The sequence below is a fragment of the Tympanuchus pallidicinctus genome, unplaced genomic scaffold (assembly GCF_026119805.1).
Source record: "Tympanuchus pallidicinctus isolate F22 unplaced genomic scaffold, pur_lepc_1.0 scaffold1, whole genome shotgun sequence".
Taxonomy (NCBI): domain Eukaryota; kingdom Metazoa; phylum Chordata; class Aves; order Galliformes; family Phasianidae; genus Tympanuchus; species Tympanuchus pallidicinctus.
This window is the reverse complement of record NW_026294618.1, coordinates 31198449-31270537: the sequence shown is the minus strand read 5'-3', so window position 1 is coordinate 31270537 and position 72089 is coordinate 31198449. Positions and strand designations below refer to the sequence as shown.

General features: G+C 42.0%; 1 protein-coding gene across 1 annotated transcript; it reads left to right on the top strand.

The window, feature by feature from the left end:
* Positions 1 to 40602: 40602 nt before the first annotated feature.
* HMGN3 (high mobility group nucleosomal binding domain 3) lies at positions 40603 to 64394 on the top strand. The gene is made up of 6 exons (XM_052694441.1): positions 40603 to 40749; positions 55093 to 55143; positions 60597 to 60626; positions 61247 to 61294; positions 63773 to 63886; positions 64004 to 64394. The coding sequence occupies exons 1-6, from the start codon at positions 40735 to 40737 to the stop codon at positions 64133 to 64135; spliced, it is 390 nt and encodes a 129-aa protein (XP_052550401.1). The 5' UTR covers positions 40603 to 40734; the 3' UTR covers positions 64136 to 64394.
* Positions 64395 to 72089: the final 7695 nt, after the last annotated feature.

The window sequence follows — 72089 nt, the reverse complement described above, 5'->3', positions numbered from 1 at the left end:
GTATGATCCTGATAATGTGGGTTCATATTTCATACTTATGAGGTTAATTAACTGTAGAGCTCCAGGGAGCCTGTCCTCTGCCATTGCAGATGACAAGGGACTGTTCAGTGAGTTTGCAGATCATGACCCAGATCTTTAACCACACTCCTCACATCTTTTGCTGCCTCGAAATGTACCTATACCCTACAATGGGAGCAGGCAGACTGACTGGCACAGGCAGAGAGAGAGGGCTGGAAAAGGAAAAGCTCCTATGAGGAAAATAAACCCATCCTTTGATGGCTTGCAAAGGCTTTTGTAGGCACCGTGAAGCACTCAAGGGTGGCAGTGATAGCTGGAATCGAATGGAGCCTAGCCGAAGTGTGTAAGTATGGAATCCTGTGAATTTCACCAACCCATCACTTCTCTCTTCTTCCATCCCTGCACAGGAGATTTTTTTATAACACCCAGCAGGTTAAACCTCTAGGTTGGCTCTAATACTCAGTAGACTCAACATAACCTTACGTTGGAGGGGTTCTGTGTTATGCCTCTACCTACAGAAGTGTGCAACTTCATTGCCACACACTAAAAGCATGAAATCTCCTCTAGAATGTTATAAAATGTCTTTTTCTTTTTTTTTTTTCCTAGTTACATAATTAAAACCCAGTCAGAAGAAAATGTAGTTCTCACAGACTTCATGTTTATTTAGATATACTTCTATGGCAGGCATGTTTACATCTGTGATACTGAACCTCAGGGAGTTCATTTCATTTCAGGGCCACCGAGTCTCACAATTCCCATGAGATTTTTAGCTATAATTTTAAAAGCTGTTGTTATGGAGAAAAGCTTGAAAATTCAAAAAAGGAGGTGTCTAAGAGATGGAAAGTAGATTTAAGAAACAAAAATACATGATAAAACAATGAAGGTTCAAAATACATATTCCATCTTGTAATCATTTTGTTCAGTAATATCTTTGTTTTCCTGACAGGAGATGACAGTTTGTGGTTTGGATTGCTCAGGAAACTCTTTCAAGTCTCCACTGCTAGGACTCTGTGTTTGGAGCTAGTTCATGCTGTACCACTGAATGCTGCATGAGATAGGCTAAGTACAAGTAGTCAGTGAAATAAATCCGTGTTATCAGCATCTCTGTCTTGCAGAATGGAAACAAGCACACAGAATCTGATCTTAGGGCTGCTTGGAAGTTCTGGCTCCAGTTACCTTCAAGGAAGCTCAGCTACTCTGTAGGTAGACACATCTGGTCCCGTTTCAAACTTGGGGTGCTGTGTTTTGATCTATCTTCACATGGAAGCCAGCATGGCAAGTGGCAGCCTCTCTAACCATAAGTTCTTGTACATGTGTTTCTTCTCCTGCATGACAAGAACAGTGATGTGCCCAGGGAAGTACAAGCTAACAGGAATGTTTGTAACCCTTTCTCAGAGTTTCTTCCTCTCAAAGCTCAAGGGACTAAGATACCTCAGAATTAAGATCATTCTAGTGAAGGACAACTTAAATGTGAAGGAAATTAGTTACCTACTGATATCAGATGTTTTCATCTCCTTTGTTTCAAAACCATTTATTAAGCACTTTGCTTTAAAGGTGGTCTAAGAGCACTCAGGCAGGTTATCTGTGGGTCAAGCAGTCCCACAGTACTCCCAAGCAAGCCAAGCCACGTGGCTGGCGCAGCGTGTGGGGGGCCTGTATGTGTTGTACGTAATATGAGGTTTATCTCACATAGTGACTCTTCAAGAGCTGAGCAAACTCCTGGTCATCAAAAATTGAAAGCAGTGAGAGAGGCAGTCACAGACACTGACCCAGTGAAGCAAAAGGTGGCTGCAAACCAAACCTTAGCTTGAGGTCAGCTCCTGTGCTGACTCACTGCTTATGGCATGGGGCATCTTCTCTTTCTCATGAAGCTCCCTACTGTGGGCATTGAGCCTTTTCAAGGGGCCCAGCTACAGCACTGGGGACCCTGGACATCTCATAGGCTTCAAGCCCCTCTAAGACAAAGCAGCATAGAGAATTCTGGTGCTTAAGAAAGGTTGAGGCTGGGGCTGCAACCTCAAGGCAGCTTCAACAGCAGATGAGGTTACTTTCCTTCCTCCCAGCACACTCTTTGCACATCTCTTGCTGGAGGTTTGTCCCACGTACGACAGCTCTTCACCTGCTAAAGGCATGTGCCTTCCACCACTTATAAGCTACCTGCAGTTTGTGCTTTCTGTGCAGAAAAGAAAACAGCAGTGGGAATCAGTGCATGCGTGTGAGAAGCCTCAAAGCAGCACCAGTGTTGTACATCTTTATCTTCTCAAGCCTTCTGCTTTTTAGAGATTCTCCATTCCACTTCATTCTGACACTGTGCCCGACTGCAGTCATGCAAAACCCAGTAGCTCTGGTCTCCTAAGCCTCTTTCATTTATTTTTTACCAGAAATTTTCCCTTCTATTCCATGTTATGACCTTTCAATACCTCCCGTATAACCTCCAGGTGCACTTGCTCTCAACATCCTTTTTTCAGCATAACAGCAGAGGACCAGTCTTCCTCCTCAGACAAGAAACTGTGTCATATAATCTTTGACTTAATCTGAGTTAGCTCAGTCTTAACATATGTTGGCTTTTGTGCTCTGTGCTTCTTTCTACCCACCTGTTTTTGCTGCTTCAGTGATGAAAAAGCCTCCGACTTCCAAAATTACCCTGATAGTTCTTATTTGGCTCTCCGCTAGCTCCAAGGTATTTCTGCAATGGACAATTACTGCCTTGCTTCAGGAAGCTAAACTAGGCAAGCTGCCTTTATCTCTCTGGAATTGTAGGCTACCCAGTCCCTTACTGTCCTTTCACCCCCACGTTTGTATGGCTCTCTCCTTAGGAGCTTGTCAGGCAGAGGTGGGTTGGTGCAGGTGTCTGCTAGAGTCATTATTAGAGGTGATTCTAAGATATGATAGAACGTGGATGAGAGTATCTTCAAAACTAAGGGAGCTAGGACCCAGGCATGTGTTCTGTGCTTTACTTCTTAATTATTAATAATTATTATTTATTATTGATTATAGTGGTTTGCCCAAAACACTAATGAAAATGTAGCTGCAGTTCCAAAGACATGGTAATTTGATTAGGAGCTTTATTAAAATTTTATGACAATTACACAAATATATCATAATTAAGTGTATAATTAAATAATTAAATGTACTCAAATATATCATAATCCCATGTATGGCTGATATTTAATGGGACCTATAGATCCAACATATTGCTGTTAGCCCTGCTGTTTTTTACATGGACAGGCCTAATGCCTTTTGCACCCAGCTAACATGAGGACACGGGACTGATGTGATGAGCAACAATTTCCCACTGCTTCTGCTGAAGCCAGAAATGTTATCTTTCTAGTAAACAGTGTCAAATGCAGAGCTCATAGAAGCCCCCTGCTCCTACTCAGCATGCCCTCCCCTATGCATTCAAAGATCACGTGAGCCCTTTAAGCCATCACCATATGCTGAAGCTTCATGATTGGTTCACCATTGACTGTGACTCCTCAACTTCTTTTCTGTTCCCCAGGATGTAATCTCTGCTCCCACAAGCACAAATGATGTTCTTTTCCCAACTACGTAGCTATTTGGCTTCACTGTAAATGAATTCTCTTCGCTTTCTTGTGCTCACATCTGCTGGAGGGAAGAGTGGTCCTCTTTGTTATTTAGCAATTCCCCAATTTTTGCTTTATTGGCAAACTTTGTCAGCATTATTGTATTTCCTTCCAGCTCACTGATAAAAGTTGAATAACATGAAGAGATGTGGCAACACACTGCAAATGCACTTCCTTGGCAATGATTCCCTCTGCACACTGATGCCTGAGATCCATCAGTTAACTGGTTCTATCATCTACGATTTTAGTTGCAGTTGTGCAGAAGGATAATTGGTAATTATTGAAATTCCTTGTATATACATGTATTTTGTAACCTAAATTGGCAATTTTGCATAGATCAACCAAGTCTGTGGCATGACATGACTGAAGGCGTATTGAACTATTTGAGAAAAAATTCTGATTGTTTCTTATTTTCTTATTGCTATTGACTGTATGTCTCTTCTTTCATTTGCTTAATAATGAAATTTCATATCTGCAATTTTGTTGTATTTATTTAGAACCAACCATAGGCTGTCAGAGGCATGGTAAATTTTGTAATTCTCTGAATGCCTTTTATGTTCTTGTACATAACTACATATTTTGTCTGCCTGCTCTTCTCATTGAATGGCCTTTTAAATTCACAGTATATATTTTATATTTTATATAATATATATATATATTTATATATTATATGTATTTTATATATATAATAATATTATATATATATTATGTTCACAGTATAAGTCAAAAGAGAGTCTCCATTGCTATAAATCACTGTATTGCCTTCTTTCTGTCTGTGAGAAGATGAGACTTCCAAAGTGCTTTTGTATAATCAGACACCACAACATGAGAGAAGCCTCTGGGCCAGATAGAGATGGTTTGAATAAATCCACTGTCCTCCCATGTCCATATCCCAGCAAATCTGGAGTCTACGCTTTCAGAAATACTTTTGTAAGGTCTTAACTCATTAAATTGCTGAATTTCCAGTTTTACTAGCAGGGAACATTCGGAGAATTCCCCCATCTTTTCATAGATCCTTCATTCAAGCTCCTCTCCAGTGTCAGGACTCAAAAGGTGCCAAGTGCCCCGAGTCACCCAGTGGTCAGATTAACTGACAGCCCTTAGAAATCAGACATTTAGGAGCTCATGGTGTTTCTGACAGCGGAATGAGCAGTTTTTAGTGTACATACAGTGCATGTTAGAACGACTCCAGTGAAGCATTCTCTTTTGGGATGTGGGTGGCTGACAGCAAAGTGCTAAGGTTTTGGCAACTGTTTTCTGCACAACTTTTTTCCCCCTGCATTTAAAAGGTACATTTAGGCTGTCTACAGATTCTGCATTATTCTTGCTGCCTCTCCTGAATCCTTTGCGTCAGCTTTGGACCATGGAGAGCCAGTAGCATTGGTTTGCCTTGGGAAAGCCATCTGATATGACTGGAAGGACTTTTAAGAACCTCTACAGCAAAGCCAGGTACCAAACATGACTGCCTTTTCTTCCAGAGGCCATTCCATGCAACACTGATAAAATAATTCAGTGCTTACTCTGCAAAGGAGAGCTTCTGCTTCTCAAGCTGCGTTGCTGTGGTGTGGACAGGGCTGGGAGGTGCTTCTGTGAGAGGCCATCACTCCTCAACCCCAAGGAGGCTTCAAGAGGTGGGCCAAGGTCCTCTGGGGCTGCTGTGAGTTAGGGTTAGGCCTCAGGCCAAGGGCTTCCTCGGGGGTTGGCTGGGTGAGGAAGGGTGCGCTGGTGGCACCGTGCGGTAGCCTGAGCAGCTGGTGAGCAATCTGAATGGGTCATCAGAGGGCACTGCTGGGTTTTTAGAAAGGAGAAAGTCCAAACACAGGCTCCCAGGCTGGGCTATGCCATGAAGGACCTTAGATCTGTAACAATTAAGGAAGTAATGGCCTTTTAGTTCTGGCTTGGTGCATCACGCAATGAGGTCTTGATCCATCGCTACAACTCCTAAGCAGTAAAGTAATACAAATAATTAATAATAATAATGAGCTGGGTTTCATTACGTGTCTTGCCCTGAGTAAAATCCCCTGTGAACAGTTACCGCCTGTGAGAATATTTAATGTCTTACTGCAATCTGAAAATGTAGTGCAAATGACAGTGTAATAAACCAAAGAACTTCATCAACTTCTAATTGAAATTAATGAAAACTGAACTATTGCCTTGTACATAAAAGAAGAGACTCCTTCCCCATCCTTAACAGCAGCTGGCTCTAGGGGTGGAGTGGTTCAGCTTGAGTTATCCTCTCTTCCCACCTCAAGCAATGCTCTTATTGCACAAAACTAGTCTTTCTGCTGCCAGCCAGCAATTACCAGATGGAGGAGCTGTATTTTTCTCATGGTCCTCGCAGAATTAATCCACCATCAAGAACCCGTGGACATACAAAGTCCATGAGAAACAACAGATGTCTCTGTTGTGGGAGATGAGCTGAAAAGAGATTCCCCACCTATGAGACCATTTTGTACAGCACTCATTCAGAAATTTAGGCACAGAACTAATCTTAACCAAAACAGACCATTAATTCAAGGGCATTTTATACTCTGTGATAAAGGTAGAGAGGTTAGAGATGGCATCATGCAAAAGCATTGTGTACTGAGGCGTGCTAGTGTGCTTCCCTAGATGGCCATGGATGCCCTTCCCCATCCCCTGGCAGCAGACACAAATAACAGGGCACTTGGTATTGGTCATTGAATTTTATTAGCATGCCATAGCTCAGGCAAGTATGATTCTCCATCCCAATATTTTGCACGAGTATTATGGGTATGTGAACACCTAATGGTTGCAGTGGGGCACATTTCAAGCCACTCAGTTCCAGGTTACTGACATATTCTGTCTTCAAATGTGCATGAAGTATTTATTTTTTCAGTAACTTTTTGCAGTAAAAATGGATAAAAATAGAAATCTTCACTAGATTGCTCAACTTTGCAAAGCTTTAAGAGCATTTAACTTGCTGGAAGCTTCAGCTTGGTCATTTTGGTCACTCCACCTCACTTCATTGCAGCTGTTTCATTAGATCTTGTGGGTCACCTGTGAAGAGTTATGGTGACGTAGTTTTCTACAGCAGAAACAAATCAGGAGGATTGCGTTTGGAGGCATATCATTAAATTTCAACAAGCAGGTTTAGAGAAGTCATCCTTCCTATGAGATTACTAAAGCTGCCATTGCCCATAAAAGATTTAAAAGACCCAAACAAAGGGCTACTTAAGGTCCTCAGTTGATAATGCTTAATGCTGCATTTTGTTGTTCCTTTGTTGTTTTTTTTTCCCTCCTACTTAATAGTTGCTATGTTGTGTTCTTTTTTCTCAGTGCCAGAAAAACACCTATTTGAAGACTGCTGGAGAAATGATTCTGTGGTTCTGTAATTCAGTGACTTTGTGAAATGGGATATTTAAATGCTACTTCTGTCTAAAACCTAGAGAGAGCTAAACATCTGCAAGGTTTTGGGTAGCTGCAGCATACGTGGATGGTTGGCTCATTACTTTTTTATATACCATCATTCTGCTCTGTGGGTCCGGTTCAAAGAGCTCAAAACCAATGGAGAGCATTCTAAGCAAGGATTAAAAGGGGTTCTCTAGAAAAGCGATAGAGACTGTGATACTGTGTTACGTTTTCTTTTATCTGAATTTGAAGGCTTAGCAGCTACAACTTCTGTTTTCTGAAAACAATTAGTCTTCACCTTCCAGATACTTGGAAAGTGGTGCTCAGAGTCTGTATGCTTCTCTCCAAAATATTTACTCACTTGGAACCAGAAATGCCTCGTCAAGGTTTCAGAACGGAATTTACAACTGCTTGCTGGGGAAGGATGGTTTCTACGGTGATGTTCTGTGCTCAGCAGGAACGAAGGGATTTACATATTAATCACAGGACAGCCAATACCATTCCCTGGTGAGTGCTTTTACTTTACCTGAGCTCACAGTTATTGGACTGATCCCAGCAGATTTGCCTTTATGGCAACATTTGCTTTTACCATGATGTCTCTTGAGTGCTCAGCCTCCATAAAAATAAATAAATTCTCGTTAAACTGTGCTAAGTTCATTACCAATTAATTTTATTTCACTATATGAAACTCTAAATAAAAAAGACAGGTTTATTTTAAGCTTTTAGTAGACTGTTGTAGTTAATCATGTGTATCAGGCAAGAGGCTTGGTTGCTAAGAAAATCTTTGGCAGGCTTCCAGAGGATTTGTATATTATAGACAGAAAAAATACCAAATTATTGTAAGTGCATCTGTTAATTTGAATAATGAAACAAACAAACAAAGACAATAGAATGATTTCCTGCTCAAGTTTTGAATTAATGCCAGCCTAGACCAGAAGTAAGACACTTCTTATCAATTTATAGGGCAGGTATTTGACTTTGGATTCCTGATAAAGATTTTTAACAAATTTAAATCCCCTTTTCTATGTGGACAAAACTTAAGGACCTCTGTTTGCCTCTTGGAACTGTTGCACAGATGTTCTAAGCATGAGCTCAGGACTAAAGTAGGTGTTCAAACCACTAGTTGTTTGCAGAAACTGCCAGTGTGCCCATTAATTCCAGGAGAAATCTCAGCTGCACTTGCATTTAATGCTCTCCTATTTGCAGTCCTCTGCCGTAGGATCAGGCATAGCTTTCTCTGTAATTTTCCCAATAGCCGTGGTGCAGAAGGGAAAGAGAAAACATGGCCTGAGGTGCAGGAAGAAGACAGAGTGGGACCTTCCTTAGAAAGCAGTGATGTTCCTTGCCTCAATAAATGCCAGAGCAGTGGGCATCTAGGGCTTTAGCAAAATTAAGCCTTCCTGCAGCAAAAGACACCGGGTGCTGGGGCTTAGCTTTGAGCTCAGGATGCTGCCAGGTACAAGGTGGATGTGGCCAGGACACCAGCACAGACATACAGCCCTGTGTAGGCCAAGGCTTAAAGACTGGTTAACTATGAAGAGAACAATGAGTCCATTTTTGGTACTAAAATACGAGCTGCAGTCACCTGGTGTTCATGAACCAAGCAATGGGATAAGATGCTATTAAAATTTCCTTAGAGATGGTAATTTCAGTTGTTCTGTAGTAAGACCTTGGGCTATGCTCCATAGTCAGTACATTAATGTAGCGATTTGGAAGGAAATTAGTGTTTATTTTTCTGGAGAAAAAAGGTCTCAATTCTTGTTTCTCCTTCATTTAAGTGTTTCTTCATTATGTTGACATAAGCACAGGGCAGTTTTTAGTCTGAGGGGTATGTTTGGGTTTCCAGTTACCACTGAGCTGTTTAGTCGGCAAAACATCACTGGACAATGAGGGAGGGAAGAGAGCAGAGAATGTAAGATTTTCTGTTGTGATTTAATAATAGTACTGGAGAGAATTCTTCTTTTGCTACAGGAGATGGGTAGGCTTTTTTTTTTTTTTTTTTTCCTGTTTTGCTTCTATTACTTTATCCACCATATGACTTTGGGCAGCCCTCCAGTTCCGTGGTCCCTCAGTCTTCCCTTTCTGCAAAACAACAAATCACACTGCCTTTCCAGAAGGCCAGGGGGTGGATGGAGTGCTCTATAAATATGTAACAAGCTTCATTATTTTACTAGGAGGCAGAATGAACTAATCCATATGTTTAATTCTTGCCAGTGTTCCTGATTTTTTTTTTTTTTAATTTTATTTTTATTTTTATTTTTTTTTTAGGACACAGTAATAGAAGAATAAACTTAAAAGCCTCTATGGCATATATCGTGGAATGTCAGAGGATTGTATCAAATATTTGATTCAAAGTTCTCTGCCAGTCTGCTTTTAAAACAATGCTGAGACAAGGCAAACCTGCTCAGCCTGGTATCCCCAGAAAGAAATCGGATCTACATTTTTTAAGAACACCTTCATTTACTTATGAGAAGAATATCTAACTGCAATACTTCATGCATAAAGTGCTCCATGCCTGCATAACATATGCACAGAGCATATGTTTTAATTTTATTTCAGTTCAATATTTCAAATTCAAACAAATTAACCCAGAGTACTAGCAGCCTTCTTTTTTTAAAAAGAAATATATATGCCAGATCCCATAAAAGTGTTGCATGGAAAAAACAATCATATACCTGTGTATATTTTATTAATTCCTCATTAAGAAAAAAATATACTTGTCTTTTTGTTTAGAATTTCGTACAATAGAAGGAAGCAAATCGGAATGAACTTCTCTTGTTATTTCTTCAAGGATTTTTTTTACAGTCTTTGTTTTTAGGGTTTCTTGAACTGAAGATGACATTTGAGTTTTGTTATTTAGGCCTATTCTTCTTAAAAGTTGTCCAGTTTGCACACTCTTTGTCTAAGGGATTCATGTTCTTGAAACTACTCCCGCTGTAACCAGGAAAAGCAATCAGAAGGCTTACATTTACTGGTCTGGCATCCACAGTTTGAATCCTGTTAAATGGCACCTAGTTTGCACACTGAATGTGTACTCCAATAAACCTTATTTATTCAATGGAAGCCTTACCTTAGCACAGGATGCTGTTCCTCTGGTATCATGATAAATAACCTGTGGTAATGCAACCAGCAAAGATGATTGCTTTTTAGATATGTAAAATTGTGTGATGAAGCCTTTTTAACTTAATTCAGAAGTCCTCTCCTGAAAATCCTCTCACTGGAGAAAATTCAGTAGTCAATATTAATGCCTGTTATCGAATCCTCAGGTAATGCAAACAATTATATAAGTCATTTGAATAGAAGTGAGGAAGAGACTCCTTTTTTTCCTGCACAGCAAAATGATCGTTGTCAGAAGAATGTTATAGGTGAGCTCAGTGTTTAATGCCCATGTAAAACAATGTCTTTAAGTCTCCCACCAAAATTTATCCAACTGACAAGGAATGCTAACTAGGCCAGAAGCACAAATCCTGCTTCATCTCCGTCAGAATTGCCTACAGGGCCTCCTGCCTGCATCAAGCCTTGAATCTTCTGTCCTCTGATTAGCTCTTATGAACTCTCCTCTTCTTGCCCCGGGTGCCATTACCTCAGAAGTTTGGATCAGAATTAGTTGGAGGGGAGCATCTCCAGTTGGCTCTGCTGAACTGGGGGCAGGTGGGCCGATGGCAAGGTAGCTTAGAAAAGAATACGAGGTGTGACTTGTTTGAATCTGCTTTCAGGAACTTACCTAATGTCATCAGGTAGCACTGATCATAGAATCGCAGAATGACTTGGGTTGGAAGGGACCTCAAAACCCACCCAGTTCCAACCAGTGCCATGGGCAGAGGTACCTCCACCAGCTCAGGGATGCCCAGGGCCCCATCCAACTTGATCTTGAATGCCTACAGGCTGGCTACTGCTCTCTTGGGCAGCTTGTGCCAAAGCTTTACTGCTCTTGGAGTGTAGAACTTTGTGCTAAAATCTACTCTAAATCTCCCCTCTTTTGCTTTAAAACCATTTTGCCTTGTCTTGTCGCTATCTGCCTGTGCAAAAAGTCAGTCTCTGATTTATAGGAAACATGTGGCTGCAATCCCAGCCTCCTCTGGTTCCTGTGTATCACACAGAGATGCAGGTACCCCCAGCTCACCTCCTGCAGTTGGATTCTACACTCCTTTAACCCGAAGAGCAAATCTCTGGCTATTTCTCACCCCAGAGAAGAAGGTCACTGGACACCTTTTACAATAGTCTAGCAGTGAAAAGCCTAAACCAAGGTCTTGTGCCAGGTGTATCACCAGTTTAAGAGAACTTAAACTCCAGTCACTCCTCTCAAGAAGATCCCAAATGCTGGAAGGAAGACGTGCCCTCTATCCCTTACCTTGGAGCTAGAACAGAAGACCGTTGGAGACAAGAAGAAATAGAGAGAAGTGAGCCATGAACTTGTGGCATACAGGTGAGAACACCAAAAGGCAGGAGACAAGGCTGTGTTGTGTTCCTGTCTCCTCTGCCTGTTTTCTGATTCTTAATTTAGTCCAGAGCGAGGCACAGGAACATCCAGGGCTGAGGGCCAGAACGTGTGACTGGCTTTCCACAACCCTCCTGCCCCTCTGCTGGCTCCTGATTTTCATTCTGCCTTCTGGTACAAAAAAACTCTTGCCTGTTATTACATAAAATGCTACAGTGAAGCAAAGAACTGAAATTTTGTCTCTGACTCACAGACAACTGCTGTGTAGCAAACCCAATTTTCATGTTTCAGAGCAACATTCTTACATTGAGAGATGGATCAATACGGCAAAATACACTTTTCACAGGGGCACCCACAAAGCTATTCTGATTTTATGCTGTTAGACTGGAAGCTGAGCCAGGTTAATAATGTTTATCAGATATTATGGGAACAGATTTTAAGTATTCTGTTGAAGCGCTTTTCTATTTTGAATTTTATATGAGAACCAACAGTGTCTTTTTATCCCAGTGCAGAGCAGAAAATAGACTACTGCAAGAACGTTAAACCGAAAGCAGACTGTGTTTCATATAGTCATTTCTTACCATGATAGTCATTTTCCCATTTCTTTACTTCTGCGTTATAATTAATCTTAAAAAGAAGGTTGGTTTAAAATTTAAATGAGCCATAAAACCAGTAAAAGTTGAAATCCAAAAGCAGGCGCTTGGGAATGGCATTTATTATTGCACACTGACAGAGGTACAGCATCAGATACAGAAGGACAACTGACATCTAACAGGCACTCCACATAAAGTGCAACAAAATGTGTTAGGGAGGAAAGGCGTTCGGGGGCATTTGATTAATGTACATTTAATTGGACTTTCCTGCCTCATTGGTTTTATTCTCTCAATTTAGCTCAAGCTGCTCGACTACATAAATAGGCAATACACCTACTATAATTAACAAAACACACTGTTTGTGAATTACTGGATTTGTCAGATTGAACGTAAACAAATAGTATATTATGCAAATCTTGAAGAATACAGGAATGTAAACAGGCAAAGAAAGTCCACCATTCACTAAGAAGAGCCCACAACTTCCTCTTGGAAGCTCTTTAGGGCACTTCATTTTTGTGGGTTGTTTTCAGCTGCAATTGGCACTTCAGTTCTATATTTCACTAAGAGTTTGTATGATGCTCTGCCAGGGTCATTTTGGATGGAATCTGAGCACACTCCGTTATGTCCCTCAGGTGATGCTCTCTGGTCATATAAAGAATGCGTGAGACCATATTTGTAGCATAAAAATCAAGAAACAAAACAGAAAAGCGAGCATATATTGTATGAAGAATGCTTACAGCAATAAAACCCAATAGAAAATGTCAGCTTATAGTGCTATTTATAGCTTTGAAAGGATCCTATGACTTTTAAGAATCCCATACCATGTGCTATAAATCTGGGATGTGATTTGAAAAGAATACTTAAAGCGAATATTTTCTAATAAAAGAGATTAAACCTGTTTAAGAACTGAAAAACCTTGTAGGGAATTTGGACTTGCTACTTACATTCTCAGAAAATACGAGGGAAATCTGGGCAATGAAGCACACGTGCAGTAATTCCACAATCAGGATATGATTTGAATGAATGATTTGTTGCATGAATATTTGAAAGGAAAACAAAACAGGGAAAGAATGTACATTTTCCATGTTTCCGAGTGGTTGTACAGGATTTAAAAATTAGTGAAGCAGTTATTGTCATCGTAGAGACTTTCCTCTTTAAATACTCTGTTTCCATCTCAAAAACCCCACAGATCTCTCCTCAGAAAACCCTCTTTAATTTGCATATTAAACTACATTTACTTCACCCTGGGAACACCACCTACTGCTGGATGTGTCCGTGTACAATATGGTACGGGAGGACACATACCAAGTTTGCAGTTCTGTTAAAATTAGGTTTGGAAAACACGGTTTTGCATTTATGCAATAAAAACGGAACATTGGAGACGTATTCCACAACCCACCTGTACATTTAATGAGCCGGGGGGGAAAGATGTGATTATTTTCCTCCTACAAATAAGCAAAACGTTATTTAGAAAGAAACAGATACTGGACTTTCTACATATTTACTAACTTGCAGTCCTCCTTCAGTCTCCCTTGCTCTTCACTGTAGGAAAGTACAAAACAACAATTTGCTTTATCTTCACAGTGTTTTTCCGTTTCACTTCACAGTTTCAGTTGCATGTGCTCTTTAATGCCTTTAATGGCTCTTAACAGGAGTGTAGTTGCCCTCGTTAATCACTCACAGAATCGCAGAAGGGCAGAGGCTCCACCCTGCCCAACCTCATTCCTGCAGGGGTTGGGGGGCTCAGGCCCACATCCAGGAGGGTTCTGCACATCTCCAAGGAGGAGACCCCACAGCCTCTCTGGGTAACCTGTGTTCAGAGGGAACCATTTGTGCTCCAGTTTGTGCCCGCTGCCTCTGGTCCTGGCACTGGGCACCACTGAAAAGAGCCTGGCTCTGTCCTCTTTGCTCCTCGCTTCAGGTATTTATGGACCTACATCAGTCTCCCCTTGAGCCTAAGCTCTAAGATGCTACGTTTTTTCTCACTGAGGAGGATTTTTTTGAATGGCTGTGCAGTTTGTGATGTGGATATTTCTGAGGAATCCCTGGGTGGGCGGCCTGACCAGGCGCTGCCCCAGAGCAGGAGGTTCTGCAGCATACATGTTTAGCTCAAGAATTAATTTTACAGGGGAAGGAATTTAAATTGAATCTCCCCAGCTATCTTGCTGCGGAACACAGTAGGAGACCAAAATAAATGTCCATTAGGAGGTAATAGCTGGAGTGTGCTCCACCACCGCTGTGTCTGCACTGATTATGTAAAACAGCTGTCAGTCAGGAAATTCCTTTGGGAAAACGGTTCTTCCTTCTTTCCAAATTAATTACATTAAATGTGGTGAATTACATTAAGGAATGGGAGCATGGAGGAATGGTTGTGGGAAGTTAACTTCTGTGCTACAACCAAGTTTTTACCAATTAGCTCTCTTTGTGGAAGTGCACAGCAAAACTGAACTTCCCCCCCTCATTTCCTCTCCAGCAGGGCTAAATATGGAAAACGCTCATGCATTTCATTTTGTATGTATGCTTTTTTCCTTTATTTTCAAGAAAATATCTCAGCCTTTCATGGGCTATTCTATAACTTTGAATGATTGCCTATAATACGCTTTTAATACACATAAGCAGCGCTGACATTCCTGATATTTGCATTAACATCCCCTTTGGATTCATTTACAATTTTTAGTGCCATTGCCTCCATACCTTTAAAATGGCTCCACACAGGTGAACAAACTGATGTAATTATTTATGGAATACTTAAAACTCAATGCTGCATGGCCTGTTATCTCCTCTATCCCAATTAGAAAGCAAAAGGTCTTCTTTGCCATTCTCTGGCCCCCTCAGTTCTGTGTAGTGTATCTGAGGAAGATGACAGGATCATTTTACTTGTGCCTACAACATTTTATAAAGATCTGACAAACATCATTCTGCTGGCTGAAATTTGGGGGCTTTCAACTGTTTACATCTGATTTGAGATTGCCATAGCTACTTTATATTGAAATTTATGTCACTGTACTTGCTTACCATTTATTTACCAAGATAATTAGCAGTTTAGTGTCAGTCATGCTAGAGGCCACAATGAGTGGAACTGCACCATATTTATCACTGCATGTAAGTTACGGTTTACCATTCTATCGGTCATATGTTGTGTGGATATCATAACATTATGGCAGTAATCTCAAGTTATGAACTTTTCTTCTGAAGGAAATGAATTGTCAGCAGAAAAAAAAAAAAAAAAAAAAAGGAATTAAATGTTCTCCCAGTGCATTGGAAGCTGTTTTTTTTTTTGAAACCAGGCTACTCCTGCTGAAATGTTTTTAAGTGTTCCTACACGGATTGTGTTTTAACAACCCGAGCAAACTGTGCAAATATCCACTTGCAGGAGATCTACTGTTTCTCTAAGCATAGGTCCCACCCTGCAAGCATGGGCAAATATTACTGCTGAGTTTGGTGTAATGATTCATTGTTCATAAAAATACTGGAGAGAGGATGAAAATCCACCTCCATTGAAGACAGTGTATTCAGGGAGGCAAGATTTCACCCAAAGTGCAAGAAAGATGGTTTTTACTATAGAGTCTCAGCATCTGCAGTACACCTGAGGAAAAGCAGTGCTGAAACCATAGAGCTAATTTATGTCATCAGAAATACCTGATGTTTAAGTTGGTGAGTTATGATAGCTATACCCTGCTGTAAGATTGCTCACGGTGCAGTAAAGTGAAGCTGACAATGTATCTGTGATGAAAGATCAATCATTTCCAGACATTTGGCTGGGATTTAGCCAATTAGGACAACAAACTCAATGAGACAGGTTTTGTGTTGTATCAGTAATTTATCTTTTACAGTGTACAGCTTGGATGATAACCAGCATTTGTTGCACCAAATACTGTCCAAACATTCTGCTTCTCAGTGTAAAATGGCTTCACTGCATTTCTAAAAATATTCTAATTTACCTCTTTCTGCTGCTGAACTCCCTTAAGTCCTCAGAAATAACGTGCAGCATCTTAGCTTCTGTAACACTATATTGCCCTTCAAGCTATGTGACAGATTCTTGCGGCACAATGTAGTACCTTAGTTCTGGTGTCCTTTTGGTCTGAAGGATCATAGACAGCTCCAGGGAACAGACAACCGCTTTAAACCTTTTAGCAAGTGTTATCATTTTATCTTTTTTTTTTCTCATCACCTACAGTGGTTGCTGGTCTGGTTGCTGTAGTCTCTCTGTAATGCTGGTTATCTGGTAAAACTGATATTACTCTCCTTTGACTCTCTAAAAGAGGCTGAGTCTAAGCAGTTTCTGGATTTCATGGGCTTCCCATGGAAAGAGACAGCCTCCTTCAGCAGATGTTTCATCCTGCCTCTCCTGGCAACTTGTGCCATGTTCCTCCAGAAAGACCCATTGCCAGAGGGACTGCAGAGGGTGGAAAAGAGCAGCAAGAGAGCAGGGAAATCACATTACAGAGCAGCTATGTCTGAGTAATAAGGAGAGACTGAGCCAATATATATTGCAGTTGCCATCACACCAGTGTCTGGTGCCACCACCAGCTCTGCATCCACCTTACACCGAATACCACTGCCTCGCCTGGTCAGATTTCATCGCCAGGCCTTTGCTCTTTCCCATCTTCCAATCCTTGTCACAGACACTAAGAGGAGAGATTGTCCCATTCTCTTGCCTGGCCCACTTGTTTTGTCCTGCAGGCCTACAGTTGCCCTCAGGCCATCCCCGAGGGCATGTTCAACACAGGTGAAGAGCAAGTTGCCTCCATCTGAGTCTGTGTTATGCACTGCTCTCACACCTTTTGGTGTGATCTTCAAGCATCATTAACATCAGGATATGGCTGCAAGCCAGCCCCAGCTGAATCCTATGGCACCCATTTAGAGCATCAGGTGCCAGATTCTGAACTACATTCAGACACTGTCCTTCAAACAGTGTCTCCTTCATCTGTTACATATCATATGGGCTGTCAGGAAAAATGTTGTGATGTAGTTTTTATTTGTTCTGTTAGCTTTACGGGTTAAGCATGCAATCTCATTAAAAAAAAAATATCGAGATAATAGAATTCAATCTATTCTCAGTAAACCTCTCTTAACTGGTACTAATTATATTCCTCTCTTTTAATTCCTGATGAATCAAATCCTGCATCAGTCATCTCATCATTTTGCCCAAGACTGATATCAGGCTGTCAGAACCATAATTACAGGGTCATCTTCTTTGGCTTTAGTGTAAAAACTGATCATATTCTCCTAAGTTGTTATAACTAGATTATGCTCATTCTCATCAATTAAAAAATATAAATTAGTTACGTGATTACTTGCTGTAAATCAGAACTGCTTCAAAGCAACCTTCCAAGCAAGCTGGATAACATTAACGTGGCACATTAACTCATGGTTTTCTTGCAGCCAAAGGAAGCATTCAGCAAAGACATTCTCCAAGTTGGGTCTGGGCAGGACTTGGCTCTAGCTCCCCTTCATAGGCCTTGTAAACAAAATAATTTGTGGCTGACTGTGTGGCTGCTAAGGCAACCTCATCTCCTCATCTTGACAAGGGTTGGGCCAATCTCTGTGAGCACATTTCCAGACTGCATTCCAGCTGCAGCTGCAGCTGTGCTTGGTGGGCACCAGCAGTTATCCCAAGCTCCTGGTCCACAGTGGACCATGCTTACAATGTGGCATGAGGCACATTTGGGAAATTGCTTCCAACTTTCTCTCTCATATGGTGCTTTGCAGAGCATGACTTTCAAGTTCCTCTGTTGCCACTGGCTGCCAGATAGCAACACAATAACTGGGTGATGCCAGCAGTCCACCCAGCCCTTGTCTTGCTCATGAACAAGGTAGCAGAAGAGGCCATTCAGGAGGTGTGCAGGAGCCTTTCCCCTTTCTGAACTCACACTCCTCCATCACCCGTCCTCTCTGGTTCACAGGGTACATTCCTGCTCATTTTCTTTAGTATCTGTCTATATACCCATAAGCCAATGAATTTCCCTAGTTCCAGCATTGCAGGCTTCACTGCATACCCACTTCAATTTACCTACCACCTACCCCAGAGGTATACAGGAGGCACGGGCTGAGTTTTGCCTGTGGTGGCAGCTGTTGTTGCTGCCAAGGCTCTTGTATCTAGGCTTCACAAGCAATCCCTGCAGACAGCTGTCACCGCAGGACTGCTCTTCTCTATTTGGGATGAGGCTGTGCACTTAACCCACAGTGTAGTCATTCACATAAGTGAGGGGCCATAAGCACTTCCCCACCTAAACACTGCCTTCCTGGGCATGATGGTGCAAAGCTGTTTCATTAAGGGGAACGAGCACCAGTCAGACAACTCAGCAGTAGATAATCTTTCAGAAGTCCATTGTCTGAAGATGGATGTGCCACTTCATCTTTACAATCTTTTAATCTACCAGTGCTTAACACTGTCTAACACGTGCTTAGTAATATGTATTTGGCCAATTTTCTGCTTGTCAGTCTGGAAAATCAACATACAGTCATCTTCAGCACTGAGCTTTGTACACGGCTAATGATAAGGGAAAACATGGGATTGTTAACAAAGACAAAGTGCGCAAGCTGACGTTATTTACTTCAAGCTTCATTCAGGAGGAAAGCCCTGTCAAGTGAGGCACATTATTCCCCAAAGCATGCTGGAAACAAGTGGCAGAACTGTCCTTTGAAGACAGGCTGAGAAAGCTGGGGCTGTTCAGCCTGGAAAAGACCAGAGAGTAGCCTTTCAGTATCTAAAGGGAGGCTGTAATAAAGAAGGGGACAGACTCTTTAGCTGTGACAGAACAAGAGGAAGTGGTTTCAAACTAAAAGAGGGGAGATTTAGATTGGACATGAGGAAGTTTTTTACAATTAAGGTGGTGAGGCATTGGAATAGATTATCCAATGAGGTGGTGGAAGCCCCATCCCTGGAGACATTCAATGTCAGGCTGAACAGGGATCTGAGCAACCTGATGTAGCTGTAGGTGTCCCTGTTCACTGCAGGGAAGTTGGACTAGGTGACCTTTAAATGTCCTTTCCACATCAACGATTCTGTGATTCCCCAGTACTTGCCCAACACCAGCAGTGCTGCAGGGAGAGACATGCAGCAGCTGGGCGGGCCTCGTGGGTGGCTCTCCTTAGCAAACAGCAGTACAGCTCCTGTGTTATTAGTTAGTTATTTGTAAAACAAATAAAGAACAGTTGAAGTGGGGGAAAAGCTGGACAGAGTCTGGCCCAAGTTTGCAGCTTAAAAGTAGGCATATGAAGAGGAGAGGACAGAGGCCTCTCCAACAGTCTCCCTGTATTTGCCAGTCAATCTGTAGTACACCATTTACAAAGACAAGAGTCTTTCAAGTGTTTCCTTAATCATTCCTTTAATTATTATAATTAATGAGTGTCTAGTAGCTTGCTTCTGTCATCGGTGAATTCAAATGCTGTGTTTCTATTTCCTGCCTCATCTTCAGGAATTCACTAAGACAAGAAGTCAAGAGTACAAAACAGTGATGAACAAGCAGCTTGTAACTGGAACTTGAAAGGAAACAGTGATAAAAGAATAACTGTGATTTGAAGTGTAGGTATGGTGCCAGAAAGCTCTCAAAAGCAAAGGAAGGGGCCACAAAACACATTTTTGGGCCACTAAGATGGTGAAAGGTCTAGAGCACCTCTCCAAATGAAAGTGGCTGAGAGAGCTGGGCTTGTTCAGCTTGGAAAAGAGAAGCCTCCAGGGAGACCTCATTGTGTCCTTTCAATACTTGAAGGGGGCCCACAAGAAAGATGGAAAGGTACTTTTTATATGTAGTGTTAGGTTAAAGGGGAACGGTTTTAAACTAAATGAGGGGAGATTTAGAGCAGATGTTAGGAAGAAATGCTGTACTCAAAGGGCAGTGAGTTCCTGGCACAGCTGCTCAGAGAGCTGTGGGTGCCCCATTCCTGAAGGCGCTCAGGGTCAGGTCGGATGGGGCCCTGGGCAGCTGAGCTGGTGGGGGGCAGCCCTGCCCACATTATGGGTTGGAAGTAGATCATCTTTAGAGTCCCTTCCAACACAAGCCATTCTATGATTCCATGAAGACAATGTGCTCTTTCTGCCTGGCATGATTAGCTGTGTTGTGGTGTTCTCCTTTTTTTTTTTTTGCTGATAGTAATGACATGAGAACGTACTCCAAAAAGAGCCCTTTCATTCAGTACACACTGAACTGTGACTTTCTATTTTGAAAACAGCAGACAGCTGTGTATTACTAGGCAATTTAATATCAAATAATGAACAAACAATTCAAGAATAAATTTAGATCTCAATGAACCCAAATTACTCTTCAAGCTGAACAAGCTATAAAAATATAATTGTGTTCTGGGAGTTCATTTTGTCTTTCCAAATAACTATAAATACATATTTCACAACAGCTCTGTTCATAGGTTGCCTCTATTTGTTTTTGTTTTTGTTTTTGTTTCTTTTTTAATTTTCCCAAATTAGATAATGCAGTACAACATGAGAGAACACACAAGATTACAGGGCTGTAACAGTAGAGATGCTTCTTTTGCTTACATGGCTCTGCAAAGAATAGCATTATAGACTGCTTGAGCATCACTGTGCACACCTGCTTTGCAGTTAAATGCTGATTGTCTGAGTCAGCTCTGTGACAGCAAGGATTTGCAGATAATTGAAAATCAATACAGAAGTAGAAGATAGTGGTAGTTCATTAGAGGGAGAAGTTTGGATATCAAATGTTCAAACAATGTGTTTCTCCTGTGATTAATGCTGCTCTTCCCACTGAAAAGCAAGTATCCATAGGAAAATAATATTATCATTTTCTTTTAGGAAGAAAATACACAGTAGGAGTCAAAGTAAGAGGAAAGGTGGGCCCTGTTCTGAACATGCCAGCAGGATTCTTTTTGTTTGAAAAGAGAAATGCTTTTTACTTGACCAGGAAAAAAAGCCCAATTGCACAATCTAATCCATATGAGCAGAGTGCTGCATGCATGAAAAATACTCCCGAAACACGCGCTGCAGACTTCAGACATGGGGCTCCATCACACGGATCTTAGCTAACTTGTCCACCAAGATTCATTTCTAGTTGATCAACTTAGGCATGGAAGGGAGATATGATTATATTCACAACCAACTTGAAAACATTATCAATAATCTAAAAAGAAATTATATATAAATAGAAGCAGATGGAATTATATATAAGGAAGCAGAAGAAGTATGTATGTCACTGTATGACCTGGCCACTAAAGTAAGGAGAATAAAGTTAGCAGTGCTGCAATTTCAGAGCAGACACTAGTGCTATACAGTGCACTAGCTGAATCAGTCTCCTTTCAGTTTCAAAGTGAACATGCTACTAGAGGACAGTCAACACAGTGACAGAGTACTGCATTAACTCTTTGGTTGGCAAGAGTTTAGCTTTCTCAGAAAGGAGGATAGAGAGAATCAAGAGCTAGGAATTCATCCCAGTGAACTGCTTCTGTCTCTCTCTCTCCACATCAGCGAGAGTTTTTGAATTTCAATCTCTTAGTCTGCATTTCACACACTTTTTTTTCAGAATGTGAATTAATTAATGAAATATAGGGGTTTTTTTTTCCTTTTAGACTGTCTTGTGATGGCTGCATGTGGCTCCTTCCAGATCACAAGTATAATAGATGGCCTTAGAGACTTGTGTCAGTATTCATTTCTCTTCTCTCCCTGTGTAATTATCAGTGAAAGCATAAAGTGATCCTGGAAGTGAACAGAATAAATCACTTTATTTCTGCAACAAGCAGAAGGAAGCACTCAGCAATATCTACTTTCCTCCTCTCAAGTTTATTCATACAGCACTGAAAAAGTTGGAACTTAGCATTTGTTCTTTCCCTTCCCTTCCCTTCCCTTCCCTTCCCTTCCCTTCCCTTCCCTTCCCTTCCCTTCCCTTCCCTTCCCTTCCCTTCCCTTCCCTTCCCTTCCCTTCCCTTCCCTCCCTTTCCCTTCCCTTCCTTTCTGCTTCTCCTTCCCCTCCTCCTTCAGTTTCTTTTCCCATTTCAGTTTTCCTTTTTCCCTTTTTCTTCTCCCTTCTCTTTTTTCCCTCTTCCCTCTGTCCTCTTTCCTTTCCTTTTTCCTTTCCTTTCTGCACGAATGACCTTAGGTCCCAACTGCTTAGAGCTTTAGAAGTGAACCATGGCCACACTGAAGAGTACTTGGTACTGAGTCTCTTCTGAATCCTATGTATTTCCCCCAAGATCCTAAGATACTGTTATCTTGTGTCTTTCTGATTTTGTTATTGAGAAGTTCCTTATATAACCTCAGGACCATGTGGCAGCCTATTTACTGCTGTGTTGTGGTGGACCAAATCTTTGGGGTTTGTGTTGCTTTTTCAAGGGAGCTGAAGGGTACAAAGATGATATCAAAAGACTTTGCTGAAGGATTGTACAGGGAGTTGAACCTGATAGTCTCTATCTGATAGCCTGTTAGGATTGATCTCTGGAACAAAAGGAAAAAGGAGTGTATCCCCAAGGTAGCTGCAAGAGCTCATTTAAGAGCTGTAACCACAAAGATCAGGAATCAGCGTTATCCAGTGACAGAGAAGAGGTCTATGCTGCAGTAGGGTAGCGGGTGGCAGTCCTGCACATCCACGGAGAACTTGTGTCTGTTTCTGAAGGCATCACCCCAAATGAGCCCAGGCCTATGAGTGCAGGGAAGTCAGCATTCATACTGCTCAAAAACCTCCTCAAGCACAGACTGCACACACTTCACACCATGTACCTTGTGTTTCTTTGGGGACACTGCAGGGACCCTGTGGCTCTGAGACATAAAATAATGTGTGTCACTGTTTGGGTCTGTATTGTGGGTTGGGTTTTTAGTTCAAAGTGAGTGTTAAGACTGGGCAGCCTGATCTAGCAGTTTGTAACCCTGCCCAGGGCAAGGGATTGAAACTTTAAGGTCGTAGAATCATCATAGAATCATAGAATGGCCTGGGTTGAAAAGGACCACAATGATCATTGAGTTTCAACCCCCTGCAATGTGCAGAGACAACAACTACCAGCTAAGGCTGCCCAGAGCCACATCCAGCCTGGCCTTGAATGCCTCCAGGGATGGGGCATCCACAACCTCCTTGGGCAACCTGTTCCAGTGCATCACCGCCCTCTGGGTGAAAAACTGTCTCCTAAACCTCTTCTGCCTCAATTTATAACTAATCCACCTTGTCCTGTCACTATCCACCCTCTTAAAAAGCCGTTCCCCCTCCTGTTTATAAGCTCCCTTCAAGTACTGGAAGGCCACAATGAGGTCTCCCTGGAGCCTTCTCTTTTCCAACCTAAACAAGCCCAGCTCCCTCAACCTTTTCTCACAGGAGAGGTGCTCCAGCCCTCTGTTCATCTTAGTGGCCCTCCTCTGGACCCGCTCCAAGAGCTCCACATCCTTCCTGTTCTGGGGGCCCCCAGCCTGGATGCAGTACTGCAGATGAGGCCTCACAAGAGCTGAGTAGAAGGGAACAGTCACCTCCCCGTCCCTGCTGGCCACCCCTTTTTTAGTGCAGCCCAGAACACAGTTGGCTTTCTGAGCTGCAAGCACAAACTGCTGACTCATGTCCAGCTTCTCATCTACCAGGACCCCCCCAAGTCCTTCTCTGCAGGGCTGCCCTCCAGGAGATCTTCCCTCAGATTGTATAAATACCTGGGATTGCCCCTACCCAAGTGCAGCACCCTGCTCTTGACATTATTGAACCTCATTAGGTTCGCATGGGCCCACTTTTCCAGCCTGCCCAGGTCCCTCTGGATGGCTTCCCTTCCTTTCAATGAATCAACTGCACCCCTCAGCGTGGTGTCATCTACAAACTTGCTGAGGGTGCACTCGATGCCATCGTCAGTGTCACTGATGAAGATGCTGAAGAGCACCGGTCCCAAGACCGACTCCTGAGGGACACCGTTTGTGAACGGCCTCCACCCTGACACAGAACCATTGATCACAACCCTTTGGCTGCGTCCAGCCAGCCAATTCTTAATCCATACAACAGTCCATCCTTCAAATCCATACCTCTCCAATTTAGAGGGAAGGATGTGGTGAGGGACCATGTCAAAGATCTTCCAGAAGTCCAGCATCCTTTCCCCATGCACTGAAGCCGTCACTCCATCATAGAAGGCCACCAGATTGGTCAGACACGATTTGCCCTTGGTGAAGCCATGCTGGTCTTTAAGGTCTCTTCCAAACCAAGCTGTTCTATGATTCTATCACTGTGCTGGAGGTTGCCAGGGGGCTGTTTTTATAGCATGATGGTAAAACATGTATTGATCACTGTGGGGCCTAGCATCAACATAGTGGGTTTGAAAGATGCCTCAGGCCTTCTGGGCTTGTGTTGGAGGAATTTAAAGGAGCAAGGAGGCAAAACCTGTCAATTAGAAGCTGCCTCTGTCTGCAAACAGTCCAGGACAAAGATCTCAGTAAGCAAACCAGATAATGGTGGTCCATTAAAACAAGAATGTGGGGACAGATCTGCTTACAGCACTGACACTTTCTGACACATTCTGAAGTTACATTTGCCTCTTTTCATATTGCCTTGACACCATGATATCCTCCTATATTTGTCTGATGACAACCTACATAATAGCAGAGATTCCTAAGCCTATTGCTTTGTACTTGGCATTGTTACATGTCATTTCATCCTCAAATGCTTTTCCAATCCTCTTTTATACCTTCTGAACTTTTTTTATACACTCAATATTCAAATATTTTTTATGTTGATTTGCTGCCTCTCAACTTCACATCATTTCCAAATTTCAGTGGGAGATACACATTTTCCCATGACAATATATCCTACATGAAAATATTACATCAGAGACCACAATCAACACTGCTCCTGGAGAAATTCTGTGGCATTCTCCTCTCCGGTATGATAACTGCCTTTTCAGCACAACCTTCTATCATTTGCCTTTTAACTAACTGCTCTCTTTTCAATTCTTCTACGCATCTTCTTTGTCATAAACTGATGATCTTCTGTAAGGAATAGAAGGTTTAAGTAAAGTTCAAGTTGATTAAAGCTATTGCATTTCTAGGGAATAATACAATTGAGTAAATAATTTTTCCTTAAGAAATCATTTTGTTACGATATAATGTACTTCTGCTGAACACAAAACAGATTTTGTTCCATTTATTCGCAGCATACTGACAAAAAAGCTAGCAAGCTCATCTTTACTCCATAAGGCCTCCTTGGAAACCATTCCAGGAAACTGTTTGGTCTCCTTCTTTTTCCCTATGGGCGTTTTCTTATTTCTAATATTCCCCTGGAGTGGCCAATTGGCCAGCTCAATTCTCAAACTTTTCCTACCAATTCTGAATGAATGTTCTAGATTTTTTTTTTTTTTACATTTTTGATTTCAGAAAAACCCAGCTCAAGCCTTCCTTTCCCTGAGCACTTCAGTTTAGCCTACTTCATCGTGTAGTTTTCCCAGCTTATCAAAGTTTATCTATTTGAAATCCTTACTGTAAGTACAGATCATTTTTGTTAATCCTCCCATTTCATCACCATTCTCTGCCAGAGACCAGCAAGCTCCTCGGTGTATTCTCTGAGTGTGAGTTCTGTTTGTTTAGGCTGTGGTTTAGATGTCCAGACGAATGAGTCTGAATAAAGCCATCTCACCTGAGGCATCTCCCTGGCATTTTTTTGCAGTGAAGATGGATGCAGTGCCGCTGGCTTCCTCACCCTATCTGCATGTATAAATATTTGAGCATTTTAAAGCATAAGGTAGGCAGCACAAAAATCCTGCGGAGGGAGTCATGTAAGTGTCTGCCTGAGATAGTCACTGCAGGTTCCTCCTACAGACCCTGAAGAGAAGCAGACATTTTAAGGCTGCAAATCAGAAATGAATAATTCTAGTCCTTCCAGTGACTAATTTTGGGTAGGGAGGCTAGACGGTTAGCTGAGATGTAGGCACAGACACTGTAAATAGCTGCTGTTAAGGGAGATGAATCAAACTCCTGCAGTGCTCTAACCAGTTGTTTCTGAAACAAACTACTGCACTCATGTTGGTGCTAATGAGGTTGTTACCTCTGCTGGAAACAGGATGCTACATTAGCTGGACCTTTGATACGATACATGTAGCGTGCTCTTATCTTAATCAACATACTTTATGTTACTTAGAATTTTAGTTTACTGTTAATTAATTGTAGTGAGATTCACTTGTTGGATAATATTTAGTATAATAATTAGTATTGTCCCTCATAGCTTTGTATCTTAAGGGCAAAAGACAATGCTAGTTCAAAATGAAGTGCTGGTCTGCCTTAAACTGTGCACTAGATTTTGGACAGAATACTATAGTTCCTGGAGACCTCACTGCTAGATGGTTCATATAAGCTTGTGTATATTCACACAAGGTAATCTGCTAATCTGATATTTATTCAGTCATCATACATTGCAAAAATGTTGTGCTAATAAACATATTTATATTTGCCTGAAATGGTAAATTTGTACATCCATAACAAAATCATACGGTTGCTTTCTTCAAGCCACGTTTTTCTGGCGAGCCTTGCTTTCCCACATTCTTAGTTCAGCAGTCCATAAAAGATCAGCAACTTACCATCTTTCTTCAAGCCAAGAATGCTTTTTTTCCTGCAATTGTCCATACAAACTTTTGTCACTGAACATATTATTCTAACAGCAAATAACAGAATTAGGTATTTGGGTTTGTTTGCTTATTTAAATTGCTAAGCTCAACACACCTTTTCTTTAAATGTATGTCCTTGTCTGATATCATGCTAATCTGATACATAAGGTAATAAATGGTTTATAAAGAAATATGTCAACTTTTACTGTAAGGCTACAGGGCAGCAGAGAAAACTGCACTGACTATCAAATAATAAAGAAATACCTTGACACTTAGATCACTTTATGATGCTACTATATCTTCGGTTTGACATATAAGAAAACAATAATACTGATGCTGAGCAGTATGGAAGTATCTCATACTGCTGACATTTTGACATAAGGAAGTTTAAGATGATATACAGATGCTTGGCACCAGACTGCCTGATTCCTCCAGCTGAGGCTGTGGGGAAGTGGAACTGAATGTCCCCCAGAAGGTGTGTGCAGCACTACAGGAGAAAGGACCGCCTCGCTTTCCATAGCACAAAGTTCTGCAGCACGAGAGTTGTGCATGGACTGTGGAGCTGTGTGTCACTGCATGAACACACAGCTTCATCCATAAAGAGCAATCTTATGATTGCTTTGAGCTTTTAAGAACCATTAGATAAAGAATGCAGCTGGCGGACAGAATGCAGCTGTGGTTGTTTGAGGATCTTTGAAATTTCATAGATGTCCCTTAATGTAGCTTTGGTATATATTGTGCACATACTTGAATATTACATGGGATGGAGGTGATCAAAACAGCTTAGATTTTACATTTAGTTACATAAAAAATAGCCTAGACTGAATTATTTGTCACTAATAAACAAAACTCAGAAGTTACTTAATATGTAAGAGCAGTGATTCTGTTATAGATGTTACACAGAATTTGTCTCTTAGTACATGTAAAGAATCACAGAATCACAGAATTGTAGGGGTTGGAAGGAACCTCCAGAGATCATCGAGTCCAACCCCCTGCCAAAGCAGGTTCCCTAAACCAGGTCACACAAGTAGGTGTCCAGGCGGGTCTTGAACATCTCCAGAGAAGGAGACTCCACCACCTCCCTGGGCAGCCTGTTCCAGTGCTCCGTCACCTCACTGTAAAGAAGTTCTTGCGCACATTTGTGCAGAACTTCCTATGCTGCAGTTTCCAGCCGTTTCCCCTTGTCCTGTCTCCACTCACCACTGAAAACAGTTCGGCCTCGCCATTCTGCCCCCCACACCTCAGATATTTATAGACCTGGATCAGGTCCCCTCTCAGTCTCCTTTTCTCCAGGCTGAACAGACCCAGTTCACTCAGCCTTTCCTCATAGGAGAGATGCTCCAGGCCCTTCACCATCTTCGTGGCCCTCCGCTGGACTCTTTCCAAGAGATCCCTGTCTTTTTTGCACTGGGGAGCCCAGAAGAAGCTTGGTTCATGGTACCTGTAATTTATCTTACTATGCTAGCACTAAAGTAGAAGGACTCAAGTGAATTTACCCCCAAGTGCTTGAAAATAATAGAAGTAGAATACAATAATGGAATTTGTAATTAGACAAATGCCAGTTTCATTATTTCTGACCACCGTATTGCAGTTCCAGATAAAAGAACAGTTGCTCCTTACTCCTAGATGAAAGATCATTTAAATCAAGGCTCAGCAAGGAGCCTGGGACAAACCTGATATATCTATTTCAAGCCATGACAGAGAGGAACAATTTATCAACATCAGTAAATCCTGATGAATGCCAAGACACACAAGCCTCCTAAATCAAGTAAGAGCCTCAACCAGGTTTTGTCTAATAATTGCTTGCTGAAAGCTGAATGTGAGGTAGGACATAATTGGATTCTCTCTCTCCCCATTATCACTAGCATAGCCCTAGAGTACAGGCAATGTTTAGGATGTTGAGCAGGAACAGGAAATGAGCTGGTAAGGGCATAGGAATGGAATTCTCACCTTCTCCAGCAAATAAGGTCAGGTTGTATATGACAGTTTTCTGACTGACCTTTCCAGGCCTGAAATCTGTTTTGAAAGTGAGGAGTTCTGCACTCCATCTCTAAATATACCTGGCAGATATGAGAAATTTGCACTTGTTTTAGGTGCCATATCATACTCAGTTCCATAGTAATAGGACACTGATCTGGAAATGAAAAGGTTAATACACAAATTAAGGCACTGTTCTGGCTTGTGAAACAGATCAGGTGTTGTTCTGACAGGGAACAAATGTGGTTTTTTGTGACCTTGGACATATGTAATATTGGTCAAGTCATTTACACTTCCTTCATCTGTTCCCTTTCTGGACAGTGTGAATAGCAGAGCTATACCAGTCTTACCACAAGATAGATCTTTTGAATGTGCTGGAGGAGGAGGAACTGTATAAGTATCTTCCAACTAGAATGCCAACGTAATATTTCTCCCACGTTCAACCAACGAATATAACGTGTGGATGAAGCTACAGAGACTATGGCATCCAAGGGACAGCAGAAACAAGTAACAGAGGAAGAACCACATTTATCTAGTTTCCCAGTGTTTGCTTGAAATGTAGATAATATTGGGGTCTGCATCTGGTATATTGAAGTTTGGCTGCTGGATGAAAAATATGACACACACACACACTCACAGAGAATTCACAGGAATAAGTGAACTTCCTTCCTTTTCCATCAGTTTTTTTTTTTTGTGGAAAAGGAGAAATGGGATAAATGAGATCCACTTTCCTTTAACTTGCCAGAAGAGAGCTTTCTCTGAAAAACAAGCTTTCAAGCTAGCAGGTGAAGCAGCTGTAGTAACCACCTATCAGCAATCTCCTGTAAAGATCACACATTTTAAAAAGGCAAAAAATGTGATCCTTTTCCTTCTCAGCATTTTTCCTGGCTATTCTGACAGAAAGCATTGCATCTTGGAGAACACAGTCCTTGTGTAAGTGTGCCGGTGACTAAGCTTGCTGATGTTTTTCAAAACCCACTAGTAAAAATCCTCAACTCTTAGAAACACCTAAATCCCTGGCATCAGGACCATAACAGCCCAGATGCAGCTTATGTAGGCCTGCTGTCTATCGTGGAGGGCTTCCTGCTGTGAAATGAAGTGTTAGTCTCACTCTTGTAAGTGATCATCTTAGAATGGGAAAAAAAGGGCAAAGAAGATAACAGGAAATACACAGCTTGACCTTAATGAATGTTGAGTTTTCACTGATTTGTGATAGCTGCTGTCTGTGCCAGCAAAATGGCGGAGGATGATGTACAACATAATTACTACCTAGCTAGTGAAGGAAAGGACAGATGAAAAGAAAATTTAGGGAAAGAGTAGCCTGTTTCTTGTCATGTGCATGATATAAAATACACAAACAAAAAGGCGTAGAACCTGGATCACACAGCCAGATGAAAAAGTCATTCAACGTTCACACGTCACTGGATGTCACTTCCAACAACGAAGAAGGGCTGCTGCTGGCACTGCTGCAGTTACAGCCTCTGCTGTGAGCTGCAGGGACATCCTGCCATAGTGGACGTAGTTCAAATTATGGTAAGTTTGTTCTCTTTTGGAACGAGGAGCTCAAAATTGTTTTGATCTCAACATAGTGGTACCCCACCCCACTCTCATCCATATTACTCTTCTCTGGTTTTTATCAGATGCAGTGAGCAAAAGAATTGAATTTGAGTGAAACCTTATTGGAGCAATGAATGCAACAGCTGCTCTTTGTTCAAATCAATTGTAAGGAGCTGCAGGAGGGGCCTCAGACCAAAACACAGCTACTTGTTACCACTCTAAACAAACGTGCACCCTGTGAGATCCCACCCAGGAATGTGCACCATCTGGGTGGAGGCTTAGAGAGGTGGAGCTTCCGTGGGTGTTCTTGTGGATGTGTGCGGGTGGGGCAGAGAGGAAGGGAAAGGCGAAGGAAGGAGCAAGAAAAGAACTGAGAGTGTATGATGTTGTTTTTGGTTGGTGGTTTGTTTTTTGGTTAGTTTTTTTGGTCTTTTTTTTTTTTTTTCTTTTTTTTTTTTCGATTTTAAGCAGATGTGAGCTTGCTTTGGTTGTACTCCAAGCAGACACAACTCGTGCCCACGCTATGAGAACATGCTTAGCAGTTCAGGCTTACTAGCCATGGCTGCGCTGTTTACAGTTTAGAGCTGACTCACGCCCATCCACAGTGCAGGCTCAAAACTGTGCAGTTATATCCAGAAGAAAAGAGAGAGGAAAAAAAATAATAATCCAGTCACAGGCAGAAAAAGCAAGCTCTGTCTCCTTGGAAATGTATACAGGTTTAGATTTGCAGAAGGGCACTGTCCACGAAAGTCTGACATATAATTCTCATTTAATATTAGTACTGAGCAACGGGCATTCATCTTGCAGTCCTTGTGCCCCAGTCCTGTAATTTAGTAGTAGGCAACACATAGTTTCTAGAAAAATTTCTGTTCTTGATTGTGAAATGAGAGGACATTCTTCAGTTACCTGCTCCATGAATGAGCCAATTTCACAGTTATCAAAAGTTTAGCTGACTTCAGCTTTCAGTTGTGAGATTGACTCATTTTTTTATTCTCTGCTATCTCATCCACATTATGTGTTATTAGCTAAATCCAGCTGGTACGTATCAAATCAAATACTGATATACGTATGGAAGAAAATGAAAAGAAAAAAATAAATCAATATTCTCAGGTTCCAAACATTCATAAGAGATGCTGAAGTCCAAAATGTCAAGGAGGAAACCTCTAAATATGTCACTACAAATCTCTCAGCTCTCTTCTGTAAGTGTATATGAAGCACCTCAGCGCCTATCTTGTATCTGCACCAACAGTGGTAGCAAAACCACGAGGTTGCTCCAACTCCCTGATAAGAGAGAATGAATACAGTCAGGAAACCTGAATGGCCTTAGAGAAATGTCTGGGTGCTGAGCTCCACTTTGACGATTTCTGCCTTTTACAAGAAACTGTCAGTGAAGAAAATCCATGAACTGTTCTTGGAGCAAAAACTAAAAAACCGAATCTCCCCCCTCCTGTGTAAAGGCCCTAGAGCTGAGAAGAATAAAATCACATCCTCTTTTCCACTGAGTAGAACTCAAAGGCTTTTTTTTAATTCTTCTGGTCCTGATAAATTATTGGCAGTTGCAGCTTCAAGAGGCTGCAGATGTCCAGAAATGAGGGCCAAAAGACCACTGCTCTCAAGTTTGTAGTTCTACTCCTATCCTTTCAAAGAAATTGCTGACGCATAGCCTGAGGAGAGGAGATCCCTCTCCCCAAGATGAATGCTTCAGTCCCAGAGCAGGGCTGGAATCACAGTCAGCACTGTGTATGCTGCCTGTAAACACTCTCTTGATGCTACCTTCTGGCCATGCAGAGTGCAAGGAGCTGAATTCTGCATGGGATCAAAGGGGCTGCAGCTTTCAACATGGTGCTGTTCACTTTTAGAAGGTAAGAGCTCTCAAGCAAAATGCAGATTTCTGAGCTGTGATGTTTGTATTATGTTCATCCTGAGGATATATATACGCTCATTTCAAGGACAACAACTCCAGGTATTTTCATGACCATGAATGTGCTTGAACACTGCATTGCAACAGTCTTCTATGAGGACAATTCTGCCCATAATCCAGTAAGAGGTTTTTTTTTTGTTGTTGTTCATTTGCTTGTGTTTTTCTTAGTTTCAGTAAGATAGGATTTCTTTCTTCAGTCATCTCTTCTCTCTGTCTCACAACATGATGGTCAGAATAGGCAATGCTTTCAGCCAGTTATGGGGAGCATGTCCACACCACATAATGAAGGATGTTACAAAGGGCTGCTAAACAGAGCGCTACCAAACAGAGCTGACTGGAGCTGCTTGCTTTACACTGAAGCAAGTACACACTGTGTGCTACAGCATTCTTCTGGCACAATAGTTCCAGACAGGAGTATTTCATCTGAATTATAAAGTAACAGCAATTCTAGCAAATTTATTTCTCATAATTTGGCTACATAGTTTTTAGATAAGATATCTAAAGAGGACAGAGAAGCAAATGAGCAGCAGATATATGAAGCTGAAGAAAGCGAGCTTGAGGCTGTGACTTCATCTGTTTCTCCTCTAACATCAAGACAAGTTTGCATTAAAGAAGCCAGAGAAGTCCTAAATCAACAGTGAAACCTTGTAATGTATACCTCATTATATATACAGAACATAATGTTACATGTAACATGTTACAATCATATACTACAATAGATCTGTCATATTATATCTCCTATTATATAATGTGTTCCACAGCAAGTTGTAGATTTTGCATTTTATATATGTATGTGAAATTGTATTTACTTCTTAATTTAAGAAAAGATTTTAACATCGATGGAATTCAGTATAGCAGAACAACCTCACCTCTTCTACTCTTAAAGACATGTCTCCCACATACAGAGAAACTGTTGAAGACAATACTGCAGTAAAACACTGAGGAGTTTGTTCTAAGTACAGTGTAGAAACACTTTCAAAGTATGTTAGCAGACAGTGCTTCGTCTGCTTTGATTTCTTTGCACAGGAAACAAGAAATACTATTAATCAGCACATCTAGGCTCAGCTTACCATCTTATGTTAATACATCCATGTCTTTGTTGAAGATAGCACTGTGAATGCTCAAAAAATCATCGTAACTTCTGCTGGCAATTAGGATAAAGAAAATTAAACCCAGGAGACACACTAGTTGTAGACATAAAGCTGATCCTCATGGAGGTGACTTCATGCCAGAAGCATCATCACCATACTGGGAAAGAAAAAGTACTTCATAAAAATGTCAGTATATTTCCACAGATGTTGTAGACCTCTGAAATTTTTCATGATGTTATGATGTTATCATTCCTACATCAGAAAGGCATATCAAGTATGGCCTCAGCTATGGATACCCGTGCAGCAAACAGAAACAAAACGAAATAGAAGAGAGACCTTCAGTCAGCTATGGCTAACCTTCTTCTCACTGAAGTTCTCCACTGTTGAAATTCCAAATGCCTAAATTGACAACCACAGAATCCATTTGGTGTTCCACTGAAAACTCTTGTTAATGTATTTGCTGACCTCCAGAGCTCACACAGCTGTGCAGGTTCCCCTCAAGAACAGCTAACAGTTTAGCATATGGAGAAGTGAAGCAGCAATAAGAAATTTTAGGAAGATTGGTTTGTTTTTGGTTCTGTCTGTGATAGAAAGGGCTTTCAGAGTCAGTCATAAATGCTTATAAACATTTTAAATGTGTATTTTCAAATGCTTGTCATCTTTGCAGTTGACAGGGAAAGGATTTGCAAGGGCAAAATTAGGCCCAAAGTTAGCTTGGGCCTAACTTTGCTTGTCAAAGGCAATGGTTTCACAGCTGTCAGTGGCTGACAGCAAGTCTTTGGAAAACCTCATCAATTATGTCTCCACGTTTTCAGGAAGGTGAATGATGTCAACTCTTGTGGGTTTGGGGAACGGTGACACTTGTTTTAGTTTTGTTGGTTTTACATATTTTAGGGTGTTAGGCACCAACCTGTAGGAGAAAAGGATGTTACTGTCTGACGTTTGCTCTTCCTAGAGTAATAGTAATAAGAATAATCCAGGAAAAGTAAGATCTGGATGTCAGAATTTATAAACTCCATAAAATTATATATTGCCTTCATTTCCTGAGTTTCAGTAACTGCTCAGCATCTCATTACTATGAGAAGACTGATCTATAAACAAATATGATTTATGATTTTGTGGCTAGTTAATGTTTACTCACTACATTATATAAAAGTTAATTTAGGATTTCTCATTCAAATTACATTGGCTATTTATTTGTCAAGATTTCCACTGTGTTTTTTTGTTCTTGTCATCTCAATCAATTATTTATTGACATATTTATCATGAAATAAACACAAAAGCTCAGGAAAACATATGCAAGGAGGATGGAAGGAATTAACATTTACAGTTCTTCCTAGCTAATAAACCAGCCTCAATATTCCTGGTGTAAGCTTAAAGATTGACTCATATCTAACATCAGTTTCTTACCCAGTAGAGAATGCAGTCTCAGTGTAAAGGATGGAAGAGAGAAATCTCGTTAGTGTAATCTCAGCAATTCCATACCAGACCACTGCAGCTACAGTTTATGTTCTCTTGTATGGTTGTGACCTTTCTAATCTAAGGAAGATGAATTCACAGTAGAGAAATATGTTGTGAAAGATTGTGAAGAGCTAGGAATAAGGAGATGCAGATGTGCCTATTTTATTTAGTTGTTTTGTGTTTTTTTTTCTTCTCATTGTATGTGAGTAGAGGACTTATCACTTACCTAAGTCTCCCTTAAAATTGAACTTCAAAAAAGCTCTTTCTTGTTTTAGGCAATTAGCCAAAATATTTCAGAGAAACTTGATAGTGATGGAAACATTACTTTACAGTATCAGGAAGATACATATCTGAATTTACAAACTGCCTCTCCTCCTGCTATTTATGTGGTCTTTGCAATTTCAAAGGACAACCCAGACCTTCAGTGGGATAAAGCACCTCCCATACCTGCCTAAGAGTCTCTATCAGTGGAAAAAGAATGCCTAGGGCAGCCTGCTTCCCATGGTTATGCAGCTTGTTCTGGCTGCAGCTGGGCTAAGGGCACGTAGGGCACCCCAGCTGCTTATTATCAACCCCATCACAGATTTCCATCACCTGGGTTCTGCTAGCATAACTTATGGTTCCCAAACCTGTGGTGAAATGAGTCTGTGCCATTTACTTCCAACGATGAGTCTTTACAGGTCCACTTCAGTTTGCCCAGACTGAGGTAGAAAATGACAGTATGAAAGAGCAGGCCAACAGAACGGGGGCATCAGCTTTTAGGTTTTCATAGATAAGAAACTGGATGGGGTGGAGAGGTCCTTTCATGTAGCAAAGCTGCAGCTTGAAAAGAGGAATCGCTCCAGTTAACAGGCTTAAGGCAGGACAAATAATGCATTGTACTGTGGTCAGGCTGTTCCACCAGCAGCTAGTTGACATCTGTCCTCCTCAGCTACAGACTACTGCCCTGCTTCACCAGCTGGAGGTGAGCTGGTGCGTGTGATTGCCCTTTGTTCAAGCCCTATGGAATGGTTTGGGTTAATTAAATACTTCTGAACAGTTGTGTTTTTAATTCAGTAACTTTGATAGCCATGAACTATTGAGGTGTGCACATAAATTGGCATATTGTCATTGCTGAGAAGAGTCTAGTCTCTAGCTTCAGTTGGTTCAGAGGAAGGAGAAAAAACATCTAAACCTGTGAAAAAGGCCAGGTCTGCTTTGACATGCTTGATATATACGACAGTGTGGAAAGGACTTCAGAATGATACTTGGTTCTAATTTATTTGTTCTAGAAGGATTAAGTGTGCTGTAAATACATATAGGAAGGGAGCATGTAGGGGGTTAATCTATATTCAGAAAACAAATAGTGCAGTGAGTATATACAGGCATATGTTTGTGGATGCTTTTAGAAAGGGCTGGCATAAAGTTAAAGTCCTGAGAACAGTGCTATTGCAAGCAGAATGACACAGGAGAAAATTTAAGATGATACTGTTTTTCCTCTGGCATTCTCTTGTAGAGATCAGAAAGGCTCTTATGCTGGCTGTGCAGATTAATTCAAGATTTACTACTTTTTAATACCACTTTATCTCATAAGGTGGTATCTTTCTTGGTCCAGCTTTTGTATGCAAGGAGATTAGAAGGTAAGGAGCTGGTATGAGAGAGCGAAAATACTGTAAGAGTATTGCTGTTTGTGGCAATTCAGTGTTCACATTAAGAAGGCATTATGGGTGAAGGTGTTGCTGAACTTAAGACAGATGAAGGCCTTGCTTCACCAGGTCGTGCAAAACAGTGCACTTATACAAATAGGTCATTTGTTGCCTCATGCTTGTACGTAACAGAGTAAGAATGCTAGAATACTTTTGTTGCCTTACTTTGACAACGTGGTGGAAAACTGTGTGGTGTGCTTCTTTACTCATTTTAACAAACAGTTGTCTCTCCAGGGTGAGTGTTTCTACCATACTACTGCATCAAGACTGAACGTACTTGTTTGCTATGAAACCCTGATTCTCCTCAGCTTTTTATAAACAACACCGACACGGTCTTTATCTCTTTTTTTATTTCATTTATAAGTATCAGTGAACATTGGTATTGACAGGATTTTCCTCATAGAAATCTCTAATACGTGAATTTAAAAAAAACCAACCTGTTTCACCTGATCAACAAGCCCCCAAGAATTATCTTAATGAAAGACAATGAAACTACTTCTTCTGTTCTTGATTTCCTGCAACAAAAGTTGTTCTGCTTCTTCAGGGCTGACGACACTGCCCAATGTCATTGTGATGCCACCCTTGATTTGAAAGGCCATAGGAAGAGGCCTGTGGACTGGGAGACAGCAAATATCACACCTGTGTACAAGGAAGAAGTACAGGCTGGTCAGATTTGCCTTCATCTCTGGGAACGTGACAGAGAAAATAATCTTGAGTGTGTTTCTGAACATAAGAAGGGCAAGAAGGTGATTGAGAGTACTCGGGATGGATTTATGAAAGGAAACTCTTTCCTGATCAACCTGATAGCCTTCTATGAAAAGGTGACTGTGTGTGGAGGGTGTGGGTGTTACATGTTTTGACTTTAAAGAGGCTTTCAGTGCTTTTCCATGATACCCTTATTGACAACATCCTGAGGTACAGGCTAGATAGTGAGATGGACTGATAATTGGCTGAGCTGTCAGGTCCAGGCTTGGCAGTGCAATCACAGGAGAGTGATTAGCAGTGATTGGAATTGCTTTCTGTTCTACAGTAGCTACCTACTAAGCGTCTCCATTTTCTGCTATTCCTTGCAGTACTCACGCAAAGCATGTCTGAATGAAAGTTGCCTTTTTGTAATGCAGGCAAGGTTTAAAATGTGGTTGTAGTTCCTCAAGATAGTAGAAGTGTCTATGAAACGTTGGTAGAAGGAGCTTTGTTGGAAACAGTGACATGTTTCAAAAGCTAAATAGCACGGAAGCCTTCATGATAGTAGTGTGGTGAATCTGAGTGCTTGAATGCTTCTCTTATTCAGTGACAAACCATAATGCTGTTCTAACTTCAACATTCTGAAGTAGTTTATGAAAATTCTTTCATATCATTTGAAGTGCCTTGAAAAAGTTTCTTCAAGCTAACTGTCACACATTATTAAGATCTGGTGCTGTCTGGAAATCTCAATTATTTCAGAATTGGAAATTATGAATGGTTAGGATGAAAGACAAGTTTACCAGACTTTGGGATGTCTATGCTTGAAAAAGTCGAACTAACTAAAAGGATGCTGATTGCTTACTTTCTGTATCTGCATTCCCTCGCCTTTTTATCTCCATGAGTTTGAATTATTGGCCTACAGCTACAAGTTCACTTACAAGGAACTGATCACAATAACAACAGTTGATAGTTTCAAGGGTATCTGGGTTGTTCTGTATCACAAATGTCAGATCTTGTATGCGAAAGGTGTGGAAGGTTGCATTACTTTGGTCTGTGTACTTCCTAAATATTGTTAGAGAAAAGTGGTACTGTGTTACAGGTGCATTCCCTATTTATTTATAAATAGTAACAGTTATGAAATTATAAACTAATTTCTAGAACAACCATAAAAATGGTGAGTATATATATACACACATATTTAGCATGGCCTACACCTGTAATACAGAAGTTTTCATTACATATTGGAAGAGAGCATTTTTGCTTCTGTAAGGGTTTGGGATTCCACTGAACACATACACATCAGTGTTTCCTTCTTGTTTGTGGGAGGGATTTTCAATCAAGAGGTGCCATTTAACACTATTGGGTCAGGTGTGTTAGAAAAAGGACAGCTGCAGAAAGGAAAAAAAAAAAAAAACAACCAAAAACTACCAATGAATACTGATGATTTTTTACTGAAGGCTGCAGTGGCTGGCCAGCCACTCTGAAGATAAATTCTGTTACAGAGTGTAACACAGAGGGCTGAGTATATGGGTAGCAGAAACAACAACTTGCTGCTGTTCTTACATCTTTGAAGTCATCCTACGACCTGCCACTGTGCAAGGAACATGATAGGACTTGCTGAGAACAATTAGGAACAATTCTATACTGACCCAGAGGATGCTGAGGGAGTAAAGAAAGAGACCAGACTGCTGTACAAAGCAGCGACTTTCCTGAGCAATTTCTTCCTCCGGTACAATGTTTACATTGAACTTCAGCTTGGTTCAGTGGTGCAAGAATAACATCTGCAAAGAACTGCAGGAGCTGACAAGTTATTTCTCTCATTTTCTTACAGCTGAAGTTCTATCTTTCATGTTGCTCGCTAGGTTAACTGATTATAAGTGAGATGTCAGTAGGATTGCTTCTCCTCTTTCTGCAAAGCTAGAACACCTCTTCAAGTGTATGGGACTTTCCTCCTTTTCACAGTCTCCTACAGCTCTCAGGACAGTTGTCTTCTAGCTGAAAGTTTATAGGATCTTGAGTAAGTGACAGTGAAGAGGAGATGAGACAGTTTTAAAATTGAACTTATGCAGGGAAAGAACTGAAGTCTTGGTGTAGGTTGCAAGGCTGTGTAATCTCCTTGAAAACTTGATGAAGCCTCAACCTCTGTCTGAAGCTGATGTCACCTCCTAAGATCCCTCCCAGCTTGAATTATTCTGCATCTAGAAGCAGAGGGAAAAGATCAACCAAGAATTCAACAAGAAGAAAGGTAGTCATAGTGCTAAACAGAACTGGTAATTTGTTCCACCCAAAGTTGTTTTGATGTGAATTGGAAGTGGACTTAATCCAATTTTTTTAATGTCTCAAAAGAGGAAATACTGCAATTGTATTCACCAATTCAGCAGTTCTCCTCTCAACAGTTTTCATCTATACTAATGGAGGTGTAGCTCTGGCTTCTCTTTTGGAATAGATGGCCTATAGTGAAGCTGCAGGGGTTGCTACTGTCATCCACAGATAATTAAAGACATTGTGGAACAAACGCTGGAGAGCAGGTGAATAAAGAAATAAGGAAAGGTTAAGCTCTGCTGTCATCCTGACTCATTTCCTCCCTGTGTCAATTAATATTTAGGCACTGGGCTTCAGTGTTTCCATACGGAACTATATCACTTTGGTGTAGCCTATCATAGTATAAATTAGTTAAATATATGCAGGTAGCATGCATATGCACCGGGTGTGACCGGCGTGGTGTGTACATGCTTAACTGGGAGCAATACAGCCAGATTTCTGCCCCGGCAAATTATTGATACAAAGCTCCTGTGACAGCACCAGCAGGAGACTCGCCTTTTGGGATCCTCTGGTTTGCTGTCCGAATAACATTACAAGTGACGGGAGCCTCAAGCCCTCCCAGGTACAGAGCAAGATAAGGCCTGCAGCTGCCACAGTCCCAGGGGTGCCCTAGCGCCAGTGCTGTGCTGAAGGAATGGCAGAGCCCGGGCCATCTGCAGGGGGCAAGACGCTGTGGTTTTTCTCATTACAGTTATATATTTTATTTCTAAAAGAGATTTGTTGGTGCTTGAGCTTGGCTGAAGATTGACTGTGCAGCCTGGCGCTGTGGTGTTTCTCCCACCGGCACAGCTGCATCTGCTGCTGATTTAACAGGGCACGTAAGGAAGCAGTTTTTTTCAGGGTTGCTCTTCGCTTTGGGAGGGCTGGAGGATGAAGGGCTTTACACGATAGAAAGACGGAAATAAACAGTTAGAAAAGGGAGAACAGTTATGATGTCAAAAAGCTGCGGAGGGTTTCAGTCGAGGAGATGAAACGGAACCGGGGGATGGAGAAAGTGAAGGGAAATTTAAACGGGTTGCGATAATTCAGCTACCGAGCGAACGCCGCCTCCGAGCGGGCAGGCTTCCCCACGGCCGCCGCCGGCCCGCGGCGCTTATCCCCGCGGCTCACCGGCTCCAGGCCGCGGCCCGGCTCCCGGGGTGCAGAACCGCCGGCCCTCCTCCGCTCCCCTCAGGGCCCCGACGCCGGCCCCAACGGTCCCCGCGCGGCCCGCCTCGCCCCGCGCCCGGCCTCTGACCCTCGCGGGCCGCCCCTGATTAGCCCGCTCCCGCCGGAGAGGGGGGCGCGACGCGGCCTGGCGGCCAATCAGCGGCCGGGGCTGCCCCGCTCCGCCCGCCCCCTCGGCGAGGCGGGCGCTGGCGGTGGGGGCTGCCGGGGCGCCGGGGGCGGCGCGGCGGGCAGCGGGCGCGGGCAGAGCCGCGGGCACCACCAGCGACGCCGCCGCCGCCAGCGCTGTCGGGCGGATCCGCGCTCGCCGCTTTTGCCGCGTGACTTTGGCAGCGCGCCGCGGGGACATTATGCCGAAGAGAAAGGTAACGCCGGGTCCCGCCTCGCCTCGTCCCCGGCCGCCCCGACCGCGGCACGGCGCTGCCTGTTGCGGGCCCCCCGCTTCCCCCCGCGGCCGCCGTCCCCTCTCGGCTCGGCTCGGCTCGGCTCTCCCGGGGCGGCGTCGCCCCCGGCGGAGGGGGGGGGGATGCAGAGGGGGGGGAACGAGGCGGCGGTCGCAACTCCCGGCCGGGGCGGGGGAGGCGGCGCGGCGCTGCGGGAGGAGTTTCCCGCTGCCAACTCCGGGAGGCGGGGGGCGAGCCGCGCTCGGAACGGGCCGCTCCCTTCGCACCTCCCCACGTACGCGCCTACCGCCGGGCCGTTCCCGCCCGCCCGGGGTCCCCCGGTCGCCCGCGGTCGCGGCTCCACGCCCCGGGGGCGGGCGGCAGGAGGCGCTTCCCGGGGGAGCGGCCCGGCGCCAGCCCGCCTCCCCCCCCCCCCCCGCTCTGGGGGCCCCGCCGGGGCTCACGGGCTGCGAGGAGGGCGCCCGGGGGGACGGCGGCGCTGGGGCTCTCGTCGAGGGCTCCTCCCCGTGGCGGGGGCTCGGCCGTGCGCGTCGTTAATAGATAACTGCGGCCCTGCCTGTCGAGTGGGTCAGCCCGAGAGCTTTGTCGCGGATGGGGGTCCACGGATAGCCCTACGGCCCGTCAGCACACCTCTAAATAAAGCTACAGGTTGATGATGCCTGCAGAGCCTTTCAGTTCTCCTTGTGTTGTGGGTGATGCTAACGTGTGAGGCAGGCACCTGACTTATTCAGCCCCAAGTCAGCAGCCCGGTCCCAGCCGTGCCAGGGGGGCTGATCCCTGTGCCCCACCCCACCCTGAAGCTGGAGTATGTGGGGCTTTCCTTCTGCCTTTCTGCCACTGCACCTTTGCATAGGCCTTGTGTCCTTCTGCGCTCTCTGTACTGCTGCTCGTTGTAGGAAAAAGTTGAAGAAGAGCCTGTGCCTATAGGGTGACGCAGTGCAACTCTGAGAACCTTGCTGCCTTCCCATGCTGTTTCCTTCGCCTGTGTGTGAGCTCGCTGGTAGGGCTGCAGGCCGGCCCTTCTCAGAGTGAGCTGCTCCTGTAGGGTTTTATTGTCCACGGTGAAATGTTTGTTCAGACAAACTTTGTCTGTGAGTAACAAGTCCAGGAGAATATGTCATTCTTAGAAGGCTATTAAAAAATTTTATGTGTGTGGTTGGAGTGATGGAGATGAAGCGTGTTCAGTAAATGTGAAGCTATATATAAATTATGGAGTTGGGTGAAGCAGTAGTTCCAGGAAGTGGAACTTCATTGCTTTTTGAGAGAAATGGAATTGCCATCAGTGTCCCGCAGTGGTCACTTCCATTCAGAGTAGCAGGGCAATGGGCAGATGGCATGGTGATGGCTGGGTATGGCATCGCCATGTATCCATGTGGGGACAGAGCCATTGCTGCCACTAGCAGCAAGTTCTAGTAAAGCACAGTTTTTAACTCATAAAGAGACTGCTAATCCCAATGGTTTTGTTAAGGAAGAAAACTCAAAAATAAACACGAGAAAATCTCAGTTATGGCGGTAAATGAATAATGGTGCAGAAGGGCATGCATCTGCCTGCTCCTGTTTTTGTTTGGATGCCTTAGTGACTTAAATGGCTACTCCTTCCTTTTTGCTTTTCTGTCCATCTCCAAATATTTTATCTCTTTGCAAACTTCAGTCAGCAGCTGCATCTCTGGGTGATGCTCGCTGTGAACATGACGACTGGTGACAGCAAGTTGTCCCTGCTGGGAGGCTGTGGCATTGCGATGGGTGTTTCACAGGTCCGTGAGTTCATGGATGAAAGGAAAACCTTCCTGTATTCAAGTGGTGTAAATGCTGCTCTTGGACAGAAGAAGGTTGAATTCTGGACCCTTCCTGACAGATTTCTGCACTCTATGTGTGTTGTAATGGTGTGTTGGGATGTTATATTTCACAAGAAGGATGGCACGTCAGTGTGGGATAAACCACAGTTCTTGTTGTGGTATCAGTAGTGTGAACACCCTGGCATGGGTGGATGTGGTTTGTTTTGTTGCCTGTGCAACTGGAATCAGTTCTTGGGTCATATTGCAAACCTTCTCAACCTTGAAACTGTATCAGTAAAGATGGCTCTGCGTTAGCTGGGAAGAATGAACCGTAGAATCGCAGAATGGTTGGGTTGGAGGGACCTTAAAGGCCACCTGGTTCCAACCCTTTGCTATGGGCAGGGCTGCCATGCACCAGAGTGAGGAGCTGTCCTTCACTCTTGTGAAGCTTTAATGTGTTCAGCAGAGAGACGAGTGGTGCTTGCACCTCTAAGTGCACTGTTTATATGGGATGTCAGTAGGCCAAGTGGTTATGTGTCTCTTGGTTTGGGCCTGTTGGTTTGGGGCTGCACGGCAAAAGGATCCAGTTTGTTAGTCCACTTGCAAGCACCGTGACCTGTGCCTCGTATGTTGCTCTGAAAGCTCTTACAGTTGAATGATGTGAGGACTTGATCCAACATTATTTGTTTTTTATAACATCTTTGAAGTTTGTTGTGGCTTCAGAGCAAATAAAAAGTAGTACTGGGATCTAATTCACACTTTTGTAACCTATCTGCTCCCTTGTAGCCAAGGACGTTAGCTTCTGAAGTGCAGTTGATACTATGAAAACAGACAACATCTGCAGCAGGTTCCAGATCTGTTATGCAAACCTGTTTTCTCCAAAGTCAGTGCATGTACCCAGCTGGTCTCTGTGCAAGGAAACTAGAACTTCTGAATGCTGTGCTTGGAATGCTGTTCCTGTAGTAGAAGTTGGAAGGTGCCGTACTTCATGCTTGTCCAGTGGTAATGCATTTATTTGCATGATCCCATTATATTCCCTTTTTGCAGGACTCTTACCTTACCAGTTTGTTCATCAACCAGGTGTCTCTTCAGTGTATTTTCTAATCCTTGTGTTTTGGTGCAGGTTCTCGCATACTAACCTATATAGAATGTTCCGAGTTGGAAGGGACCTGTAAGAATCATTAAGTGTGTATTTTCCTCTGGACCTTAACTCAGTTCTCCTTGTGAAATTCTTCTTGGTGTTAGAATTTGTTTCTGAAGTGTTGCAAATCTTCTAAGAGGAATGTAGTCCCTCTTCTGCTGAAGGGGAAATGGAGCACAAAAGTAAGTGACCAATGGTCCTTTCATATTAGATGCTCAGTTTAAGATGTCTAAAGTGAAATGGCAACTTCCCCCTTAACAAACACTGCTTACGTGCTCTGGGTGATGCAATTGTTCTCAAAACTTGTTTTTTTGCTTTGTGGCCTGCACAAAAACTGAGGAACTTGCACCTGATGTCTGATTCTCTGAGATTTTGTTGGAGCAACTTGTCTGTGACTGAACACCAATCAGCTGATGAAGCCCAGCATTCTGCAATGCAACATGGTGTGTTTTCAGCTAAAGTTGTCTTCGTTTTGAAGCTGCTAAGTGGGGAAGAACCTCCAGTGGTGACAAAAGGATTTGCACCTTGCTGTCATCATCACTGGACTTGGAAAGCTCCTGGTCTGTAACTGAGGCCCTTGGTTCATCCTAGAATACATCAACAGGACATGGAGACAGGGAAATGTGTGGCTTGTGTCATGCTCTGGAAGTGATTACAGACTGCAGGGACAAGGGGAATCAGCAGCAGATGCTCATGTCTTGGCTGCTGCCCGCTCCCTTCTGCCCCTGTTCTCACTCCAGACTTTACCTCCGCATTTTTCTTTCTCTCCAGACTGACTGCGTTTTCCTTTCTCCTTCTTCTACCTGGGGGCTAAGAGAAGTCAGAGCTCTGAAAAGGTGATTTCTTTTCCATTTCCATGTTAGATCAATCCTAGACCAGAAACTGCCAGAAGACAGGTGAGACAGCATCAGAACGAGACCTTCTTCTGATCCCCTGGCTTTGGGCAACCCAAATTGAAAAATTCCTGCACACCAGCAGAGCCCTGGGGTGAGCTCCCACCTGTGGCCTCCTCTGCAGGGACAGGCCAAGTGCTTGCTGTGCAGTCAGAGGTGCACCTACATGCCACCAAGATGCAGAATGGAGGTGCCGGAGCATTTTAAAGGATTGCAGGATTCTTCTAATACAAGGGAAAAAAAGATCTTTTGTAGCTTTTCAGTGTTAGGAGTTGTAGCACTTATACTGAATTTGTAGCCACTGAAAATTTAAAACTTGATGTGTTTGGAGCAAATTGCTGATTGGCCTGCTCCAGGTTTGACTGTCTTAAAGGGTCTAAACTTTCATATAAATAATTAGGCAAAAAAGAAATGTTTATGTCTGCCTATGGTACACTTAGATGGAATACAATGTAGCAGTGTTGAGTAGCACTGGAAAAAAAATAAAATATGCTTGAGTAAAGCTGCTGTGCCACATTGCAATAAATGATATTGCAGGGCTAATAAATACCTAATAAATACCAATGTATATTTATCAATGATTTATTTAAAATAGCTTATAAAGAGATATATTAATGTAATTTTAACTATGATTGGGTTTTAGAGTTATGATGTTTATAAACTCATCGACCGAGGCTTTATAGATGTAAAATGTTTGATTGCTTTATACAATTCTGTAAAAATCTGACTCACTTAGTAACAATTGGTGACAATGTATATAAATTTTCTTCTAGATTATGTTGAAATGCAACTGGAGTTAATGAATGAGCATCCTCAACGTTTTAGATTGTCACTGAATTACCGATTAAAAGTCATGATGCTGCTCGGTGCATTGGAGCATGATCCCTGGTGAGGTGCTACCAGTAACACAGTCTACTTTGAACTCATCACCCTCCAGTTCAAAACTAACCAGATGCAAGTAATCTTTTTGTATGCAGGGATTTTAGGAAAATGCTTAATGAAAATAAAAAATAAGTTTGACGTTTGTTCAGATTGACAGTGGGGATATTTCATGTTCTGGAAATATCAGCATCGCTCGATTTTCTAAAAAAAAATAACCAAAAAACAAAAGTCCCATATGTGTAACTGGAATGTAGCTGATATATGCTACGTATATCAGCATATATGTGTAGTTTAATACTGCTTTTGTTCTATCTTGAAAAGCTTTAGCTTTCTCTACTGCTTTATACCAAGTAGTGACAACTTGTTAGAAAGGAGTAGTGCTGGGAGCAAGCTACTGACCACACTCAGAAGTAAGATCTTCTTAAATCAGTTTTATTGTCGGTGAAATGGGCAGTGTGGGACTTTATGGATCGGACCGTAGTTCAACAGATAGGTCTCAGGTGGGCATATACAGACCAAAAGAAGCAATTCCAGGTTAGACCTGTGAGACATTGTATGCATTTGAGGTGTGTTTTTTGGCCAGAGCAATATGCCGTTCTGGCACCAAGAGTGGAACTGGCTTCATGGAAGGCAGGGTTGGCTGGGACAGGCAGAGCTCTCCCTAGTAGCAGTAAGTACAAATTCTGCCAGCCAGTATTCATCACACCGGCCTGGCTTGGGCTGTCTTCACAGTTCCTAACTCGGAGGGCAGTGAGGATTCCTTATTTCATTAGTTGGTGCTCATCAGAACAACTCAGTGGTCAGATTGCACTGTTGTGGAAAAAGATGTGTCAAGCTCATTTGGTTATTTTTTCCCCTTGGTGACTAATTTTCAATTAATTGCTCCTGTAACTTGGAGGTACTGCTCCTGTCTTCTTATAGCAAGGAGTGCGTGTACTTGGTAACAGGGAAAGCTGCAAATATGAAAGGCAGTTCCCCAGGAGTGTTAGGGTCTGTCTGCTCTAAAAGATGGTGTATGTTCCTTCCCAGCAGCATCATTTTCATGGGACTGCTTAGATGTGTTAGCTCTTCCCACTTAGCCTTCTTCCTTGTCCTAATGCTGACTTAGTGGTAGCAGAGGGCACTTCCATGGCTGGAAATGGAGTGTCTGTGACATTTATTTGTGTGCTGTTTGCTCCTCTCGAGTGGAGTTGAGGAGAGCTCCCAGTGCTTTCTTCGTACTGGGAAAACGTCCCTGCCTCTGCCACATCCTTCCTTTCTTATTCCAGCTGTCTCCCTCCTCTGGAAGTTTTATCTTTGTTCATAACTGCTTTTAGGTTGTCCGTGGAGCTATTTTTCTATTTCAGTAGTGCAGTGCGTTGCAACTAACTCCACTGGAGCTCTTAATGGGACAGAAGAGCTTGGTGGATTGAAGGCATTGTACCAATCACACCTTCAGTGCCTGCCTTTTATCTGGGACCTGCTGCTCTCATCTCAGGTCTGGATGGTCCATGGCACCAATTAGTTGCAGCTGCAAGAATGAGGGCTCTTCATCACAGTTACATCCTCTGGGAGGGGAGGCATGGTACACCTTCCTGTCACTCACAGTACTTCTCTTTGTCAGAGGTGTGGCTATTTTCAGGAATCAGTTGCATTGAAAATGGTTTGATTAATCTCTGTCTTTAAGCAGATGGAATATTTTATTTTTTAGAAGTACTCGGTGCTTTGCTTTGCAGATTTGATCAGTTTCATTTAGATAGACTTCAAAGCCTCGTCTTTAAGGTTTTAAAAACTGCGCATGTAGGCTTGAGTCTATCAGCTTCATCTTGCTTGCAGAACTGGCAGCAGCTTTGAGAGGCCACAGAAATAATATTAGTGGTTGAATTTCATCCATCGTATTCTTTGAGTCTGCCTTTTTACTTTATGGTGGCAGTAATGTTGCTAAGCAAATATCGAGACAAGAATATCGGCTGTTTATGAGGGTGGACAGTGATAGGACAAGGGGGAATGGTTTTAAACTGAGATAGGGGAGGTTTAGGTTAGATGTTAGGAGGAAGTTTTTCACCCAGAGGGTGGCAACGCACTGGAACAGGTTGCCCAAGGAGGTTGTGGATGCCTCATCCCTGGAGGCATTCAAGGCCAGGCTGGATGTGCTCTGGGCAGCCTGGTCTGCTGGTTGGCGACCCTGCACACAGCAGGAGAGTTGAAACTCAATGATCATTGTGGTCCTTTTCAACCCAGGCCTTTCTATGATTCTATGAATTTACTTACTAGCTATTAGAATTCTCAGCAGTGGAGTTGGAGGGAAATGAATGACTTCAGATGTGCTTTCTTTGCTGCTCCTGTGGCTGATCTGCATTTTTCAAAACATGGCTAATTACTTCAGTGGCTGAGGAAGGAACTGTTGTAAATTACAGCACTGCTGTTAAAATCTGAGCTGCAACCCCTAGAAACTGCTGTTACTTCTTCACTCTGGTGTAGGCAGAAAATGTAATATTCAGAAAACTGGCTCCAAATGGCAAATGCAGAAGGAATTACTTATGTTTTCTTAAGTCGTTCGTCCCTTCCCAAATCACGCAACTTTGGCGGGTAAATGGGGCTGACTCAGTTGTAAGACCTTTAAAATGTTGCATCAAATTTCAGGGTGGCTTAAATTATTTTGGTCAGTCTTTTGTTATTCCCATTTTCTGTGGGAATAGCAAAACCGCTACCTGCAATGAAGGTTAAGTAATTATTCTGGGTGCTTTTGGGTATCTAGAGGTATTCCAGGCCTGACTTTCTGTCTGTCTCATCTGTCCACTGTGGAGGAGCATAAAGCTCACAGATTTTACTTGTTTAAAAATTAAGGAATGTAATAATGTGAGTTTGATTGTTGTTTTTTTTCCCCAGTCCTACTGATTTTGATTATAACCAGGCTATATTCCTATACTTTCAGAGAATGTGTGAGAAAGTTATGAACATTTTCTCTATTTGGCTCAAATTTCTAATCAACAAAAGAGATTTTGATCAGGAACTGTTTTTTTTTTTTTTTTACTCCTTCCCCCCAGCTGCACATTGACAGCAGAGGACATTAATGGCCTTTTTTTTATATTTAAACTTTTTAGTGCACTCTGTGTTTCTGTGTTTTCAGAACTTCATGACCTCGATGTTCTCCCGCAAAGGGTTAGAAAATGAAATATTCTGCTCTTAATAGGTACAGGTTATGCTGTAATGCTCCTTGAGAGAAAAGAATAAAACATTATGTAGACTGTATTTGTTTGTTGTTTTGGGGTTTTTTCTTTTTTTGCATCAGGAGTCTGTGTTTGATGTAGTACAGGTAGCAAAACAGAACTCAGTAGTTCTGTATCTGGAGCAGGAGGGAGTTACTCTGTCATACATATTTTAAAATACTTCTAAATACTTGACAAACCTTAGGAACCTGCAGCTTCCAGCCTCTCTCTGCACAAAATAGAACTTATGTGTGTATATATATGCACATACAAAATTCACACAGATGACATGTATGTATAATTTATATGTACATGTATTTATGTGTATTTATATGTGCGCTTATATAAAAAATGTATTTGTGTACCCACACCTCCTTAATGGAATCTGCATAGCAGAACTTAAAAAAAATACTAAAAGAATATACAGAAAAAGCCCTCAGATTTTTGAGAGAGTACAAATCAGATATTAGTTTTGATAATTATTTTAAAAGTGCAGCTGCTAGCCAGATGTATTCTACGCTTTGTACACGATTGGTCAGAATTACTTGATTATAACATTAGTGTCATAGTTGTGTTTGGTTTTTTGTCTGTGCTGTGGCTTTTTTTGTTGTTGTTTGTTTTTGGTTTTTTGGGTTTTGTTTTCTTTTTTTTTTGTTTCTGGATAAACCATGGCCAGGCTTTTTGTAGGGAAAAACAAAAGTGTTAGAAGGAGTGTGCTACTTGATGTCTTCGGGCATTTAATAGGGTGAGATAATTCCACTTGCGGAGTTCATTCTTATTGCCTTGGCGGCAAGCACAGTTCTATCAGCTGAAAACAAATCAAAGAACCAGCTATAAACAAAGGTCAGTGATAAGATGCTGCAGGAGCTGAATGAGGAAACAATGGTTAGAAGGGTGGTGTGGGAGTTGGTTGGCGTTGAATTAGTCAACATGCAGAGCATTCCTTAATCTAAACCAAGAAATAAACTGCATTTTAATTACATTTGTGAAATGGCATAAAATTTAAAACTGCTGCGAAGAGGGAAATAATTAGAAGATTTTGCATGTATGGGTAAAGGGTTCATTGAATTGAATTTAGTCTAATGCAGAGCTCTATTCACAGGGAAGGAAGGGAAGGGAAATGTTAGAATAACAGTGCTGTAAAACCTGACAAAGACTTAGGACTCGATACGTTGCCTTTTCCTGCTGCTGTCATTTTGCTGCAAGCTTTTATCTTGTTTTGGTGGATGAAAAGAGTTGTTGGAGGAACAACCAAAGCATTACGTCATGGAAATCGCAGCTGGGATGGTGAGCCAGGAAAGTATCTCCAGGCAGTCCCATCGCAGGCTGCGTATTGCGGTGTGGCTGAGCAGAACAGATTGCGAGGAGGGGAGGAACTGCTGTGGAGAATGCTCATCTGCTAGGACAGTTAGGGCTTGCTGCCGTCCTAACTTCTTAATGTGGTGCTTGTTATGAAATTGGTATCTACTTTTTGCAAGGATATGAGAGAACTAATTCCTGTCCCACCAGAGCTGAAGTGTTAAGTGTTGGCTAGTAATACGATCCTTCAGAGAATGAGTGATCTATTTCATTTTATAAGCAACCTGCTGTACCAACTGTTACTTCTCATGTACTTGTGCTCTTCATGCTTTTAGTATGCTCCCTTATGATAGTGCAATCCACTGTCTGCAGAATATTTATCCTGAAGCTGGTCACTGCAGGTTCAGACCTGCGCCTTTGTATCTCTCAAATAGGTTTGATTAACTGTAATCCTTTGGGTAATTGTGCTTACGTTAAATCACGCTTGTATTGCAGGGCTTTGATATAGAAATTGACACTTTGTTGTTTGCTTGTTTGTTTTTTTTCTTTTGTCGTACATCTCTACCAGGTAATCTGGCCTTCAGAACAAAATGAGAAGGAAACTTGCTTGCTTGTTCTATGAAGCATTTTCTCAAAAAGGTTATCTAGTTTCCTGTTCTCAACAGTTCTGTAATGGTGCTGGGACTGCAGTTACCACAGCATTGTCCTGCTGCGTGGAGACACCAGATCTTGGGTTTACCTCACAGCTGTTGAAATAAATACAAGAACTGTGTATGGAAACAATCTCAAAATCAATATTCCCTTTTTTTAATGCTGTGTTAATCTATTAATATTGAGTCCTCTCAATATCGTTTTCTAAATTGCCCCAGAAAAAGAAAAGGAGGGGAAAAAAAAAAGCCCTGTAACAACTGATTGAAACAACTGATTGCTAATAGGCAGGGGGAATCTGGCCTGCAGCCCTTCATGTTAGCTGTGTGGTATAGAAGTTACGCAGATCTGACAGATCTGTTGAAGCTTAGCTGCAGCTCAATTTGCAATCGTATTGCCAGTGTGTAGTGCAAATGGAGGCATGACACAATGTGTGGTCATCTGAACCTAAAACTTGCTGTTGGATTAAATGTCAGAAGCATATTTATAGTTCTCCAGTCAGCTCCTTTGCTGTGCCTTCTGTGTAACTGTGCCTGGAAAAAAAAAAAAAAAAAAAAAAAAGAAAAAACAATAACAACCAGCACTATTATTTGTATCCTTATCTGTAGTTTCTTTTTCTGTCTGTCTGTCTCGTCTCTTGTAGGCAGCCATGCAGCATCAGGCATGGCAGACCTATAGAGGCTGCTTCCAGTACAATGCAGGCATGTTGTGCCCTTCCCTGTGGTGCAGTGCCAGCACTGGTCCTTCATTTTGCAGCACCAGACTTGCAGTGTGCACAGTCCTGCCCCAGCTGGCTTACAGTGCAAGGCACGGAACCAGGGTGTGCTTCATGTGAGCAGGTGTCACGTGGGACACGGTGAGCCGTGGCGTTACCTCATGTGGGACAACCTGCCAAGAAGATGGGTTTCATAGTAAGTCTGACTGCTTTGATCCCAGAGTTCCTCCAGTAATTTGTCACCAGAGCAGAGGACGAAGAAGGGTTTCTGTGGAAGAGCTGGGGATGAAGACTTGAAGGTTTTGATGGTTTCTACATAAAAGTCCTGAGAGTTCCAAATAGGTGTGCAGGCTGCTGCTGCCTCTGGCATGCCATGTTCTCTGGGAGCCATGCCTGGCCCAGATACATGCGTGTGCAAATCTCTGATCCCTGGGAAGAGGAGAAAGTGCTGCAGAAACCTGCATGGAAATCCACGTCAGCCAAGATTTGCTGGAGCCTCTTAATAGAACTCACAGAAGGGAAAACAAATTCCTTTTCCTCCTTTAACTAATATATCGTAGCCTGACAAGTTTTTGGTGCTCTGTCTACATGAAGAGTCCCTGGCCGCAATTGCCCCATGCCGCTTCATTCCTGCCTGCTGTGCTGGCTCAATTGTTTGTGCAGCTGTGCAGTCAGATGGTTCTGCTGGAGCCAGGGAAGGCTATAGATCTATAATCTGCAAATGGATTTATAAGATTTATACACTTATTTAACAGCAGCAGGCTGTTTTTCAACAGGATCGGTTGCCCTCCTTGCGACATGGTCTCCCTTGCAGCTCTGTGGCCTGCTGGGGAGCCAAGGCATGGGGCACACATGGCCTACGACGCCTGGCTTGTAGTGATTGCAGTGGGAAGAGACCGGCTGTGGGATGAAATGAGAGTGTGGTACAGCTCCTGTCTGCCTGCCACACCTTGGAGATGGTCACAGGGCACATCCTGCTGGGGAGAGAAATGTTAGGCCTTCATAACTGAAGGCTCGGGGGACACCTGTTAATGGCCTTCCTATACCTAAAAGGAGCTTGTAAGCAGGAAGGCAATCAACTTTCTGCATGGGTAGATAGTGCTAGGACAAGGGGAATGGTTTTAAACTAAAATCTAGGTTAGACATCAGGGAGAAATTTTTCACTTAGGGAGTGGTGAGGCACAGCTGTCCAGAGAGCTGTGGGTGCCCCATTGCTGGAGATGCTCAAGGGCAGGGTGATGCCCTGGGCAGCCAAGCTGATGGGGGGGGCAGCCCTGCCCACAGCAGGGGGTTGGAACTGGTTGGGCTTTGAGGTCCCTTCCAGTCTAAGCCATTCTGTGATTCTATGATTCCATTCTATGAACTACTCTCGGATTTTCTTGCTCAGGAAGAACTAATTAACTAACCTAATTGGGTTAGGTTAGGTAATGTATCATAGTAGTATACAGTGGTTGTGGTTCCATTAAGAGTATTTTAATAAAACTTCAAATTTGTTCTGTGGTTAGCTTTGTGAACGGTTTTAAAATCTGTTGTCAAGCAGTAATACTGACATCTAAAAACAGACTGCTCTGTCTGTCAGAAGCATAGGCATGGTTTCAAACTAAAAGAGGGCAGATTTACAGTGGATAGAAGAAAGAAGTTTTCTACAGTAAGGGTGTGAGGCACTGGCACAAGTTGCAATGAGAGGTGGTAGATGCCCCATCCCTGGAAACATTCAAGATCAGGCTGGATGGGGTTCTGAGATCCTGATGGAGCTGAGGGGGTCCCTGTTCATTGTAGAGGAGATGGACTAGGTGACCTTTAAAATTCCTTCCAACTCAGATGATTCTGTGAATCTATGGCTTTCATTAGCACTGAAACAATTGAGTAAACTACAGTGTTCAGGGTCAGGATTTGTTCCTGGCCATCACTGCAAAGCTGCTGGCATGTGGCAGGCTGTATGTGAAGATTTATCCTTGTTTCAAAGCTCCGAGGTTCCTAAAGTGAAACAGTGTAAGCCAGCCTGGTGGTGGAGTGGGAGTTGGTTCAATTTACAGTGAGATTTTAGCCTGGCTTCCAAGATAAATGAATTGTGCTGTCTTGCTGTCCCTACCCCTATAAACTGTGAGCCCCTTGGCCACTGTGAGGGGATTATAAAACTTGTGAGAGTTTCTATACAAATAAGTGCTTAGCACAGGAACGATGCTATTTGTGTTCCCTCTAATGGAAAGGATGCAAAGTTTGTTAGACTTGACAAAATTCATATGGGAGAAGCAGGTGTTCTGAATCCATGAGCTAGAGAAAGGCTGTGCTCAAAGCCTGCACCATATTGTGTGCTGAAGAGGGAAGTTGTAGGAACGAGGCTCGCTGATCGTGGAGCTGCTCGGTTTTGTCTTTTGTACTCCCAGCCCCACACTGTCAGGCAGCAGCAGCTCTTTCATGACTGAACGGAGACGCTTTGAGGAATGCAGCCCCGGAGCAGCCCTGCAGGAGGCTGGCGAGGCTGCATGGCGCAGGGAGCAGCCAGCCAGGCTCCATTTTGGATGCCGGGCTGTTGCTATTCTGAGTTGTGCTGCCCTGCTCACGCAGCTTAACTTCCCGCTGTGTTCCAGCTACTTAGATGGTTGCTCCTAGGCTTTTTTTAAACCAGCTGCTTTTGTGGCACGCTTCGTTTCTGTCAGGATTGCTCAGCAACAAAGCCACGTTCTGTTTTCTGGTGGGGAGCTGAAAATATCGTTCTGTAAGGATGTTAGCACCCAGTGACAGAAGGCAGTGGTCAGCTGCTGCAAACCCCGTGTGTGTGGCTGAGGAATTCCATGTCAAAACCTGAGGGCAGCTTGGGGCAGGTTTGGTTTCAAAGGAGGATGGAGAAGATAACTGAACTGCTTGTTTACTGATTGGAACACAGAACAGCCACCACAGTGCCTTCTCTGCTGCCTGTTAAATGCCTTTAACCACATGCCTTCATTGTAGTTCTCCAGCTGCTGCTGTTTGCTGTATTCCCATGAATTGCTTGCATCTAGGTGGAAACCATGTTGTTTGCAAAATGTAAAATAATGTAGCTTGAGTTGTAAATAAAATAACATAAGCTGGGTTTTTAGCAATGTTTCTCTGGTACCTTTGGCAGACAAACATTAGATCGATCAGGCTGAGGCTTGGCTCCTGTGAAGAAAGCTTGTCCCTGGCTTTCCTGCTGAGGTCTTGGTGGTTTACTGATTTTTACCATTTTGATGGGAGAGATGAGATGAGGGGAAGATACTGTTACAGCTTCCAGCTGAGCACGCCCGAGGCACAAAAAGAGTAAAGGAGATAAATAAATCACTCATTCCAGGAATGCTGGGGTTTTCTGGTTCACCTCATCTCATTACTACTAAAGTTGGTATTTGGAAAGGAACATGTCAAGCTTCTTGGGGACTTCTAAAGCCCTAGTAGAGCAAACCTCAGGTTTCTAGTCCACACTTGCTGTGCTTTCAAGCACTGATGAGGTGGGACTCCCATTGCAGCCTGCAGATGTTGTAGTTAATTGGCTGGAGGGATTATTGAGGGATGATGGTACGATGCATGATCTGATGCCTACAATCCTGCTGCTCAGTCCTCGTATTCCTGAATGAAGGTATTCTATCCTCATATTCTAGAAATGACATTGGTACGATGCTGCTTGCACCAGCCCTCCTTAAGTTGCTGCAGTGTATGGAAAGAAGAATCTTCACCATAATCTTTGTTTGCTGTTGCTTGGATGTTTTTAATTCTGTAGTAAAAGCACTGACTTAATATTTTCTTTCAGTCTCCAGAGGGTGCTGAAGGCAAGGATGCAGCAAAAGTAACTAAACAAGAGGCAAGTATATTTCCTTTTCAGTTTGTTTGTTTGTTTGTTTTAATTCATTAAGGCATGTGTTTATTTAACTGGAGATCTGCAGCCTTGCATATCAGAAGACCGCATGTTGCTCTGCCACTCTAGCAAGGTGATTTAAGGGAGTAAAGGCAGTTTGCTTAAAACTAGAAGTCAGCTGCATTTGTAGCTTATATAGTGTGAATTGGTTTTGGTGTGCTGAGGATTCATTCAGCTTAGTGATGCACAAAATAAATTTAGATCTTTTCTAGGCAAGCTTTGGTAAGGCAGCAGCATAGGATGTCACCGCATGGAACTGTGTGTCACTCTCTCCAGCAATCTGGCAAGTGGGGTTAATGCACACACCTCAGCCACACTACTTCCAGACTTGAGTGACTGATAAAAGGGTGTCTTGAGTTAAGATACTGTGCCCTGAACAGGAGCAGCTGATGCATTTATGTGCTTTCTTTGTCTGAATTTCTCTTAAGGGCACAGTAACTTCTGTCAGGAAAGGAAAGGAGACAGCAGGTGGCATATTGACCACTACAGTAAGCTGTGCTGGAGCTTGTCTGCCATGGGAATGTAAAAAGAGAGGCAGAGGGGAATGAGGATTTGTCATCTTTTGTAGCAGACCAAGTTAAATCAAGACCTTGAGAAGAATAGGTGAATATTCAAATGAATCAGTTCTTGTAAATATTTGGGCATACTCATACAGGAAAAAAAAGCCTGATGAAAGTTTACTTTTTGTGGTTTGCAAAATTGGTAGTTGGTCAGTTAGCAGGAAAAGACGGTGCCAGGAAGATGTCAAAATATTTCAAAAGATGGCAGCACTTTAAATGAGCTCCTGAGGAAAAAAAAATAGTTGAGACAAAAGGAGGCCTGGGAGGAGTTGATTTTTGGTATCCCAGTATCTTCCTTCAGAATTTCCTGTGGAACCAGTTAGTTGGTTTTTGCTTTGTGTGGTGGTTTTTTGTTTTTTGTTTTTTGGGTTTTTTTTGCAAAACATGGGAAGGCCAACCAAATCACGATAAAAATATAATCCTTTTTGCACCAAATTAGTGTTTTTCTCTGTACAGTTTCATATATAATTTCTTCAAGGGACAGAAAAGTTAAACATGTAGGATGAAACTTGGTCATAGATGGACATTGCTACGTGCTGTACTTGTCCTTAATATTTTTCTAGATCAATAGTATCAGTAACTACAGCTAAATTCCTTATAGACTGCTGAGTCATGCATAAATGGGAAGTATGTAGTATGAAAATTGTGCCAGGTATCTGACCACAATAATAAAAGTGGCAGTGGGTTGTTCAGGAAGACCAGAGAGGCTCTGAAGACAGAATTGGTGTTAATGGAGGCGTATGGTAACTGTTGAGTCACAGCTTGATCTACTGATGGAGCACCTGGAGAAAGGACTTGGTCAGCCCTGGGAGCACAGGTGAAGACAATTCAGCTGTGAGACCAGAAGGGGTGAAGCCTGGCTGCACCTCTCTTAGGCCTCATTTAAGGGCTGAGTGCCACGGTGGAAGGATCTCTGGTTAGAGATCCCTCCCTTGTGGAGTTTTCCTCTGTGAGCCTAGATCTTTGGAGATGGGTGAGCTTTCCTTTCCTGTTTGTTCTTTTGCCATTCCGCTCCTGTATTGCCTTTCCACTGTGCTAGTCTGTCTGATTGCAACAGGAGGTTTTGTTTACCCCTCAGATATTTGGTAACAGGCATAGGGTGGCATTGCAAAAACAAACAAACAAAACAACACAACAACAACAACCCGTAAAAAAAGAAAAAGTTAAAACTGTAAGTGCTTGCTGCCTGGAGGAACAAAACAAAGAGCCGATGATCAGCTCTTTCCAGTGCCTTCTGTGGGGTTGTAGGAATTAGTTGTCAGAAAGCTAACCTGTGATTGTTCTTTATCCTGGCAGGAATGTAAATCCAAGTAAACTCTACAAATTCATCAAGAAAAGGAATTTTATTAAAATTGGTAACCTGTTAAAAGGAGCAGCTAAAATGTTGAATGGTTTCAGGTGGCAGAGGAGCTACACGATACACCATACTAAAGGCTCAGAGAAACATATGCCATTTTTCAAAAACCGTCCCACCCATTGAAATGGCTGAATGGCAAAATGAAGGGAATGTGTTATATATTTTTTTAAAGGTGTTTTTGTAGAGATGGGAAATCATGAACTAACTCTCCAGCAGGCCAGTCAGAAGCTGAAATACGGTAATGAAGTTCTCACTGTGGAAGGCTCTTACAGAGGTTCTTGCAGTGGAGCCGTTTCCCACATAATATTTGGAGGATGTTGTTAAGGAGAGGGAGATGTAGGCAGGCCAGCTGTATTCACCAGCAGCCCAGCTATGGAGTTGCCAAACTGTTACGTGCAAGACATAATGTAGTGCTTGCATTGGCCCCAATACCAGGGTAACTGGAAGTGATGAAATGCTCCCAGTATTTTAGATAAGGGATTCTGGAAAACAAAGACTGTAAATCTGAATTGGGAAACTAGTAAATAAAAAAGTAGAATGAGTACATGTGGGTGAATGTATAATGGGAGAGTCGACGCAGGTTTTGCAGAGAGAAGTGCTACTTCATGTAGCTGAATTGTATACACAACAGGTGTATGAATGCTCTGTCAGTCAATGTGCCATCTTGCATGCAAAGAGCACGTTTGGATAAGGCTCCCCAAACAGGTTCTTAAAGGAAATGAGCTTGCGTGGGTTAAATGGAAGCCCTAAACAACCGATAGCAGATGAAGGTAGAAGAGAGGGAAGTAGTAGTTAATTTTCATAATGGAGGAGAATTATTGGTGGGATATTGAGGATGTTTGTATTTGGGCTTGTGTTGCTGAGTATATTCATTATGTGATTCTAGGAGAACAAGTGATGGAGAAATGACAAAGTTTGCTGAAGCTTATGAAAAATTATCAGGGTGGTCAGAAGTGAGGAAGTCTGAGAATTATGTTATCTCACTGATAACGTGGGATAAAATATGAGTCAAATTCAATGTGGAGAAATGCAAATTAAAACAGGGAAAGCTGTTAGTGAGTGTCACCAAATCAGCTATTGGGGAGATTGTAGAGTCACTCTTAATAGTTATTAGAAAATGCCCATTTTTTCTAGTCAAAAGGTAAATGGAATGTGGGGACAGTAATAGAGGACAGAGTGGGAAACGTATCACAGTGGGCACCCAAAGGGGAACTACCAAATGAAGTTCTCTTGGCTCTTCTTTAAAAAGGATAGAAGGAAAATCATATGAAGGATAGTGGCACGTAGAGAGGGGTGCAGAAAAAGCCTTCCAGTGGAATCCAGCAGACTCCAGATTCTTGACTTAGCATATGCCATGTGATAAAGTCATCAGTCACGCGGAGAAAGGCAGGGAATAACCCAGGAGCAGGAGGAATATAGTGAAGCTAAGTGGCAGCAAGCTTGAGAGAAAGGCAATGAGGGGAGGAGGTTTTTCTTTTCCACACAGCATATACTTGCCTTATGGAACACATTACCACAGAATGTTATGGAAACTGAGAGTGTAAATGAGTTCACTAGGTTATTAGACAAATGTATGAGGAAAAAAAAAGTCCCTTGGGGGCTGTTAAACACATAATGTGTATAAAATATCCAGGTTGGAAAGTCTGCAAGGTGGATTGCCAGAAGCTGAAGCAACAGGAAAGTACAAAGTGTTTTGTGTCTGCTCCATTTCATAGACAATTTCCATGGATGTTTGCTGGTGTCATATAGAGCGTGCTGGTTGTTTCTGTCCTGGTAGGACTGTTTGAAGGGGGAAATTCCAGAAGCACATTGCAATGTTGCCTTTGCTGACCTGACTGCAGTTACTTCCTTGTAGTCAGAAAGAATAACATATGTACTGACTGAATAGGAATTAAAATGACTTACTGGTCAGGCATTTTTAAGGAACTGGGGGGGGGGGTGTTGTGCTGAGTTCCTTGTGATGATACAAATCAGATATAAAGCCAATCATGAAACTGAAACAGTTGGGGTTATGCAAAGTGTTATAATTCATCTGAAGCAATATATTACCCTTGAACGATTAAATGCTAACATCACAATTCAGTGCCTAAACATTGAGGGATAGAAATAGTTGATTGTGAAAACTTATTTGTAGAAGGTACCTCGAGCTGGGAGTTCTTTGATTACCAGACCAATTGAAATGCTTTAACTTGTTCTCAGAATAGTGTTAGTTTGCTTAACTAGCAGTCAGTATTCTAAATTGCCAGGAAAAGAGAGGATTGCATTTTTTTTGTTAATGTTGCCTACATATTCAATGGCTGAAAATATTTCTAGGTGTTCTTTGATAAGACTTCTATTTTCTTGAACTCAGATCTGAACTTTTCACTACTACTTTCCATGAGGGATAATTAAATGGCTTCAATGAATACAAGTTACTGCATTCTTTGGATATTAACAACAGCTTTTTTTCTTTTCTGAGTTATGTGGAACTGTGGCTTTTTTTGTTTGTTTGTTTTCAGCTCAACTTAAATGCTTAGCATGTGATAAAAAAAAGTGGTTTTGATTTACTTTTTTCAGCTGTGTTATGCTGGATATTTGTTACAAGGGAATTGTCTCTATTTTCATTACAAATGAGATTCTAGTTTATGACATAGGCCAGACCTTAATGGTGTTTGCTAATCATGCCATGTAATTGGATTGTGGGTTCTTCATCTGTTTTAGTGAATACAAAATATACTGTTAGCAGACTACTTAGCTTACAAGCATTTCTAAGACCTATGTAATATTCAATAAACTTATGAGAAAGTTCAGAAGGAAGTAAAGTTTAGTAAGGAAGGTGATGATGAAAAGTAGAAGAAAGGTAATGTATTTGACTGACTTCTTTCCTTTTTGAAATTATATTTAAGTAAAGGAAATCATGTCTGCGGAGCTGCCCTGGTACGCCTGACTCTTGAATTGAGTGTGGGGGGCAGCTGTGGAAATGAGAGGCCCCTCAGTTTGATGTTTTGGAATTTTCTCACTTCCTTTAGGGAAGGATGTTATCTTTATCGCGCTGTTTATCAGATAGCGTTTCTTACTGGCTATTACAAATAAACAGATTAAAGGACCATCATTCTAAATATGTAAGAAATAGAAGTATTTTTTGAGAAAGGTTCAGTGTGCAGGTAGTCAAGCTTGCTGTATTTTTTGAACATTTCCTAGAGCAGCAGTGGACTCGGAAGTACTCGTGAAACAGGGAGAAAGTAGTGTTTTACCATATTGAGAGTAGACTTTGACATCAGTAATGAATTTTTTTTCACAAATTACAGTTTCCGCATCACTCAACCCTTAAAAATGTCCCTTCAAGATGAGGAAACCCTGAGTTGCAGTTAGCAATAGATACCTATTTTGGTAGGGAGTTATTTTGCACTGTCATCAAGAAACAACTGATAACTGTGTTGCTTTGAATACCCTTTGCTGTGTAAGTCTATAAAGATGCTTTCTCCTTTTTTTCCTTTCTGTAGCCCACGAGACGATCAGCAAGATTGTCAGCTGTAAGTATGTGTAACAGCCCTTGGTGTATGCTTTTCTAGGCACGTGTTTTCTCAGACAAAACAGGTTTGTTATATTTTGCTTGATTCCTTTTTTATTCTTGCTGAGGGGTATTTAAGAACTCTAGAGCTCAATATAATTTATTTTCTTAATTTCAGGAGGTTATTCTTCCCTGGCTCAGTGCAATGCTATCTGTTGCATGTGATGTTGACTTAGTACTATTTTGCAGGCTGATGTTAGCTGTAGAAGTGGAACTTCTCTGTGAAAGGGGAAGGACTGTCCTTTCAGGGTTTAGTTTGATGCTGCCACTAGTGTTTGGGTTTAGTTCCTTTCCTCTGTTGCAGTGTGTCTGATGGGCTTCTTAAAAATAGTTATTTGTAATCTCCACATTCAAGTTTGACTTAGAATGGCCCTCAAATTGCCTCCTCAATGAGTGAGCTAATGAAAATAGATGTGTGTACAATGATGAGGTACATTAATTTTTTCCATCTTTTTTTGGTGCATGGTAAGGAGTGGGACATAAGGGGGGAAGGTGAGGTGTGGGGAAGCTGCTGAGCGGAGGTTGGGTGGTTGCCTCCTGGTGATATATCTGATGCATTGTGCAACTAAAAATGTTTTTTAGAAACCTGCTCCACCAAAACCTGAACCCAAGCCAAGGAAAACCACTAAGGTAAATACTCTTCTTTTTAACTACCATCATTGTAGCCAATAATAAGCAAGTACACTCCCTCTTTGCATTGCAAACAGTTGAATTCACAGAGCATTTGCAAGAGGCATCAACTCGCCCGTCCTCCTCCCAGTTCTCCCCTCAAAAAAGAAAAAAACAAATTAGATCATTCTTTTCTTTTGGTTCCACCCCTTCCTGGCCTCATTACTGGCCTCAACAAAACGTCTTGCCTGTTTGATATGCAGACTATGTTAGTTTGTAGTGAATTCTTAGTTTAAGAAAAATCTTCACCTTTCCTATACCTTTCCTGAAATTTACAGGTTTGGTTTCTACAATAGGATTTGAGATTACTCTGTACTGTTCTGTTTTGCTGTCAAGAGGGGCAGTACTTCATTTCATAGTGAGACGCTGTTATCTCTTCTTGAAGCCTGACTATTGCTGAGAATGCACAATTATAATTAAAGGTGAAATTAAATACATTTAAATTGAATGGCTTGGGTTTTCTAGGCCAGTTACAGTCAAATTAAAATCTTATTAGTGTCTGAAATACCTTTTCAAGATTCTGCATGTAAATCATGTGCTTCAGAAACTGTAGATCTATTTGCGCCCGAGAGGAATGCTAAGTAAGAACAATTGCTTTATCATAAAGAAGCATACTGCTGGAAACTCAATCTGGCTCTCCTCACACTCACATTTTTCAAGTCCCTGCATTGGTATCTCAACTGGGGAAGTATCAGAATACGAAGTGAATGTGTAGAAGTAAAACTCCACAACTCTGAGCACATTGTAATTTATCACCTGAAAGTCTCTTGAGCTTCCCTCTTCTCGCTTTAATAGAGTATTAATAAAGAAGGGAATGCATAGGTTCTGTATCTTCCAGTGCATGCTGTGTGTGCGCTGAGCATGGTGGTACGGAGTCTGATGAGGCTGCATTAGAGAAATCTGAGATACATTTCAGGTGAATGGAGTCCTTTCTGCCATAATTCTGGGTAATGTTTTAATACGGTAGTCTGAATTTTTCTAAGTTGAAACTGGATCCCATTTTAAGGAATCTATTAATCTTAGTCTCCTTAACAAAAAAGCAGCAGATTTGTACTCTGAGCCTGCTAATAAGCAACCAAACATAATAAAGATTCAGGATTCCTTTTATTGTTCAAAGGTTGAATATTATGAATTTACTAAGTCCTCAGCTCGTTCCTTCATAGCTGAAGATTTAGAACTATGCTCACAGCACCAGTAAGCATCTCAGACAAGCATTACAGCTGCTGTGTGTCATTGAAGCTCGAGAGAGAACATAGTGGTTCAGGCTGCCCAGTAACTAGGATTAAGAACATCCCTTCTTGCCTGCCCCACTCTTCTACAGGGATCTTTGAGGAAAGATAGTCAGTGTTTGATTCAAAAATATCCCTGCTCCCAGCTACTGCTGCCATTTTGCACGGATAATCTGAAGAGAACGGTGCCATGGAAAACTTCCACAGCTTTTATCCAACTACTTCAAATCCCAATGTGAAGTATTAAACAAACTATCATTTAAATTTTTATCTCATTGCGCTTAAAATCCTTAATGTGTATCTTTATGTTCTCAGATCGCAAATGTAAATGCATACCTACAGCAAGGAATTAACAAATAAAGAGTTCTATGGTAGAATAGTTTACTGAAAGCATATCTCCAAATGAAAATAGCAGTCACCATCCCTGGAGGTGTTGAAGTGTTACATAGAAGAGGCAGTGGGGGACGTGGTTCAGTGGCACGGTGGGGATGGGTTGATGGTTGGAGTAAATGATCATTAAGGTCTTTTCCAACCTTAATGATTCTGTACTGTGATTCTGTGAAACTGTAGATAGTTCCTTTCAGTAAATTCTCTGCTTTGTGTTGTTGCAGATAGAATTTTATCAGTGCTTGCCTTCCTAATGTGTCGGTTGGTTCTCACATGGACATGAAATGAATATCACAGATGTTATCAGACTAACAAAAGGACAACCAACAAAAATGCTTGTTTTTTTTTTTTTTTTAAATCTTAAAAAAAAAAAATCTTTAAATTTTAAATAAAATTTATTATTTCATGTGAATCAAAAGCATAATGTTGTTACGCGTGCAGCATGGTGTTTGTGCTTGACTGAATAACAGTGGTATAGTTCCATATACCATCCTTGGATTTACTTATAGCTATACATACAGAGTATATATCAATATACATAGCTCCATGTATATAGCTCAACCAAAGCAGTATGAGGGTTTTTTGTGACCCTGTGAGTTATCAGAAGCAGTAAGGAAGCATGCATCAGCACATTTTTTCCAAAAAAAAATTTCAGGAATCTGTACAACTTTGGTGGTATAAATATTCCAGGTAGCTTTCATCTGGTTTTGTTTCAGTCCAGCACATGCAGGTTGCTAAAATTTGTTTCTTAGTTGGTAAGAATGATGTAGGTGAGCTGTCTACTCATGCAGTGTCTGTGCCCATATTTGTAATCTTCTGTCAGAAGGAACCTGGAACAAAGGCCAACAAAGGTGCTAAAGGGAAGAAGGATGAAAAGCAAGAAGCTGCAAAGGAAGGTACTACACCATCTGAAAATGGTGAAAATAAAGCTGAAGAGGTACTTTCCACACATACCTCCTGCTGATTGAATCAGTGCTTTTTTAATTATTCAGCCTTTCAGACATTGATAGCGTGTTCATAATGTTTCTTTTTATTGCCCATAATGTTACTGCAGATTCGCATCTCTCGCTCAACTGTTAGTGTTTCAACATCCAGAGGTGCCCCACCCTGCACACTGTCAGTAAAAGGGCAGATTGAAACAGTGAAAGTTAAGGGTACGGTAGAGCATTCTACTTGTGTGCAGTGAATAGGAACAGATAGTAGTGTGGTGCTTTTCAGTATGAACCATGGAAGCTGGCAGGTAAGGCTCACATTGCTTTTGAAAAGCTGGGTCCAACGCATTAAGAAGAGTGTGTGAATGTACCTGTTTTGTTTGTGTAAATATAATGTTGAGGTAGGTTTGAAACCGAGCTGTTACAAGTAAGAAATGGAAGGAGTAAAGATAGCGTGGGTGTTTATAGACATAATGGCAATTTACCATAGTAATTAATTCCTTTCTCTCTTCTCTGCAGGCTCAGAAAACTGAATCTGTAGGTGACAAGAATGAATGAAATATCATGAAAATTTGGGGTTGATTTTATGTACCTCTTGGACAACTTTTAAAAGATATTTTTATCAAGTATTTTGTAAATGCTAATTTTTTTAGGACTACGATAGTTGACATATTAAACTGTATATGAACATTTCCCTTCTCATAACAGTGCTTTTAGAAATTCCCGTTGTTGCCAAGTAATATAAATATCAACTTATTATTGCAAGGTATGTGTAAAATTGGATCGGCATTCCATACACTTGCTTTAAGAAATTAAGTCTTGTGCATATGGTGATGTTTTTACTGTGCGTATTTGAATTTTTCATGCAGTTTTTCTAGAGCAATAATCAGTGGTGCTTTTGTACTTAGGGTTTATGTGATTTTAATGAAACATGGATAGATGTGGCCACCTGCTGACTATTTTGGGTTCTTTTAATGGATTAAAATAAAAGGTCTCTTTGCCTGCAAAACTACAGCTTCCTAATGTTTTCTCTAAATCTGAGGAATGCCTTACTCATATTTTCAGCCATTAGAAGGAAGACTCAATGGTAGAGCAATGATAGTTTTGCATGCAATCTGTTTGATTTCTCTTTTTTCGCTCACGTCTGATTGGAAATAAAAAATACCCATGCAGGAATAGCAGGTTGGGATTCTCAGTGGCCCACAGCTTAAATGACTTGTAGTTATACGTTCTTCAGAAGCTGTCATAGGGTGAGTAGTGCTGACGTACTCCATCAGGATTTTGTGGCTATAATGAAGCATCAACACGGAGTGAATGCCTTGCTGCAGACGTACAGAAGCTGTTAAAAGGAGCTTTGTTTGTGCTCCATGCCCTTTCTGCTAACCGGAGAAGACTTGCATCATATTCTGTGGAAACCCTTCTTTCTACCTGCAGCCTCAAATCTTCATACAAAGTTGCTGTTCTGCTTCAGCTGAGGACAGTTGATAATACATTGAAATCGCTGTTAAACAGCGCTGTACACTTGGTACCTGGTAGAAATGGAACAATGAACGTTATTTTTGAGGTGGTTGTGGTGTGATACAGTGGAGTAGCTGTAGAGTAGATGTTTTTTTGTGGGTTTTTTTTTTTTTTTTTTTTTTTTTTTTTTGTATCCATCTTTCAACTCTGCAGCTCATTCTAAGCGCCTTTTATAATTTTTCTCCTCTTTTCTCTAGGGGCCCTGGTATTTCTATTGTAACTTCTGGGATGGGCGGGGTGAGAGAAAAGATGTTCCCTGTTCTCCAGTGATATTGATTTGTATTGCTCAAGTGGTGGCCATTATGTCTGAGGATACTTCTTGCTTGTTTAAGTCAATAAATAAATGACTGTTGCTTGACCTAGTGTTCCATTTATTCTTTGGGAAGAAATCTTCAGGTGCTATTTCTAATTGAACAGAAAAAAAAAAAAAGCCAAATGTGTCTGTACTTAAAAATTTAAGACTGAATGTAAAAGCAAATAGCATTGCTGTGTGCTAGGTAGTGTAGTAAGGACTGCTGTCGAGACAAGTGTCAGTGCTGCTCTTATGGTAGGCTTGCCACAGCCAAACAAGAGGATTCTATTCTCTGCACCGTGGGCGTAATTTTGGAAGAAATTTTTAAGTCGCTGGTTTTGGTGACGGAAGGTAGAAGGCTGTAACGAAACTTGTAGCCTCATGAGAAGGAAAGTACATCTTTTTGTTTTTTTCACTGATATGTACTGAGCAGTCCTGTGCAATACTCTCTGATTGTACCTGTGGAAAAGTTCATGTGGACGCGATAGTTGTGGGATGTTGTGTCTGAACTTTTCCCACAGAATCACCAAGGTGATTTTTATAAGCATTTACCAATTCAGGGCTTTATCATTTCCGTGGGGAGGAGTCTTTATGCTCCTGTAGTCTTTTTGTAGGTAGCTGGGAGAAGCTCAAACTTGCCTAGACAGGGAGGTCTTGCAGTGGTGATTCACAACAGAAATGCAACACAGGCGTTCTCTTAAGGGAGCTCCTTTTACCAAATCTCCAGCAGAGAGAAGTAGGGTCCTTTGGTTAATTGGGCAGAATCCAAGCCTAACGGTTTGGGTGCAGAATTCCCTTGTCAGCTTGACCAGATTAGTTGCTGCAGTTCAGAGCTAGAGTTGTGGTAGAAACACTCAACAACAGCAAATCAACTTGGCTGAGGTTTAATGAAACACACTGTCCTGCTGATTCGAGTAATATTTTTAATTTTTTTTTTCAGAAGTGCTTTGTGAATGTGGTGTTTTGTGATGTTTTTCATCTATGTGTCAAGTTCTCAGAGAGGCAGGAAACATTGCAAAGAACTGTATCAAGTTGTAGAATGCTTTTTTTAATTATTATTATTTTTAATTAAATTAGATGGTACCTTCAAACATATGTAGCTAAGATGTTCTGTGGACATCTGGTGATCTACAGAGCCCACATTTGAGTTTTGAAGTGTTACTTGAAAGTGCCAGATGCCACATCTCAGCCGTGAGAAAACTCGCATCAGCAGTATTTAATGATTGGTTGCTCTGCGCTTATGCACAGGGTTTGGAAGAATTCTCAACTGTGTGACCTTTCTGAGAAGTAATGGATGGGTACTTTAGGGTACTGACAACCATTTTATTGCTTTTGTTTTAATTGGGATTGTTTTCAAATTTAAAAAAGCAGGTATGTCAGAAGCAAGACTGAATGATCAGAAAGTATCGGCGTTCCGTTGTTAAAGATCCTCCTTCCTTCCCTGAGCTTTATTTGATTTCTCCTGGCTGTTACTTTCTGCTGCTTCCATGTCCTTGGGTGACCTTGGGCTAATTGCATGTAGCAGCAAAAGCTGCTCTTGATATTTTGACCTTTGAGATAGCAAATGCAGCATTTCGGGAACGGTGAACTGCAGCAGAAACCCAAACATTTAAGGGGGTGCTAATGGAAAATTAATGCTTCTTTAGAGCAGAGAAAATTAAGGGAGAGGGAGAAAGAATAGCAAGAAAATAGATTACTAGGGAACTTAAGGGATATGCCTGTTCTCATATTTGAATAAATAGAAAGAACAAATGTGTGTCAGAGTAAAAGTTCTAGTGGGAGATACAAATATATATATATATATATATATATATATGCTTCCTTCAGGAGAACGAAGAAAAGACCCTTGAGAGTGAACATGGCATGATTTTAAGTTGGTGTTACATTCCTAATAAACCTGAAGTGCCACAATCTTCATTACATTTCTTACACAATTAAGCAGAAATGTTTATAACCTGAAAAGAATTATACAGCTGAGAAACAAGTGGCCATTCTGTGTTCTGTAAAGAGAAGGTGTCATCTAATGAGTGAGGGAAAAGTAATCTGGAATGTGGAGTGTACGTCTCTTTGGAACAGATTGCTTTTGATCTGGCAGCTCCTTAGATCGTTGTTTTCACTTAAATCATTGTATGTGAGACACTGCTGGGCAGCAGATTGGGATTTGATGTAAAGCTTGGCCCCCATTTTAATTTATGTGAAATGAGTCAGTAAACTTCTACATTTGTATGGAAGTGTAAAAAGATAGAAGGGACTGTCTGTAAAAGAGCTGGGCAGCAAGAGCTCCATCATCCTGCTGACTTAAGGATCATTGTTCCCTTATTTGTGGGAAACTCCCAGTGCAATACTTGTACCAGTGGTTAAACTATTGCAAACATAATGGTCAGGAGTAGCATTAGAATGCAATAAACAGACGGTTTGCAGTATTTACAAACTGTGAACTTGCTATAAAACTGTTGGTTTGTGGATTATGACCCACAAATTGCCTTTTTTAAGGCCCAATTGTAAATTTATAGGAAAATGAAATCATTAATGTCTTTCCTAAAGAAAACGGGCAAGATGAGGGATAAGCCATTTTCCTAGGTTACTCTGTTTGTCATGTGCTGAAGCATTAGCAACAAAGTAGTTCACACATAAGAAGCAGACTGTCAAGTGTTTGACTAGTATAGCAAAATAGTATTTTATTGTAACACCTTCTGGGATAGTTCTGGTGCAAAGTGACATAACTAACACTGCTAATCTGTCTATTGATACTAATCGTTCTCCTACCATCCCTAATATGGATTGAAACGAGTATTTTTTTATCTGCTGAGATAAGGACGAAGTTAGTAATGTAAATTGATGTCTGGGCAACAAATTGAGTGCATGGGCCTGCTGTGTTTGCCTTTACCACTGAATTTGTTACAGTGGTATAACTTGTAGGAATTGTTTTATTGCTGTTTTGACTCATTCGGAAACAAATTTCAGACTTATAAAATTTCAGGCCTATAAAAATGAATTTGTTTTGGAAGATTTCAGGTGCTAAGCTGCCTGGCATGAGTCTTACTCTAATACTGAATAATTTAATGTGAAGCGATAAAACTTTTAAAGTGACAAGATAAGAGTGGATGTAATGACCTTGTCCAGGTCTTCCATCCATTTCCAAAATCAACAGAAATGCTGCTGTGGTTCCTCATGAATAACGGTTTTCGAACAAGAACTTCTGCCTTACATAGGACAGCTGGAAGGCCATTCTTCTAGGACAGGTTTTCTTAGAGGCATTGGAATGCAATATTGCAGTGATCTAATGGCTTAAACCAAGCCCTTCTCATTTCTGATAATTTTCTATAACGGAAAAAGATGGAAGAAGATTTGAGCTCTTACAGGAAGATGAAGGGATTCATAACCCTAGAGATGTGAACATGTAAATAGTACCTGAATTAACCAACAAGAAGAAAGGAGCAATGGGTCTAGAGAACTTGTCATTATTTACAGTCACTTCACGGACATCTATTGTGCCCAGGAGGGAGAAGCTGGGGATCTCCCAGGGTCAGGTGGCAAGAAAACTCCCTCCTGGCTGCAGGTGGGGGAGGAGAGGTGTGAATGCCCTGCAGGGACCAGCTGCAAAATGAACGACAAGAAAAGAAAAGGGTGACTCTGCAATCTGGGTTTGTAGTTGTGGAGGAAGAGATCTCATGCAACACAAGAGAAACTGATTTTTTTTAGGAACAGATCAAGCAGGGAAACGTGACAATATTATTTGCGTGTGTAAGCGAGCCCTGAGTATCACTACACCTTTCCCACCCCCACTAGACTTGTATCAACAATTCAGTTACTGAGTGTACTTTTTGGTTCCCTCTGGGCTGCTGTGTATTTTTCTAATTAAGCATCACTTGGGCATCAGTGCCAAATTTCCACTTGTAGGATAACTACTGGTTGATGAACCTTTGCAGTCTGTGAGGAATCTTTGCCAGCATGGAGAATGGGGTATGTGGAAGTTTAATCTATCAGGAAAATGACACTGAGTCTGGAACCCAGCTTTAAAGACTTCCATATCATATTATGCAGTCTTACAAATGTATCACATTCAGTTGTTGAATGTTTAGGGTTTTTTTTCCCCCATAGGCTCTATTTGGAATGCTATTCTAGGACCTCATTACTCTGCTCATTAGAAACTCCCTGTACAGGGATGTGGTTTTCCTTTGGTACTTGTAACTGCCAGCATGTGAGCCTTCAGCCGAGCACAGCATTCATGGTGACAGTGGTCACAGTGAAAGATTCCTAAAATCAATAGGAGAGAATCTTCTGTGATGTGAACGGAAGTCTGCATCCTCTACTGTTCAGCTTATCTGGAAAAGAGGATAGAAGATAAAATCTCACTGACTTTTTCTGGCATGAAGGTGGTGGTCACATAGGATAAGGGATCTGTTTTGGCATCGAGGTGCCAAGAACGCTGCTGTATGCACAAGTGGCAATAGGTGTCAATTTTGGAGGTGAGATAGGAGGTAGCAGTTGACGGTAAACAATCCAGCATTTCACAAAGGTAGTAAGTGAAAGCAACAGTGATGCTCCTTGTCTGAGGAATGCATCAGTTAACAGGGAGTCTTCTATGACCTGATTTGCCCTTTCAGGATGGGGCGGTGCTTTTGGTTCCTGCACCTGAAACACGTGAAGTAGTATCCAGAAAGGAGGCTGCAGTACTGAATGCCACATTCTCAGAAATATCACATTCTTAGAAAAGTCGATGGCTGATTCCATTTCTTACCAATAGCAATAGCCTTGCTTTGTAACAGCAGACATGGAAGACACTGGCTGTCTCTTTGATTCCGTGGAGTGTCATGCACTTGATATTGTACACTTCTTTACAGCAGTTCATCTCTGTGGTCAGCAGTTTGATATTCTGTCACTGTTGGGCTGTGAACGAAGGGCTCTGTTAGCTATCACTTCTCTCAAAGCCGCCTGGATTTTTGTCTGCTTGTGAGACCTGGTTTCATTAGGTAACAAGCAGTCCCAAATCCAAATCCCACATAAGAATTCTTGTCAGTGCTCTTTGTGCACGAGCCTTCCTGCTCCTGCTGAGGTCTGACGATGTGTTTGATCTCCACAGCTCTCCTTTGCATCGTGCCTCGAGCACCTTACATAGATTCATTGTGAACGACTGCAGCCAGCTGTTCACTGCCTCTGACTGCAGGTAGTCAGCAGTTTGGAACGCTGCAGAAGTTTGAGACCTGCTGCGCATCTCCCTGTTGACTTAATTTATGTTTACCTCCATCTAATGTTACGTTGTTTTCTTTCAACTTTTATGCTTTCTATTTTTCAATTTTCCATTTTCCACATCAATTTTTCCTTCAGTGATCTTTACTGTAGTCCTGAGAAGCTTTTATGGTCAGCTGTTTGAACCTCAGCTGCCCTGCACACAGAGCTTTCATGGGATTTCTGTCAACTAGAAGCAGAAAAATGCAGGTGATTCCAGGCTCTCTACTCATTATGCCTTAAGTTTAGGATCCCTGCGCCCTAAGTTTTTGCCAGTATTTACAAATCTGTGCCAAGTGATATAGCAATGTTTTGCTGTATATCATATGCTATGTACGTTGCCATATCACATGTTACATGTAATGATTGGTATCTTTACTAAGTCAAAGGAAAATAAGATCATAAGCTCCAAGTACTTATTGTATTAATAACAATTAAGCATTTCACACTTTCATCATAATTTACTGGTCAAAATAAGATAATTCGTGTGCTGTGTGAACTATACTGAGATACATTGGGGTTTCGTTACAGACTTGCTGGGATTTGACTCGCCCTCTAGAACTTCTGAACACTGATGTTGGATGTGTTCCATTTTTTACATACATATCTCACTAAAATCCAATTTTGATTTTTAGAATTGAGTCACAGTGGCAGTCTTTGGCTTTCAGTCTGTCTCCTTGTCACTGAGCTGGCAAGTTAACGGTGCCAGGGTGGAGCCCTCCAGCCCAGCTGCTCACCACATGGGCCAAGCTGCACCCAGCTCCTCTGCAGGCATCCCTGCCATGGCTCAGGACTCAGCTCAGTGCGAGCTATAACCACCAAAGCAGGAGAGCTGCATCTGTGCTGTCAGAGTTTTAACAGTGTGAGCACGGTCAGAGTATGGCAGTCAGCCCCAGAGTGTGAGCGCTGCTACAATTTGGCTTACTAGCACTGATAAAATTCAAAGCAGAGGGAAGTAGCAGCAAGTTCTGCTTACCTGATACTGGAAGCCAAACAGTTAACTGTCTGTGATTATGCCATGCCCTGCCCTCCTGCGGAGCCCCATGCTGGTGGAGGCACTCAGCAGCCCCTGAACGGCTCTCCTGCAGGGAGAGGAAAAACGTGGGGCTGCCAATGGAGCTGCAGGCTGGAAGTACCCCAATAGCCTGCCTCAGAGCTGTACTCATGCT

What these genes read in the sequence shown, in the direction of transcription:
- HMGN3 (XM_052694441.1), top strand. An exon ending in AGCCAAGGAAAACCACTAAG is followed by an intron (nt 61,295 to 63,772) that starts GTAAATACTCTT and finishes ATCTTCTGTCAG; the next exon opens with AAGGAACCTGGAACAAAGGC. An exon ending in GTGAAAATAAAGCTGAAGAG is followed by an intron (nt 63,887 to 64,003) that starts GTACTTTCCACA and finishes ATGTTACTGCAG; the next exon opens with ATTCGCATCTCTCGCTCAAC.